This window comes from Moschus berezovskii, chromosome 9, assembly GCF_049115385.1.
Source record: "Moschus berezovskii isolate FMDL1 chromosome 9, NW_MosBer_1.0, whole genome shotgun sequence".
NCBI lineage: Eukaryota > Metazoa > Chordata > Mammalia > Artiodactyla > Moschidae > Moschus > Moschus berezovskii.
In genome coordinates, this window is record NC_142468.1 from 73371746 (window position 1) to 73443834 (window position 72089).

The window sequence follows — 72089 nt, forward strand, 5'->3', positions numbered from 1 at the left end:
TCTGCAGTGATTTTGGGGCCCAAAAAAATTAAGTCAGCCGCTGTTTCCACTGTTTCCCCATCTATATGCCATGAAGTGATGGGATCGGGTACCATGATCTTTGTTTCCTGAATGTTGAGTTTTAAGTCAACATTTTCACTCTCCCATTCCACTTTCATCAAGAGGCTCTTTAGTTCTTCTTCACTTTCTGCCATAAGGGTGGTGTCATCTGCATATCTGAGGTTATTGATATTTCTCCTGGTGATCTTGATTCCAGCTTCTGCTTCCTCTAGCCCAGTGTTTCTCATGATGTACTCTGCATATAAGTTAAATAAACAGGGTGATAATATACAGCCTTGATGTACTCCTTTTTGCATTTGGAACCAGTCTGTTGTTCCAAGTCCAGTTCTAACTATTGCTTCCTGACCTGAGTACAGATTTCTCAAGAGGCAGGACAGGTGGTCTGGTATTTCCATCTCTTTCAGAAGTTTCTTCAGTTTATTGTGATCTACACAGTTACAGACTTTGGCATAGTCAATAAAGCAGAAATAGATGTTTTTCTGAAACTCTCTTGCTTCTTTCATGATCCAGCGGATGTTGACAATTTGATCTCTGGCTCCTCTGCCTTTTCTAAATCCAGCTGGAACATCTGGAAGTTCACGGTTCACGTATTGTTGAAGCTTCACTTGGAGAATTTTGAGCATTACTTTACTAGCATATGAGATGAGTGCAATTGTGTGGTAGTTTGAGCATTTTTTGGCATTGTCTTTCTTAGGGATTGGAATGAAAATTGACCTTTTCCAGTCCTGTGGCCACTGCTGAGCTTTCCAAATTTGCTGGCATATTGAGTGTAACGCTTTCACAGCATCATCTTTTAGGATTTGAAATAGCTCAACTAGAATTCCATCACCTCCACTAGCTTTGTTTGTAGTGATGCTTTCTAAGGCCCACTTGATTTCACATTCCAGGATGTCTGGTTCCAGGTGAGTGAGCACACCATTGTGATTATCTGGGTCATGAAGATCTTTCCTGTACAGTTCTTCTGTGTAAATTTGCCACCTCTTCTTAATATCTTCTGCTTCTGTTAGGTCCATACCATTTCTGTCCTTTATTGAGTCCATCTTTGCATGAAATGTTCCCTTGGTATCTCTAATTTTCTTGAAGAGATCTCTAGTCTTTCCCATTCTGTTGTTTTCTTCTATTTCTTTGCATTGATCACTGAGGAAGGCTTTCTTTTCTCTCCTTGCTATTTTTTGGAACTCTGCATTCAAATGGGTATGTTTTCCCTTTTCTCCTTTGCTTTTTGCTTATGTTCTTTTCACAGCTATTTGAGAGGTTTCCTCAGACAGCCATTTTACCTTTTGCATTTCTTTTTCTTGGGGATGGTTTTGATCACTGCCTCCTGTACAATGTCACGAACCTCTTTCCATAGTTCATCAGGCACTCAGTCTATCATATCTAATCCCTTGAATCTATTTGTCACTCCCACTGTGTCATTGTAAGTGATTTGATTTAGGTCATACCTGAATAGTCTAGTGATTTCCCCTACTTTCTTCAATTTAAATCTGAATTTGGCAATAAGGAGTAGAAGTACATGATCTAAGCCACAGTCAGCTCCTGGTCTTTTTGCTGACTATATAGAGCATCTCCATCTTTGCTGCAAGGAATATAATCAATCTGGGTGGTCCTAAAGTGATGAAGGAATAAGACAGGGAGTCCACTTTCTCCCCCACAAATTCATCAAAAGGTCATTTGAACACTGAGCAAATTCCACAAAACAGCTTCTGAATGCTGGCAGACGACACCAGACACCCAGAAAGGCAGCCATTCTCTTCAAAAGGAGGTAGGACAAAATATAAAAGACAAAAAGAGAGACAAAAGAATCAGGGACAGAGACCCATCCCAGGGAGGGAGTCGTGAAGGAGAAGTTTCCAAACACCAGGAAACTCTCTCATCGGCGGGTCTGTGGGGAGTTTTGGAATCTCAGAGGACAACATAACTGGGAGGGAAAAAAACAACAACACAGAATACGCCCCTAACCACAACTCCCAGTGGAGAAATAGCCCAGACACTCTCGTCCACCACCAGCGAGCAGGGGCTGAACAGGGAGGCACAGGTTGTATGTTTAGGGTAAGGACTGGGCCTGAATGCCCTGAGGAGAATCTAAGGGAGCTAACATGAGATAGCAACTCAAACTGTAGGATAGCCAGAGAGAGAACAAAAGGGAAAAAAAAGAGAGAGAGAACTTTCCCGTGAAAAGCTCTAAGGCACTGCCTGGCCTGCTCACAGAACAAAGGTTGGAGCAATCACAAAAGGAGAGCTAGCGGGCTGTGGACTGGCCAGAGGCAGGCAGGCTACAGCCAGAGCTTGAAGGTGAGAGGCAATCTCGACCCCAGAGATGGCATCCTCCACCAAACTGTGAGCAGGCTCCCAGTTGCTAACCAAGTCTTCCTGAGATCCTGGACGGCTGGCAGGGAGACTGCAGAGCAACCTGGGTCCTGAGCAGTGTAGACCAGGGAAGCACAGATGCCATGAACTGAGGCAAACCCAGTGTGGCCCAGACACTGTGAACACTCCCCACACGTGCCAGTGATATTTGTTTGCAGTGTTCCTCCATTCCCACAACACAACTAAACAAGTAAGCCTAATTAAGTGACCACCTTCGCCCCCTTGTGTCAGGGCAGAAATTAGACACTGAAGAGACTTGCAAACAGAAGAAGCCAAAATAAACAAAGAGGAAGTTTCTTTGGAAGTGACAGGTGCAACAGATTAAAACCATATAGTTAGCATTGACTACATTGGAAGGGGCCTATAGACCTTGAGAAGAAGTATAAGCTGGAAGAAGGAACTGTCTGAAACTGAACTGACCCCACACTGCCTTCAACAGCTCCAGAGAAATTTCTAGATATATTTTACTATTATCATCTTTTAATTTGATTTTTTTAATTTTTAAGTTCTTCATTACTCCTTTAATTTTCGTTTTTATAACCTATTACCTTGCCAAAATAAAATCCTATTTTTAAAGCAAATTTCATATATATCATTTTTTATAATTTTTGTGATTTTGTTTTTTTAATACTGTACTTTTGAGAGTCTAACTTTTACTCTTGATGAAAGTGAAAGAGGAGAGTGACAAAAGTTAGCTTAAAACTCAACATTCAGAAAACTAAGATCATGGCATCCAGTCCCATCACTTCATGGCAAATAGATGGGTAAACAGTGGAAACAGTGGCTGACTTTATTTTTTTGGGCTTCAAAATCACTGCAGATGGTGATTGCAGCCATGAAATTAAATGACGCTTACTCCTTGGAAGGAAAGTTATGACCAACCTAGATAGCATATTGAAAAGCAGAGACATTACTTTGTCAACAAAGGCCATCTAGTCAAGGCTATGGTTTTCCAGTTGTCATGGATGGATGTGAGAGTTGGACTGTGAAAAAGCTGAGCGCTGAAGAATTGATGCTTTTGAACTGTGGTGTTGGAGAAGACCCTTGACAGTCCCTTGGACTGCGAGGAGATCCAACCAGTCCATCCTAAAGGACATCAGTCCTGGGTGTTCATTGGTAGGACTGATGTTGAAGCTGAAACTCCAATCCTTTGGCCACCTAATGCAAAGAGCTGACTCATTTGAAAAGACCCTGATGCTGGGAAAGATTGAGTGCAGAAGGAAAAGCGGACAACAGAGGATGAGATGTCTGGATGGCATCACCGACTCAATGCACATGGGTTTGGGTGAACTCCAGGAGTTGGTGATGGACAGGGAGGCCTGGTGTGCTGTGATTCATGGGGTCTCAAAGAGCTGGACACGACTGAGTGACTGAACTGAAATTTTACTCTAGATTTTTAATCTTTGCTTTTTGGTATTTGTTATCAGTTTTGCACCTTTAAGAATCCAATCTTCAGTACCCATTTTTACTTAGGAGAGTGATGACTGCTTGACTGTCCTCTCCCCCTTATGACTCTCCTTTTCTCCCCCAGGTCACCTCTGTCTCCTCCCTCCCCCTTCTCTCCTCTAACTAACTCGGTGAATCTCTCTGGGTGTTCCGGGCTGTGGAGAACACTTAGGGAACTGATCACAGGCTATATTGGTCTCTCTCCTCTTGACTCCCCCTCTTCTCCTGGTCACCTCTATCTCCTTCCTCCCTCTTTTCCAGGTAACTCTGTGAACCTCCCTGGGTATCCCAGGCTGTGGAAAGCACATTGGGATTTGATTACTGGCTAGCTTGCTCTCTCCCCTTTTGATCCCCCTCTTTTCCTCATGGTCACCTCGATCTCCTTCCTCCCTCTTCTCTTCTCCATGTAACTCAGCGAACCTTTCTGGGTGTCCCTCATTGTGGAGAATCTTTTCTCCATTAACCTAGATGTTTTATCATTGGTGCTGTATGGATGGAAAAGTCTAGAGACTACTGTAAGAATAAGACTGAAAACCAGAGGCAGGAGGCTTAAGTCCTAAACCTGAGAACACCAGAGAACTCCTTACTTCAGGGAATATTAATCGATAGGAGCTCATCAAATGCCTCCATACGTACACTGAAACCAAGCTCTGCCCAAGAGACAACAAGTTTCAGAGTAAGACATACCAAGCTAATTCTCCAACAACACAGAAACATAAACCTAAACATTAAAATACAGGCAGCCAAAAGTCACACCAAACCCATAGAAACCTCAAACCTCACTACTGAACACTTCATTGCACTCTAGAGAGAAGAGATCCAGTTCCACCCACCAGAACACTAACGCAAGCTTCCCTAACCAGGAAACCTTGACAAGCCACTCATCCAACCCCACCCACAGGGAGGAACCTCCACAACAAAGAGGAACTGCAAGCTTCCAGCATACAGAAAGACCACCCCAAACACAGCAATCTAAACAAGATGAAAAGGCAGAGAAATATTCAGCAAGTAAAGGAACATGATAAATGCCCACCTAACCAAACAAAAGAGGAGGAGATAGGGAGTCTACCTGAAAAAGAATTCAGAATAATGATAGTAAAAATGATCCAAAATCTTGAAAACAAATGGAGTTACAGATAAATAGTCTGGAGACAAGGATTGAGAAGATGCAAGAAAAGTTTAAGAAGGACCTAGAAGAAATAAAAGAGTTAATCAATAATGAATAATGCAATAGCTTAGATCAAAAGAACTCTGGAGGGAACCAACAGTAGAATAACTGAGGCAGAAGATAGGATAAGTGAGGTGGAAGATAGAATGGTGGGAATAAATGAAGCAGAGAGGAAAAAAGAAAAAAAGAATTAAAAGAAATGAGGACAACATCCCAGAGACCTCTGAGACAATGTTAAATGCCCCAACATTCGAATCATAGGAGTCCCAGAAGAAGAAGACAAAAAGAAAGGTTGTGAGAAAATACTTGAGGAGATCATAGTTGAAAACTTCCCTAAAATGGGGAAGGAAATAATCACCTAAGTCCAAAAAACCCAGAGAGTCCAAAACAGGGTAAACCCAAGGCAAAACACCCCAAGATGCATATCAATCAAATTAACAAAGATCAAACACAAAGAACAAATATTGAAAGCATCAAGGGAAAAATAACAGATAACACACAAAGGGATTCCCATAAGGTTAACAGCTGAACTTTCAATAGAAACTCTTCAGGCCAGAATGGAATGGCAGAACATAGTTAAAGTGAAGAAAGAGAAAAACCTACAACCCAGATTACCGTACCCAGCAAGGATCTCATTCAAATATGAAGGAGAAATCAAAAGCTTTACAGAGACAAGCAAAAGCTGAGAGAATTCAGCACCACCAAATCAGCTCTTCAACAAATGCTAAAGGATCTTTCTAGACAGGAAACACAGAAAAGGTTTATAAACTTGAACCCAAAACAACAAAGTAAATGGACACGGGATCATACTTATCAATAATTACTTTAAATGTAAATGCTTTGAACGCCCCAACCAAAAGTGAAAGACTGGCTGAATGGATAGAAAAACAAGACCCCTATATATGCTTTCTACAAGAGACCCATCCATTGTAGGTGGACACATACAGACTGAAAGTGAAGGGCTGGGAAAAGATATTTCACACAAATGGAGACCAAAAAAAAAAAAAAAAGCAGGAGTAGCAATACTCATATCAGATAAAAAAGACTTTGAAATAAAGGCCATAAACAGAGACAAAGAAGGACACTACATAATGATCAAAAGATCAATCCAAGAAGAAGATATAACAATTATAAATATATATACACCCAACATAGGAGCACTGCAATATGTAAGGCAAATGCTAACAAGTATGAAAGGGGAAATTAACAACAACGCAATAATAGTGGGAGACTTTAATACCCCCACTCACACCTATGGATAGATCTGCTAAACAGAAAATTAGCAAGGAAACACAAACCTTAAATGATACAATGAACCAGTTACAACTAATTGATATCTACAGGACAGTTCACCACAAAACAATGAATTTCACTTTTTTCTTAAGTGCACACAGAACCTTCTCCAGGATAGAGCACATCTTGGGCAATAAATCTAGCCTTGGTAAATTCAAAAAAACTGAAATCATTTCAAGCATCTTTTCTGATCACAATGCAGTAAGATTAGATGTCAACTACAGGGCAAAAACTATTAAAACTACAAATATATGGAGGCTAAACAGTACACATGTACCCCAATGTTCATTACAGCACTGTTTACAAAAGTCAGGACATAGAAGCAATCTAGATGTCCATTGGCAGACGAATGGATAAGAAAGCTGTGTACATATACACATGGAATATTACTCAACTATTAAAAAAATGCATTTGAATCAGTTCTAATGAGGTGGATGAAACTGGAGCCTATTATACAGAGTGAAATAAGTCAGAAAGAAAAACAGCAATACAGTATATTAATACATATATATGGAATTTAGAAAGATGGTAATGATGACCCTATATGTGAGACAGCAAAAGAGACACAGATGTAAAGAACAGACTTTTGGACTCTGCGAGAAGGTGAGGGTGGGATGATCTGAGAGAATAGCATTGAAACATGTATATTATCATACGTGAAACAGTCCAGGCTCAACGCATGAGACAGGGTGCTCAGGGCTGGTGCACTGGGATGATCCTGAGGGATGGGATGGGGAGGGAGGAGGGAGGAGGGTTCAGAATGGGGAACACATGTACACCCATGGCTGATTCATTTCAGTGTATGGCAAAAACCACTACAATACTATAAAGTATTAGCCTCCAATTAAAATAAATAAATTAATTTAAACACACAAACCCACAAAAAGAATATAATCTATCTGATTTCAGTATTGACCATCTGGTGATGTCCATGTGTAGATTCTTCTCTTGTGTTGTTGGAAGAGGGTGTTTACTATGACCTGTGTATTCTCTGGGCAACATTCTGTTAGCCTTTGCCTTGCTCCATTCTGTACTCCAAGACCAAATTTGCCCATTACTCCAGGTATTTCATGACTTCCTACTTTTGCATTCAAGTTCCCTATAATGAAAAGGACATCTTTTTGGGGTGTTAGTTCCAGGTCTTCTAGGTCTTCATAGAACCATTCAACTTCAGGTTCTTCAGCATTACCGGTTGGGGCACAGACTTGGATTACCATGATATTGAATGGTTTGCCTTGGAAATGAACAGAGAATATTGTGTCATTTTTGAGATGGCATCCAAGCCCTGCATTTTGGACTCTTTTGTTGACTATTAGGGCTACTCCATTTTTAAGGGATTCTTGCCCACAGTAGTAGATATAATGGCCATCTGAGTTAGATTCACCCATATCAGTCCATTTTAGTTCACCGATTCCTAAAATGTTGATGTTCGCTCTTGCCATCTCCTGTTTGACCACTTCCAATTTGCCTTGATTCATGGACCTAACATTCCAGGTTCCTATGCAATATTGCTCTTTATAGAATCAGACCTTGCTTCCATCACTAGTCACATCTACACCTTGGTGTTGTTTTTGCTTTGGCTTTTACTGATCATGGCCCTGCCCATCAGAACAAAACCCAGTTTCCCCCTCAGTCAGTCTCTCCCATCAGGAAGCTTCCATAAGCTTCTTATCCTTCTCCATCAGAGGGCAGACAGTCTGAAAACCACAATCACAGAAAACTAACCAATCTGATCACATGGACCACAGCCTTGTCTAACTCAATGAAACTATGAGCCATGCCATGTAGGGCCACCAAGACAGATGGGTCATGGTGGAGAGTTCTGACAAAATGTGGGCCACTGGAGAAGGAATTGCAAACCACTTCAGTATTCTTGCCTTGAGAACCCCATGAACAGCATGAAAAGGCAAAAAGATAGGACATGGAAAGATGAACTCCCCAGGTCAGTAGGTGCCCAATATGCTATTGGAGATCAGTGGAGAAACAACTCCAGAAAGAATGAAGCTGTACTTTGGGATCTGTTAATGTAAACAGGGTGTCATGGCCTTGTCATTAAACTGAAGACATACATCTCATGGTTTCTGAATTGGATAATAACATAGTTGCCTGTCAGCTCCTGTATGCAATCTCCAATGTTGTGCAATCATATCTTCTTGCACGAATACCAACTAGATGGCAGCTTAAGTTTAATCATGTAAACCTGAAAGTGAGATGTGCTTCTAGGTGTACCAGAGATTTCCCCTGGTGACAAATAATTTATACATTCTATTAAGTTTTTAAGTTTTACTCTTGTGGGCTAAATGCCAATTGTTCCAAGAAAGGCTGCCCAAGACCTGTGCTCACTATTGCTCTCTCTGTATGAATGTATTTATTCACACATATATACATAAATGCACACACACATATATACATATATAAAATGTGTGTATATGTATGTTTATGTATACTATAAGCACTTGTATCTATCTATATATACTAAAAATCTGTGTATAAACATATATATTTATACACAGACATATACACATACACTTCTCAGACTTGTCCAAATATAAGCAGAATTTGTGATCGCTAAGTCAAAGCCAAGTTAAGAAAATGATACCATCAAAGCAAATGTCAAAACTTTTCTTGCAATTAATAAAAAATTAATTTTAAAAAAGTAGAAAGGTGGCATATATGTTATTATGCTCAGTTCTCAATATCATATTCATTTTTATTTATCAGGATTGATCACAAGGTTTCAAACAGTATGACTAACCAAATGAAGGTATGCATTGCTTTTGAAACGTGTATAAATTATTTTGCTAAGTTTTACCTGCAGACAAAGCCATCTGCTCCCATATCCTGTAGCCTCATTTTTAAAGCAAACTTTACGACAGAGGATGAGATGGTTGGATGGCATCACCGACTCGATGGATATGAGTTTGAGCAAGCTCCAGGAGTTGGTGATGGACAGGGAAGCCTGGCGTGCTGCAGTCCATAGGGTTGCAAAGAGTCAGACCAAACTGAGTGACTGGACTGAACTGAACTTACACATCTTATAGATAATAACCTAAAAACAGAACAAGCAAATGACCCAACAGCATCAGAAATATGAAAAAAAAAATCATGAAAATTCTCACAGTTGCCAGGAAGAAACTGAGAAGCAAAACCCGTGAACTGTGTTGTGATATCAGAAAGTCCCTTGCATGTGGTTAGGCCTAAAAATACAGGTTTCTAAGAAATACAGATTTCTAATTCTCAGTTCAGAAGGTTTTTCACCCAGCCATTCTCCAACCAGGCACATGGAAAGTTTTCTGTGAAGTGAGCAGCAGATTTCAAGAGCAGCTTTCGGCTACAGAGTCCAGACTTTGCTATTCATCTTCATGGCAAGAAAGGAAAGACCATTCTCAATTACCTCTAGGGGCTTTATAGATGCTCTTACTTCAACTCAGTATTTCCAGTCTCCATAAAACAAGAACACTGAGGATGACATAGTAAAGTAGTGAGTTTATTCTAAATGCTGAAGTGCTTACTCTACCTTACATTTTACAAGTTTACAATTTTTGAGTCATTTGAACTCATCATTGGCTCAGTGGTGCAATATTTTTTTAAAGTTATTTCTGACCATAACAGACACTTCTAGGCTTGCAGTGATGAGCAAACCCCAGAGGCAAAATACAATAAAGATTTAAAGGGCTGTTCCGTGCAGCACTGTCGCTTCTTTGTGTAGGACAGAAACAGAAGTGGAAAGGCTGGCCTGGTGTGTGATTACTTCTGACAACTCTGTAGTTTGTTTAAATTTCAATTTATGCTAGCACTTTGGGGCATTGGAAAGTATGATCTAAAGAAAGATAAGTTTTCATCTAAGATGTGAAAGGGTTTTTGTTTTGTTTTTAATGGTATTATTTCTTTTAGATTTGGTAAACAAATTGTGTTTGAAAGAGGTAAAATATCCAGAAACCAAACTCAAAATACTTTCATTTTACTCACAACAACCCCTTATGATTGGCTTTCTTTGCATGTGGGAAAACATGAGATACACTGCACTCTGTATTTCAATTATTTTCACTAAATAAAGAAGGTCCAGCTTATGCTATTATTTATTTTATATGAAAAAGGAAATGTAATCTATTTTTGTCATAAAACTCTGAGTTTATAGTATTATCAGAGATATGTTTGCTATCTTTGAAGACATCTGTCTTGCAATTGTTTCTGTTATCCTTTGGGTATTTTACTTTACTATATATATATATATATATATTTAAATTGGATTATAACCAATTCAGTTTAGCTTTCATTTGAGAACCATAGAATTTTAGTGAGTCCCAGGTTCAGCCAAATATTCTTTTAAGGATATGTTCAGTGTATCCCTTTCCTAGTGAAAGTAATTAATATGAATTTTCTTATACTCTTTCTTCAGTATAGTACTGTTAAGAAAAAAAAGAATGAAGAAAGGAAGGAAATGAATGTGTTTTTATATTTTTTATATGAACATATGCTATTCATAATATATACAAATATAGTTATTTCTTGCCTGGAAAATTCCATGGACAGATGAGCCTGGTGGGCTACCATCCATGGGATCATAAAAAATTGGACACACCTGAGCACCAGTCACCACCAACTTATATAGTTTTATATTTATATACACATATACATACATACAAGTTGGCAAACTTATTTGCCCATATGTGTGTATACCTACTACATATATTCCTTTCTTCACATTTACTGGTGATCACATGGACTGTGGTACCCTGACAACTGGCTGCCTTCATCAGACTACTGAAATTTTGCTAGGGTGACAATTCACTGGCAAATATGAAAGTAGAGGCCAGGAGATGAAGGAGCTCTGAAATCACACAGGAACATTTGTGACATTCTTTCTCCTCTAAATCTTCAACCTTTCTTGTTCCCTAGTTCCTTCCACTTCTTAACCTAGAGGCATAAATTCTGGCCTTTCTGTCTTTACAAAAAAATGTATGTTTTCTCCTTGCCAAGTTGGTATCCTACTAATTGCAAGAACTGTCTATTTTTTCCTTATATTCAATCTTCTGGAAAGAATAGTCATCATTTGCTGTCTCTAATTTCTCACCTCATTTTCACCCTTGCCTCTGTAACCTAATTTCTGACCCCATCAATCTTTGAAACTAGTTAATTTTCAAATGGGCTTCTAGTGTCACCTATATTTAATGAGACCCAAATGATTTCAATGACTATTCCTCATCCTACGTGACATAGCAGTAGCATTTGATAAAGGCATCACTTCTTTCTTGGAATACTTCCTTCACTTTGCTTTTGGAATTCTATACTCACCTGGGTTTCTTCCTGCCCTTTTATGTTGCTTCTTCCCATTCTTCTTGCCAGGTCCCTTCTCACCTCCAAGATGTCTCAACTGTCAAGTGTCCTAAGGACCACTCTGGATTTTGTCTCTTTTACATCTGCACTAACGTTGGTGATCTCATCCTATAACAAGGCTTTAAATATCATCATAAATATCATGGGTGACTATCAATTTATATTTCTAGTTTGGATCTCTCATCCGAATGCCAGACTCAAATACTAACTATTAAACATCTCCATTTGGGTGTCTAACACTAATTTCAATTTAGCATTTGCAAACCAAGTTTTCTGTCTTCTTCACAGCTCACACCATCTCACTTGATGGCAACTCTATCTTTCCATTTGCTTGTGCTAAAAACTTGGAGTTACCGTTACCTCTTCTATTGCCCTCACACTCCACATCTAATCTATTAGCAAATACTGTTTGTTCTTTCTCAGAATACATCCAGACACTCACTACTTCTTTCAGGTTCCACCTCTACTACCTTGTCTAACCACCATCATCTCTCTCTAGGATTATCGCCATGGCTTCACAATGGATTTTTCTGCTTCCAGTCCTTCTCCCATTTAGCCTATTCTCAACACAGCAGCCAAAGTGATCCTGTTAAAATGTGAGTCAGATAACATCAAGTTGCTGCAGAAAGCTCTACAATGATTTCTCCGTTCCGTTCAGTCGCTCAGTCGTGTCCAACTCTTGCGACCCGTGGACTGTACAATGATTTTTCAGTCAGAGTAAAAGCCAAAGATTTTCCAGTGTCCTACAAGATCCTATATGATCAACTAGCTCTTCACTTCCTCTTCCTCATCTCTCCTTTACTGTGCTCTGGCCTCACTGTTCTTCCTTTCTCTCAAACTTGCCAGGCATATTCCAGGCTTGGGGTCTTTGTACTTGTTGTTCTTTCTTTCCTTGATAGGCACTGTTCCCTTGGTATCCACATGACTCACTCCCCTGTCTCCTTTACAAATATAATCTCATTGAGGTCTTTACTGGTCACCTATTCAAAACTGTAAGGCCATCATCCCTGTTACAGTCTTTATTTTCTCATTAACACTGAATATTATTTGTATCCTATATAGTTAATATTTTCATGGGTTATCTCTGCCCTACCTGACTTTATTCCCACTAGAATGTAAATTCCATGAGGGCAGGGATTTTGAGCTGTGTCCTGTCTACTGCCATAACCTCTGGAATAATTTATTTGTCCAACATATAAACAAATATAGGAATGAAATCTCTTGCTTCCCAGACACATACTGTCAACAAGACATTTGGTATGGCAATATATGAGTCACTGCTGCCTCAAACATAAATCTAAAGTCACCATTTCACCCATGGACTGAAAACTTAGTTCCACCCATTATCAGTTAAAAGATTTCATTGAATCTTCAATATCTTTTGAGTTCAAAGATTGAACTGTAGAGTTCAATAATTGTTCCTTCCTTTCCTTCAATCTCCACTATGCTTTCCATCCTGCCTCCTTAAATATCTGTTCATAGTCTCCTTCTGCTTGATGGTACTTATCTCCTGATGTTCATTAATTGATTTCATCTCCTGCTCATCCTTGAAAATTCTGTCCCAATTTCCCCTTGAGAAATTTTCCCCTGCTTATTCCTCTCACCCTACCACCCTACTCCCACATATCCAAACACACAATAACTGAGCACCCCAGGTAGGCATTAACATGACATTTATCACATTGTATTGAATATCTTTTCCGCTTCCCCATAGACTATAAACTGTGCAAAGGCAATAACCACATCTGAATCACCTTTGAAGTCTCACAACTTGGCAGAGAACAAGACTGTGTTCAGTTCAGTTCAGTCACTCAGTTGTGTCCAACTCTTTGCGACCCCATGAATCACAGCACGCCAGGCCTCCCTGTCCATCACCAACTCCCGGAGTTCACTCAAACTCATGTCCATCAAGTCGGTGATACCATCCAGCCATCTCATTCTCTGTCGTCCCCGTCTCCTCCTACCCCCAATCCCTCCCAGCATCAGAGTCTTTTCCAGTGAGTCAACTCCGCATGAGGTGGCCAAAGTATTGGAGTTTCAGCTTCAGCATCAGTCCTTCCAATGAACACTCAGGATTGATCTCCTTCAGAATGGACTGGTTGGACCTCCTTGCAGTACAAGGGACTCTCAAGAGTCTTCTCCAGCACCACAGTTCAAAAGCATCCATTCTTCGGCGATCAGCTTTTTTCACAGTCCAACTCTCACATCCATACATGACCACGGGAAAAACCATAGCCTTGCCTAGACGGACCTTGGTTAGCAAAGTAATGTCTCTGCTTTTTAATATACTATCAAGGTTGGTCATAACTTTCCTTCCAAGGAGTAAGCGTCTTTTAGTTTCATGGCTGCAATCAGCATCTGCAGTGATTTTGGAACACCAAAAAATAAAGTCTGACACTGTTTCCACTGTTTCCCCATCTATTTCCCATGAAGTGATGGGACCAGATGCCATGATCTTTGTTTTCTGAATGTTGAGTTTCAAGCCAACCTTTTCACTCTCCTCTTTCACTTTCATCAAGAGGCTTTTTAGTTCCTCTTCACTTCAATCAATTATGGTAGAATAACAAATAAGTGAACAAATGGACGGAAGAATAAATGAACACAATAAGATCACAAAGGATATTAGAAGTAATGGATTGATATTTTCTTGTATACCTTGAGAGCTTTGCATGTTTTGTCAGAACATTTAGCAATACAGCTTCCAGATGAAAGCCAAAGATTCATGGTAACATAAAACATGTCTTTACTTCTATCACTAGCTAGAAAGCAAATAGACTAACTTAGTTTGACCTGAAATTATCCAGTGAAAACCTCATGTCTATTTTCGTAATAGACATGTCTATTTTCTGGATAAGATGGCCTCATGGCTTTCACAACAAATGAATAGTGAATGTAGAAATGTAATGCAAGCCAACTTGGATTCTTCGTTCTTCACCTTTAAATGGAGTTTAAGATGGTCTTGAATTCTGGCCAGTGTCACAGAGTTATTTCCTTTCTTCCCCTTCATCATTTTTTTTTTTTAAATTTAGATGATTTCACATGAAAAAGTCCAGTATTTAATCAAATTACCATTATAAGCTGTATTTTCATTTAAATGACACTGAGATCAAAAGAGGTAACAGTTCTAGAAATATGCTGCTCTTCCATAATCCCTGTTGCCACCTGTGGAAATCCTACAGAAAACTATCAGTAACTAGGTCTGACACTGTGGCAGTAAAACTCACAGTATCCTCTAAGTAGGTTTGCTATTCATGTTGTTTCCACTCACTGTATTCCATTTTCTGTGAATATTAGTAACTTTCATAATGTGCAGCATTCATATATGTATGCTTTAAAGAATAATACAAAAATATAATGTTACAAATCAAGATCTAAACAGAAAGCTAATTAGAATTTCATTATTAAAAAAGAAGATAAAAAAGAGAAAAAAATTCCCATTATTTTACATAACCAGCATATCAGTATGATTTAGGGAATTGTTATATTTATTGACTATGCTTACCATTATATTAAGTGAAAATGTGATTATATTACATTTTTTCCTTCCATGATGTGAGATGCATAGTTTGTCCCTTGATGTTATTTAGGTTTGGGGCTTTGTTTCTACTGAGTTGGCTTTCAAAAATTATTTTGAGGAAAACAATTTTGACTAAAAAATTTTAATGTGATGTTATCTATGGTTCTCTGAAACATTAAGTTGTCTTAAGAATCTGAAAACATCCTAACTTCTGTCCGTATCATGTGAAAGATGTGTTGTGTGAAAAAGTAAACTACAATGTACCATTGATAGCATGGTAAGAATTTTTCCCAAAGATAATTTTTCTAATTTTTGAATGGCTTCAGCTCCTAAGCAAGGCCGAGGGCATTAATTATAGAGAAGATGCTAGGGAGGAATACTTATGTACCTTTATAGTTACAGAACCTCATTTGGAAGTTAATATCAGGGCTGTCTCCAGTACCATTCATCTGACACTTGGGAAATGAGTTGTCAGTAAAGGTGAAAATATATTAATACTGCAGATCACTTGAAATGGGTGCTCTTATGTGTTTTACCAGAAAATTCTCCCTTCAGTTAACTCAATATCTTTTCTGACACATTTTCGTTGCACTAAAGTGTCTTTTATAGTGTGTCAGAGTTATGAATACTGATAGACCTTCTCCTAAAGTGCCCCTCAAGTTCACTGCCATTTGCTCATTAGGTTTGCTTTTTATTGCATGTCAGAAAGTGCCTTCTTTTAAGCACCTACTAATAAATGGGAATTGATGAGAACCATATCTCCAGAGCAGGCGGTAAATTCAAAGGTCTTAAATGAGGACGTCTGTGAGGCATCTAAGACCAGGACATGTGCCCATGGATCTTGATCTGGCTCATAGGGGATAGTTGATTTGATTTTAAGATTGAAGAGACACACGTTTCTAAGCAGGACTCGAAGTCCTGAAATGGAAACAGTTCATTTTCCCATTGATGAAAGAATATAATAAAGTATCTCTTAAAATATGTCTCCAGAATCATTCCCAATGGCAATTTATTTATATGAGTCACATGTATTGTAACTTTACAGAAAGCATTAATACACTATTTCTGACTCTAACGTAAAACACTAAGGTGAAGGTGGTGGTGTGTAGATGAAGATGCAGAGACAAAGAAAGTGGTGGTGGTTAATAAATGTGGAGGTGGAGGCAGCAGACCACTGTATGTGCCTCTTAGTCATTTGAAGAATCTGAGGGTGAGGTTGTGGCAGAGGAGGCAAGGGGACAGGAGAGAGTGATGACCCTGTCTCAGGTATAGGGTTCTTTTGGGCCGAGCATGGTATGGAGAACCATCCCTTTGCTACCTGCTCTGGGAAACTCTGAAAAGCAAGAGCATCTCTAGAAATTAGGTCTTTAGTACATGGAGATGTTGCTGAGCTGGCTTGGTAAGCTCATATTGAATAGAAAAAAAATTGTGAATTAGGCTGGATGCTGAAATGAAATATAGGGGAAAGTTGGTTATGTGATATGCAGACATGCAGATGACACCACCCTTATGGCAGAAAGCTGAGAAGAACTAAAGAGCCTCTTGATGAAAGTGAAAGAGGAGAGTGAAAAAACTTGCTTAAAACTCAACATTCGGAAAACTAAGATCATGGCATCTGGTCCCATCACTTCATGGGAAATAGATGGGGAAACAGTGGAAACAGTGACAGTTTACTGTTTGGGCTCCAAAATCACTGCAGATGGTGACTGCAGCCATGAAATTAAAAGACACTTGTTCCTTAGAAGAAAACTTATGTCCAACCTAGACAGCATATTAAATGCAGAGACATTATTTTGCCAACAAAGGTCCGTCTAGTCAGGTCTATCATTTTTCCAGTAGTCATGTATGGATATGAGAGTTGGACTCTAAAAAAAGCTGAGCCCTGAAGAATTGATGTTTTTGAACTGTGGTGCTGGAAAAGACTCTTGAGAGTCCCTTGGACTGCAAGGAGATCCAACCAGTACATCCTAAAGGAAATCAGCCCTGAATATTCATTTGAAGGACTGATGTTTTGAAACTGAAACTCCAACACTTTGACCATCTGATGCAAAGAACTAACTCATTTGAAAAGACCCTGATGCTGGGCAAGATTGAAGGTGGGAAGAGAATGGGATGACAGAGGATGAGATGGTTGGATGGCATCACTGACTCAATGAACATGAGTTTGGGTAAACTCCGGGAGTTAGTGATGGACAGGGAGGCCTGGCATGCTGCAGTCTCTGGGGTCACAAACAGTAGAACATGACTGAGTGACTGAACTGAACTGAACTGAACTGGTTATGTGAGTTCCAACTATGGCATGTAATAGCTTGCTGACTCAAAAAAAAAAGGCAGGAAATCAATAAGCCAGAAAATTATTACTATCGAGCAACAACTCATTAGTTAGGAAGGGAAACCTAGAACCTGACAATTTTCCAGAAATTCTGAATCAGTGTTTCTCAATGATTAATATGCCTCTTTCATGATTTAGTTATATCCATAAGTATTTTTTAATGAATCAACTTCAGTTCACTTCAGTCTCTCAGACATGTCTGACTCTTTGTGACAACTGGGACTGTAGCATGCCAGGCTTCCCTGTCCATCACCAGCTCCTGTGGCCTTCTCAAACTCATATCCATTGTGTCGGTGATACCATCCAACCATCTCATCCTCTGCTGTCTCCTACTCCTCCAGTCTTCAATCTTGCCCAGCAGCAGGGTCTTTTCCAATGATTCGGTTCTTCGCATCAGGTGGCCAAAGTATTGGAGTTTCAGCTTTAGTATCATCCTTCCAATGAATATTCAGGACTGATTTCCTTTAGGATGGACTGCAGCCCATTCTAAAGTTCGATCTCTTTGCAGTCCAAGGAACTCTCAAGATTCTTCTCCAACACCACAGTTCAAAAGCATCAATTCTTCAGTGCTCAGCTTTCTTTATAGTCCAACTCTCACAAGACTACTGGAAAAACCATAACTTTGACTAGATGGAACTTTGATGGCGAAGTAATGTCTCTGCTTTTTAATATGCTACCTAGGTTGTCCATATCTTTTCTACCAAGGAGCAAGTGTCTTTTAATTTCATGGCTGCAATCACCATCTGCAGTGATTTTGGAGACCCCAAAAATAAAGTCTGTCACTGTTTCCATTTTTTCCCCATCTGTTTGTCATGAATTGAGGGGGCCAGATGCCACGATCTTAGTTTTCTGAATGTTGAGTGTTAAGTCAACTTTTTCACTCTCCCATTTCACTTTCATCAAGAGGCTTTTTAGTTCTCACTTTCGGCCATTAGAGTGGTGTCATCTGCATATCTGAGGTTACTGCCATTTCTCCTGGCAATCTTGATTCCAGTTTGTGCTTCCTCCCATCCAACATTTCTCATGATGTACTCTGCATATAAGTTAAATAAGCAGGGTGACAATATACATCCTTGATGTACTCCTTTTCCTATTTGGAACCAGTCTGTTGTTCCATGTCCAGTTCTAACTGTTGCTTTTTGACCTGCATACAGATTTCTCAGGAGGCAGTTCAGGTAGTCTGGTATTCCCATCTCTTTAAGAAATTTCCAGTTTGTTGTGATCCACACAGTGAAAGGCTTTGTAATAGTCAATAAAGCGAAAGTAGATGATTTCTGGAACTCTCTTGCTTTTTCAATGATCCAGCAGATGTTGGCAATATAATCGTTGACTCCTCTGCCTTTTCTAAATCCAGCTTGAACATCTGGAATTTCACAGTTCACATATGGTTGAAGCCTGGCTTGGAGAATTTTGAGCATTACTTTGCTAGCATGTGAGATGAGTGCAATTGTGCGGTAGTTTGAGCATTCTTTGGCATTGCCTTTATTTGGGATTGGAATGAAAACTGACCTTTTCCAGTCCTGTGGCCACTGCTGAGTTTTCCAAATTTGCTGGCATATTGAGTGTGGCACTTTCACAGCATCATCTTTTAGGATTTGAAATAGCTCAACTGGAATTCCATCACCTCCACTAGCTTTGTTCATAGTGATGCTTCTAAGGCCCACTTGACTTCCCATTCCAGGATGTCTGGCTCTCGGTGAGTGATCACACCATCATGATTATCTGGGTCATGAAGATCTTTTTTGTTCTGTGTGTTCTTGCCACCTCTTCTTGATATCTGCTTCTTTTAGGTCCACATCATTTCTGTCCTTTATTGAGCCCATCTTTGCATGAAATGTTCCCTTGGTATCTCTAATTTTCTTGAAGAGATCTCTAGTCTTTCCCATTGTATTGTTTTCCTCTATTTCTTGACACTAATCACTGAGGAAGGCTTTCTTCTCTCTTCTTGCTATGCTTTGGAACTCTGCATTCATTTCCTTTTCTCCTTTGCTTTTAGCTTCACTTCTTTTCTCAGCTAATTGTAAGGCCTAGTCAGACAACCATTTTGCCTTTTTGCATTTCTTCTTCTTAGGGATGGTCTTGATCACTGCCTCCTGTACAATGTCACAAACCTCTATCCATAGTTTTTCAGGTACTCTGTCAGATCTAATCCCTTGAATCTATTTGTCACTTCCACTGTATAATTGTAAGGGATTTGATTTAGGTCATACCTGAATGGTTTATTGGTTTCCCCTTCTTTCTTCAATTTAAGTCTGAATTTGGCAATAAGGAGTTCATGATCTGAGCCATAGCCTGCTCCATGTCTTGTTTTTGCTGACTGTATAGAGCATCTCCATCTTTGGCTGCAAAGAATATAATCAATCTGATTTCAGTATTGACCATCTGGTGATGTTCATGTGTAGAGTCTTCTCTTGTGTTGTTGGAAGAGGGTGTTTGCTGTGACCTGTGTGATCTCTGGGCAATACTGTTAGCCTTTGACGTGCATCGTTTTGTAAATCAACTTAGTTATTTTTAAAACTTTGTCTTGCTCTGTGTAATAATATGTGTGGCATATTAGCTTTGTCTTTTCTAATATGTATTAAATATAAAACATAGCTATTAGAATTAAACATTTAGAAATCTCTGGTCTACCTTAAAATTTCTCATGTTTTTCCTTTAGTACAAGTCCTGTGCTTTGGGAACTCTATTCTTTTTTTTTTTTTTAATTTTATTTTATTGGAGGCAAATTACTTTACATTAATATGTTGGTTGGTTTTGCCATACATTGACACGAATCTTCCCCGGGTGTACATGTGTTCCCCCTCTTGAACCCCTCTCCCACCTCCCTCCTCCCCATATCCTCCCTCCAGGTCATCCCTGTGCACCAGCCCCAAGCATCCTGTATCATGCGTCGAACCTGGACTGGTGATTCATTTCACATATGATAATATACATGCTACAATACCATTCTCCCAAATCATCCCACCTTCACCCTCTCCCACAGAGTCCCAAAGACTGTTCTATATGCCTATGTCTCTTTTGCTGTCTCGTATACAGGGTTAAGGTGACCATCTTTCTAAATTCCATATATATGTGTTAGTATACTGTATTGATGTTTTTCTTTCAGGCTGACTTCACTCTGTATAATAGGCTCCAATTTCATCCACCTCATTAGAACTGATTCAAATGCATTCTTTTTGATGGCTGAAAAATACTCCATTGTGTATATGTACCAAAGCTTTCTTATCCATTCATCTGCAGATGGACATCCAGGTTGCTTCCATGTCCTCACTATTATAAACAGTGCTGCAATGAACATTGGAGTACATGTGTTTGTTTCAATTCTGGTTTCCTCGGTGTGTACGCCCAGGAGTGTGATTGCTGTATCATATGGCAGTTCTATTTCCAGTTTTTTGAGGAATCTCCACACTGTTCTCCATAGTGGCTGTACTAGTTTGCATTCCCATCAACAGTGTAAGAGGTGGGAACTCTATTCTAAACAGGAAGAGAGAAATGTCTGTCACAGATTTTGAAGGATCCAATCAGCATGGACCAGGGAAAGAAATGTAATACTGTGTTTTTGCAATTTAAATCCTGCACGCTCTCAGAAGGATTTAAAGGTGACTTAAGACATATAAGCAAAAAGAATGTTAAGATAAAAAATATATAAATATCAGAAACTTGCTGAAAGAGAAAGCAAATATACTGTCCCTTCAGGTTAAAATAGCTACTATGTTGAGTATTAAATTTAGTTCTGTGCCTTCTGGGAAGGTCAGTGTTATATCCAACTTGCTCATGGCTCTGTGACCTCTGTTCACCCTTGTTACCTAAGGGAGAAATACCCATATGGTGAAGTAGAGTATTCTTTTTCTATGTTAAGAAATTTCGAAGTTTCCTAGAATTTCTATTGAAAATTCACATACCCGGCCATCAGTTTCAAACCTGACAGGTTTCACTAACAGATAGAGTGGGAGAGTTGGATCTGTCAAGGTGAGTGGTGTGCGCGGGAGTCAGTTGGTGAGGCTTAATGAGGGACTTGCCTGGAAGAGGTGAGTGTGAATCTGAGGTTTGATGTTATGAATCTGTGGGCAGCCAGCACTGTGATTTCTGTGCCAAATATTCCAGCTGCTTTTGCTATATAACAAACCACTTTTAAACTTAGTAGAATTAAAATAAAAATTATTGTATCTTAAAGTCTGTGAATGAACTGGGGGCACATCTGGGCTGTTTTCACTTGGGGTTTCTCATGCACTTAAGAGCAGCTGTCAGCTTGGTGCAGGGTCATTTGAAACTCAACTGGGCTGGATGTTCAAGATGGCACACTCATTGCTGCTGCTGCTAAGTTGCTTCAGTCGTGTCCGACTCTGTGTGACCCCATAGACGGCAGCCCACCAGGCTCCCCTGTCCCTGGGATTCTCCAGGCAAGAACACTGGAATGGGTTGCCAATTCCTTCCCAATACATGAAAGTGAAGTCACTCAGTCGTGTCCGACTCTTGGCGACCCCATGGACTGCAGCCTACCAGGCTCCTCCGTCCATGGGATTTTCCAGGCAAGAGTGCTAGAGTGGTGTGCCATTGGCACACTCATTGGCTAGCTATTAATATTGGCCATTGGCCTGAAGTTTTGGTGGGCTGGAGCATCTAGACATGCTTTTGTCATGTGGCTCCAGTTTCTCACAGTGTAGAGACTTAGTTCTGAGAGAAAATGTCTCAACAGCAAACTCTCCAAAAAGCAGGAAGCATAAGCTTCCAGGCTACTTAAGAGTTATGCTCAAAACTGGCATACTACCACTTCTTCTGTGCCCTATTGAAGAGAAAAATCACAGGGTTCATTCAGATTCAGAGAAGTTGGAGATACAAACTCTTAATGGGAAATTGGGAAGGTCACATGTCTGGATGTGAGAGCTGGACTGTGAAGAAAGGTGAGCGCCGAAGAATTGATGCTTTTGAACTGTGGTGTTGGAGAAGACTCTTGAGAGTCCCTTGTACTGCAAGGAGATCCAACCAGTCCATTCTAAAGGAGATCAATCCTGGGTGTTCATTGGAAGGACTGATGCTGAAGCTGAAACTCCAATACTTTGGCCACCTCATGCGAAGTGTTGACTCACTGGAAAAGAGTTCGATGCTAGGAAAGGTTGGGGGAGGGAGGAGAAGGGGACGACTGAGAATGAGATGGCTGGATAGCATCACCGACTCGATGGGGGTGAGTTTGAGTGAACTCTGGGAGTTGGTGATGGACAGGGAGGCCTGGCCTGCTGTGATTCATGGGGTCGCGGAGAGTCGGACACGACTGCGTGACTGAACTGACTGACTGACTGACTGACTGACAATATAGAAGAGTATATGAAATGGAGAATATTATGTGACTATCTTTGGAAAATATAATCTACCACATCCTCCAAAATGCTTCTGCAATCTGGAATCAAGGCAGATTAAAGAAAAACCACCAACACAGGAATAATCTGGGTTGGGGTATAGTATTTTAGGTGTTGTATAAAGTTGCACAGGCAATGAACAAAGTTGTGGTGACTTCAGGGTGATTTGATTATACAATGGGGTGACAAGAAAGTGTCCTAGATGGAATTTCTCCTGGCTACGCACTTTGTTAGTTCTGTAGCCCTGGCATAGTACCTAGGCCTTATATCTTTGTATTGGTAACAATAATTCAGAGTTGCATGATCTATGAGAGGCCTTCTCATTTTTAATAATTAGTGAATAAGTGAACTTAATGGTCACTTGCCTGCTGTGGGTCAGAGGGAATGATGTGATGAATGAACTGCTCATAAATTAAAAGAACACATTTGGAGCAGGGTTGGCTTTTCTCAGAATAAACTGGAGAAGGCAATGGCAAGCCACTCCAGTACTATTGCCTAGAAAATCCCATGGATGTAAGTTGACATTAAATACTGAAGAGAAAGTTATCGATAGTATTGATTGTTAGATTATTCCTTTGTCTCTATAGTCCTAAGAAGGCATTACCTAGTGATCTTCAATAACAGGCAAACATTTAAGTTGTTTTTTCTTTTTTATGTTTTTCACTCTAACCTAAACTCCAGGAAATAATTTCTGGTCTTCTAACCCTAACCTAGACAGCATATTAAAAAGCAGAGACATTACTTTGCCAACAAAGGTCCATCTAGTCAAGGCTATGGTTTTACCAGTGGTCATGTATGGATGTGAGAATTGGACTATAAAGAAAGCTGAGGGTTGAAGAATTAATGCTTTTGAACTGTGGTGTTGGAGAAGACTCTTGAGAGTCCCTTGGACTGCAAGGAGATCCAACCAGTCCATCCTAAAGGAGATCAGTCCTGGGTGTTCATTGGAAGGAGTGATGTTGAAGCTGAAACTCCAATACTTTGGCCACCTGATGCAAAGAGCTGGCTCATTTGAAAAGACCCTGATACTAGGAAAGATTGAAGGCAGGAGGAGAAGGGGACAACAGAGGATGAGATGGTTGGATGGCATCACCAACTCGATGGACATGGGTTTGGGTGGACTCCGGGAGTTGGTGATGGACACGGAGGCCTGGCGTGCTGCAGTTCATGGGGTTGCAAAGAGTCAGACACAACTGAGTGACTGAACTGAACTGATGATTAATTAGTTGGTTCATTTGACTTATGAATAAATATGACAAACCAATAATAGATGCTTTTGAAATGTGGTGCTGGAGAAGACTCTCAAGAGTCCCTTGGACAGTAAAGAGATCAAACCTGTCAATCTTAAAGGAAATCAACCCTGAATATTCAGTGGAAGGACTGATGCTGAAGCTGAAGCTCCAATAAATACTGCCACCACCGGATGCAAAGAGCTGACTCATTGGGAAAGACCCTGATCCTGGGAAAGACTGAAGGCAGGAGGAGAAGAGGGTGCAGAGGATGAGATGGTTGGATGGCATCACCGACTCAATGGACATGAATTTGAGCAGACTCTGGCAAATAGTGAAGGATGGGGAAACCTGGCGTGCTGCAGTCCATGGGGTTGCAAAGAGTAGACACAACTGCACAACCAAATAATACCTGAAATAGTGTAAAAATCGATCGTTAAAACATACTAGAACTGCTAGATTTCAGGCTCAGAAGTTCTTTTTTTCTCAGCAACAGAGACATCAGTGGTTTAAGGATGGGGGTTCTTACATGTCAGAAGCAAGGTCCTGGAGCAACACCCCACTGTGTGCAGCTGATGGCAGGGCAGGGCATGGCAGGAGACTTCCTTCCAGTGGCAGAAGGAAGTTACCAGTTAAAGAAGGAATTGATGGCAGGCTGTCTCATCAATTACCAGGGTAACCAGCAGAGGAGCGCGCCCCTCATGGACACTTTGATAAGTTATCAAGTGGCTAAAGTTAGAACAATCATTAGCTGGGGCCTGGGACAAGCATGTAAGGTCAGTCAGGTGAGTCGGATGTAGGCGAAGCAGGGACTGGTTGCATTTAGCAGATACAGAAGTTCTTATTTATTTACACAGACAAAATTGTAGGCATGTCTTTGTTACTTCTTAAAGCACATAAGGGCTTTCCTGGTGGCTCAGATGGTAAAGAATCTGCCTGCAATGCAGGAGACCTGGGTTTGATCGCTGGGTTGGGAAAATCCACCCGAGAAGAGAATGGCAACCTGCTCCAGTATTCTTAACTAGATAATTCCATGGACAGAGGAGCCTGGCAAGCTACAGTCCATGTGGTCACAAACAGTCAGACACAACTGAGTGACTAATACAAACAAAGAACATACGGAAATGAGAAGAAAGATGAGAAGGAAAGGACTTTTAGAATCTTTCTGTATTTTTCTGGGCTCTTTAATATAAGTCGCCTAACTCACTCATCCATAACTGAAGCATTCTCTGGCAGAATTTCCATTCATCCTGAGGTATGACTGAAAATTATGAGTTGACAATGCAAGTTTAAACTTTGACATATGCCCTTTGGTTTTGTTATTGATTTTGTCTTGTTATTACTCTTTTTGTCTTAAGTTTAAAAGATGAAATTGTAAGATACATCTCTAGACCTTTCAATCTTGGAATTCCAAGGAGACATTAGAAAATTGCTTTACCATTCTTGAGGAATAATAATTACGTTGATGGTGGCACAATGAATAGAATGATTTATTGATAAAATATTGTAGATGTGAGGAAATTTTATTTACTCTTCTAAGATATCTTACCTGAAGTGGTATCCATGATGATAATGCTATTAAAAGGTGAAATGTTTTGAAATTTCTTTTCCTGATATATGTATATATGTGTATGTGCAAGAGGGAGAAGGTAGGTGATATATGAGAAGAGGGCCCACTGATTAAGGATACATGCTGCTGCTGCTGCTAAGTTGCTTGAGTCGTGTCCAACTCAGCGACCCCAGAGACGGCAGCCCACCAGGCTCCCCTGTCCCTGGGATTCTCCAGGCAAGAACACTGGAGTGGGTTACCATTTCCTTCTCCAATTCATGAAAGTGAAGTTGCTCAGTTGTGTCTGACTCTTTGCGACCCCATGGCCTGCAGCCTACCAGGCTCCTCTGTCCATGGGATTTTCCAGGCAAGAGTACTGGAGTGGGGTGCCATTGCCTTCTCCTAAGGAAACATCAGTTCAGTTCAGTTCAGTTCAGTCACTTAGTCGTGTCTGACTCTTTGCGACCCCATGAACCACAGCACGCCAGGCCTCCCTGTCCATCACCAACTCCTGGAGTTCACTCAAACTCATGTCCATTGAGCCGGTGATGCCATCCAGCCATCTCATTCTCTGCCGTCCCCGTCTTCTCCTACCCCCAATCCCTCCCAGCATCAGAGTCTTTTCCAGTGAGTCAACTCGTCGCATGAGGTGGCCAAAGTATTGAAGTTTCAGCTTTAGCATCAGTCCTTCCAATGAACACCCAGGATTGATCTCCTTTAGAATGGACTGGTTGGATCTCCTTGCAGTCCAAGGGACTCTCAAGAGTCTTCTCCAGCACCACAGTTCAAAAGCATCAATTCTTCGGCGATCAGCCTTCTTCACAGTCCAACTCTCACATCCATACATGACCACTGGAAAAACCATAGCCTTGACTAGACGGACCTTGGTTGGCAAAGTAATGTCTCTGCTTTTTAATATGCTATCTAGGCTGGTCATAACTTTCCTTCCAAGGAGCAAGCATCTTTTAATTTCATGGCTGCAATCAGCATCCGAAGTGATCTTGGAGCCCAAAAAGATAAAGTCTGACACTGTTTCCACTGTTTCCCCATCTATTTCCCATGAAGGGATGGGACCAGATGCCATGATGTTGGTTTTCTGAATGTTGAGCTTCAAGCCAACCTTTCCACTCTCCTCTTTCACTTTCATCATAAGGCCTTTGAGTTCCTCTTCACTTTCTGCCATAAGGGTGGTGTCATCTGCATATCCAAAGTTATTGATATTTCTCCCGGCAATCTTGATTCCAGCTTGTGCTTCTTCCAGCCCAGCATGCCTCATGATGTACTCTGCATATAAGTTAAATAAGCAGGGTGACAATATACAACCTTGACGTACTCCTTTTCCTATCTGGAACCAGTCTGTTGTTCCATGTCCAGTTCTAACTGTTGCTTCCTGACCTGCATACAGGTTTCTCAAGAGGCAGGTCAGGTGGTCTGGGATTCCCATCTCTTTCAGAATTTTCCACAGTTTATTGTGATCCACGCAGTCAAAGGATTTGGCATAGTCAATGAAGCAGAAATAGATGTTTTTCTGGAACTCTCTTGCTTTCTCCATGATCCAGCGGATGTTGGCAATTTGATCTCCGGTGCCTCTGCCTTTTCTAAAACCAGCTTGAACATCTGGAAGCTCATGATTCACATATTGATGAAGCCTAGCTTGGAGAATTTTGAGCATGACTTTACTAGCGTGTGAGATGAGTGAAATTGTGCCGTAGTTTGAGCATTCTTTGGCATTGCCTTTCTTTGGGATTGGAATGAAGACTGACCTTTTCCAGTCCTGTGGCCACTGCTGAGTTTTCCAAATTTGCTGGCATATTGAGTGCAGCACTTTCACAGCATCATCTTTCAGGATTTGAAATAACTCAACTGGAATTCCATCACCTCCACTAGCTTTGTTTGTAGTGATGCTCTCTAAGGCTCACTTGACTTCACATTCCAAGATGTCTGGTTCCAGGTGAGTGATCACACCATCATGATTATCTTCATCATGAAGATCTTTTTTGTACAGTTCTTCTGTGTATTCTTGCCACCTCTTCTTAATATCTTCTGCTTCTGTTAGGTCCATACCATTTCTGTCCTTTATCGAGCCCATCTTTGCATGAAATGTTCCCTTGATATCTTTAATTTTCTTGAAAAGATTTCTTGTTTTTCCTATTCTGTTGTTTTCCTCTATTTCTTTGCATTGATCACTGGGGAAGGCTTTCTTATCTCTCCTTGCTATTCTTTGGAACTCTGCATTCAGATGCTTATATCTTTCCTTTCCTCCTTTGCTTTTCACTTCTCTTCTTTTCACAGCTATCTGTAAGGCCTCCTCAGACAGCCATTTTGCTTTTTTGCATTTCTTTTCCATGGGGATGGTCTTGGTCCCTGTCTCCTGTACAATGTCACGAACCTCCGTCCAGAGTTCATCAGGCACTCTATCTATCAGATCTAGTCCCTTAAATCTATTTCTCACTTCCACTGTATAATCATAAGGGATTTGATTTAGGTCATATGAATGGTCTAATGTTTTTCCCTACTTTCTTCAATTTAAGTCTGAATTTGAAAATAAGGAGTTCATGATCTGAGCCACAGTTAGCTCCTGGTCTTGTTTTTGCTAACTGTATACAGCTTCTCCATCTTTGGCTGCAAAAAATATAATCAATCTGATTTCGGTGTTGACCATCTGGTGATGTCCATGTGTAGAGTCTTCTCTTGTGTTGTTGGAAGAGGGTGTTTGCTATGACCAGTGTGTTCTCTTGACAAAACTCTATTAGCCTTTGCCCTGCTTCATTCCGTGCTCCAAGGCCAAATTTGCCTGTTACTCCAGGTGTTTCTTGACTTCCTACTTTTGCATTCCAGTCCCCTATGATGAAAAGGACATCTTTTTTGGGTATTAGTTCTAAAAGGTCTTGTAGTTCTTCATAGAACTGTTCAACTTCAGCTTCTTCAGCATTACTGGTTGGGACATAGACTTAGATTACTGTAATATTGAATGGTTTGCCTTGGAAACGAACAGAAATCATTCTGTCGTTTTTAAGATTGCATCCAAGTACTGCATTTCGGACTCTTTTGTTGACCATGATGGCTACTCCATTTCTTCTAAGGGATTCCTGCCCACAGTAGTAGATATAATGGTCATCTGAGTTAAATTCACCCATTCCAGTCCATTTTAGTTCACTGATTCCTAGAATGTCAACGTTCACTCTTGACCACTTCCAATTTGCCTTGATTCATGGACCTAACATTCCAGGTTCCTATGCAATATTGCTCTTTACAGCACCGGACCTTGCTTCTATCACCAGTCACATCCACAGCTGGGTATTTGTTTCACTTTGGCTCCATCCCTTCATACTGGGCAACTACCGACCTAGGGAATTCCTCATTCAGTATCCTATACCTGATACCAAATAGCCAGTATGCTTGTTCCTCCCTGTCCACTTCCCACAGCCCAACTTAACTAGTTGCCATTGTGTTTATAGACATAGCTCAAGATGATCAAAGATTTCTCCCATTGGTTTGCCACTGTTTGTTTAAAATTCAGTTATCTCTAGGTCACATTTAATAGCCTAAATAAAGACCAAAAAAAGGCGGGGGGGATAAAGTTCGACTGCTGTTTAAAATAAATTAAATTGTCAAATTGTCAAAATAACAATATTGCCCTAATATAAACTTACAGCACATGGGAATCTGAGTCAGGGCAGCTGCAATGATCTTAATAATGCAGTTCACAGCCCACCAATTATACACATACAACCAGTCAGCCTTCTTGCTTTTGCTGACCCTGTGGAGCCGACACATATGTGCCACAACTGGTAGGCAAATCAGAATTGAAGGCAGAGACCTGAAATTTAGATTTTGTTAGAGAGAGTGTTTCCTGAAACATATTACCTCTCAGGTTTACATCAGGGCTTCACATTTCATAAGGCAAATTTTGAAATCTTCTGGCACACCCAGACATGGAACCAGAAGATAATAAAGCTATTCATTACTTTTGGCATGAATCTGTCTATTCGTAGAAGAATCTAAAATTGTCATTGATTTTATAGTATTTTAAGCTGAAAACACATTAGGTATGCAAGTCAATGCTTTCTTTTTGTACCTCTGTATTCTTTTCCAAACTAACCACAAAAGTAAACTTTTGGCAAATATGGTTCAGGTTCAGCAAAATACTAAATAGGATTTTGCAAAAGTTATTTTCCCTTATGTTTTAAGCCCCTGTCCACTCTGGGGAAAACACAACCCACATATCTCTAATTCATTTATGTTTAATGAAGTGAAATATTTTGTCAGTGGTCTGCTGTGCAAAAGGATTTTGGAGGTTCTTCCCCAGTTTTCTCCTTGTTTTCATGTCTCCTCTGATCTAATTCCAATAGAAATTTTCTAACCAGTGATGCTTACTTAGTAAAATATTCCTTTAAGTTTGAAATCTTGTAAAAGGTGCACTTTTCTCTCACTTTTTATTGAAGTTCTTATGACCTTTAAATATAGTTTTCAAATATCTAACAAAACCTTACCGAATTATATGTTTTCTTTTCCCTTTTTTATGTTAAAACAAACAAAAATAAAGAATTCTGAATATGGTAAAGTACTTCTCAGCTTGCCAGTTTGTGTCAGAATAAAGATTAAATAAGCACCACTTTGTTCTTTTCACTATTTGATTCTAGATAATTTAATGTACATTAATACAGTCTTTTCCGTAAGCAGCATTCAAACCATGATGTTTCTTTTCCTATATTTCATATTAATAAATATTGTTTAATATGGAAAAATTGACTTTTTCTGACCACTCCTACCATCACAATCATATACCCCCCCAACCCCTCTTAATCATATTTGATTTTCATTTGAAAATAATGTAACACATCTGCTGGAATCATGGAAAAAAAGAAAAAGAAATGTAGATTCTGGGGAAACTCAGACATGTTGATGACAGTCTGTAGCCTGATACACTTGAAATAGGCAATGGAAATTTCATGAAATAATAAACCACAAAAGAGTACTATATGAAGAACAGCGATGGAACTAAAGAGGTGAAGTACTATAGCATGATGCTAGAGTCTAATTTCCAGAAAAGTAGATTCCCTAGCCTCAGTCTTTATGTCAAATGGATGGACAAAATATAGTCAAAATATTTTTTTTCTCTAAGCTGCATATCTCATATAGCTGTATTTTATTGCATCAAGCTATCTGTAAACATTCAATCAGCTGGACTCCAAGCTCTCCTATAGAAATGTGTTTCATTTTTGAAAATCATCAATAAACCATAGGACATTTGGAAGAGGGTATAGACATGAGATATTGAAGATCACTTCATAACAGAACTGACTAGAGAGAACAGTATGTGGGGAAAAAAGTGTTAGTCACTCAGTTGTGTCTGACTCTTTGCGACCCCTTGAACTGTGGCCCACCAGGCTCCTCTTCCATTCCTCTGTCCATGGAATTCTCCAGGCAAGAATACTGGAGTGGGTAGCCATTCGCTTCTCCAGGGGATCTTCCTGATCCCCTTCCCAGGTGTCCTGCAGGCAAAGATTCTTTACCATCTGAGTCACCAAGGAAGAGTAATTACAAAGGTGTTGCCACCAGGTGATGTGGGTTTAAAACCTTCCTCTACTGTTTATTATACATTGTCTTTGGATAAGTTACCTGACCTATCTGTGCCTCAGTTTACTCAAATAAAAGAGATTATAAGTAGTTCTTACTTGATATAGCTGTTGTAGAATTTAGTAAAGTACTTCCTGTAAAGCAAGTATATCTCTAGATAAATAGCTCATCCATGTCCCTCTTCTATATCTTTCCAGAGCCCATTGCTTGCTGTTTTGTCAATACTTGCTCAACTAAATCTTCAAAACCAGGCTACACATTCACTTCCTCCTTGAAGAGCTCTGCCATCAACCTATTTAACTCCAATCTCTGCTACTCAACCTTACCTCAGGACTCCAGTAGTGATTTTACTACTGGGGAATTTTGGGGAATTTATTATTTTGACATGATATCAGCACATTATCTGTCTGATTTCTATCTCTCCAATTAGAAAGCCAGCTCTTCTTATATATCTATGGGTTTTGCTCCATCTTATTTTCTTCTCTATACCACATAGACATATGGAAATATTAAAAATAATTTCTTTATTTCATTCATTTCTTTAATGAAGAAGGAATTATTACTTAAAATGATTTTTACTTAATTTTTAAAAACTGCAGTAAATACATGAAACAAAATTTAACCATTTTTAAGTGTACAGTTCAGAGTACTAAATACCTTCACCTTGTTGTACAACTAATATTCAGATCTTTTTTGCCTTATAAACTGAAATTCTATACCCATCCCATCACTTCATGGGAAATAGATGGAAAACAGTGGAAACAGTGTCAGACTTTATTCTGAGGGGCTCCAAAATCACTGCAGATTGCTGATTGCAGCCATGAAATTAAAAGACGCTTGCTCCTTGGAAGGAAAGTTATGACCAACCTTGATAGTATATTAAAAAGCAGAGACATTACTTTGCCAACCAAGGTCTGTCTAGTCAAGGCTATGGTTTTTCCCGTGGTCATGTATGGATGTGAGAGTTGGACTGTGAAGAAAGGTGAGCACCGAAGAATTGATGCTTTTGAACTGTGGTGTTGGAGAAGACTCTTGAGAGTCCTTTGTACTTCAAGGAGATCCAACCAGTCCATTCTAAAGGAGATCAATCCTGGGTGTTCATTGGAAGGACTGATGCTAAAGCTGAAACTGCAATACTTTGGCCACCTCATGCGACGAGCTGACTCACTGGAAAAGAGTCTGATGCTGGGAAAGGTTGGGGGCGGGAGGAGAAGGGGATGACAGAGAATGAGATGGCTGGATGGCATCACCGACTCTGTGGACATGAGTCTGAGTGAACTCTGGGAGTTGGTGATGGACAGGGAGGCCTGGCGTGCTGTGATTCATGGGGTCGCGGAGAGTCGGACATGACTGAGCGACTGAACTGAACTGAACAACTCATTTTTCTCGTCTCACAGTTCTTGGTATCACCATTCTACTTTCTGTTTCTATGGGTTGGACTACTCTAGGTACCTCATATAAGTGGGATTATACAGTATTTGCCTTTTTGTGACTGGGTTATTTCACTTAGTATAACATCCTCAAGTTTCATTCATGCTGCACTATATGTGGAAAGCTTCCATTTTTAAGGCTGAATCATGTTCCAATATGGATATATACCACATTTTATTTACCCACTTTATCTGTTGATATACTTTTGGCTACTTCCACGTTTTGTGAATAACACTACTAAGAACATAGATATGCACATATCTCTTTAAGACTCAGCTTTCTGTTCTTTTAGATATATACCTGGAAGAAATTAATTTCATAAATGGTTACTGAATACCAGATACTGTGCTAGGTCCTGGTTGGTGGGGAGGGCATACAAAGATCAACAGGACATGGTCAGTACCCTTCAGAAGCTCATTCACATGATATCAACTCCTGTTGTACTAACGGTAATAAAAGGTATGCTGCTGCTAAGTCACTTCAGTCGTGTCCGACTCTGTGTGACCTCATAGACAGAAGCCCACCAGGCTCCCCCATCCCTGGGATTCTCCAGGCAAGAACACTGGAGTGGGTTGCCATTTCCTTCTCCAATGTGTGAAAGTGAAAAGTGAAAGTGAAGTCGCTCAGTTGTATCTGACCCTTAGCGACCCCACGGACTGCAAGGTATATGAGCCCTAAAAAGGGAGGAAAGGCTTCATCTAAGAGGTAATCTTTGGGTTGATTCTTAGGTCAAAAGTGAAAATTTACTAGGCAGAGGATAAAGAAAAGGCATTCAAGGGAAAAGAAACAACAGGTACAAAAGTACAAGCTGTGGAACAGCACATTGTGTTAAGGAAATCTTCAAGTTGCTATGACTGGAACATAGGCCATGGGGTTGAAGAACTAAGTTGGGGAAAGGGACTGAAGAACTAAGTTGAGGCCAAATTTAAGTCTGATTGTGAAGGCCACTAGATGAGAAAGTAGGAGCTCAAAATTTATCTTCTAGGCAAAGGAGCTCCAGTCTGTTAGGAAAGAACACTGATTTAAATTGCTTCTGAGAAGATCAAGAATAGTATGAGGATGCTTCTAGGGACAGTGGATAAGAGGCCATTGAAATAGTGCAGGGAGGAGATAATAAGGTCCATCCTTCTGTTTGGTTATTTTTGGTAAAAGTGACTACTGAAAAGGGTTTGGAAGCAGAAAACCAGAGACTGAATCCTCGCTTTTCACTTATTAGTTGTCACTTAGACTTCCCTGAGTTTTCAGATCCTATCTATAAAATATGAACAATAATACCTGGGGATTTATGAGGATCAAGGAAAGGGATGCATATGAATGTACTTTGTAAACTGCCAACATTCTGTGCAAGTGTAAAGTAACATTAATATTATAATTCGATATTCATCAACTGATAATTTATTCAAAACAAGGCATTAAGTATATTTTCCAACTAACAAGGTATCCTATTTTCAGTTAATAACACAAGGCTGAATAAATAAAATCTCATTAACTAGAAGTCATTTTTTTCTAGTCTCTTGATTTAAAATAAGTGATATAAAATAGTGTGGAAGAAAATAAAATGGAGCTGATTAATCATTTCTGATTTAGTTGAATTCATTTTTGCCCATTTTTTGTCTAAGTTACCCGATCCTTTTACTCTCAGTGAAGATTGCGAATTTTAGACATATGTATAACCCCCAAAATTTCTTGTTTAACCTCGCAGTTTTCTTAGCCATACCCACACAAAGATAGAAATACAGAACATTTGTCAAGATGATTTGATATTGTACAGATGGGCATTATATAAATGCAGATACTGTTGGGATATTTAAAGTACCATCGATGCAAAGGAGGACATTTTAGATTCGAACTGACATAGACTCTAAACACAATGATGATAATAGGAATTAGCAAGACTGTCCATTTATTCCATACATTAACAGCTGAGTTGGACATTTCCTAGCTACACCATGAGAGGAAGGCACGGCAGCCCTTGAAGTCCCCCCCACCCCGTGAGAAGAGATATAAAGAAAATAGCAATTTTTAAAAAAAATCTAGCATAAATTTGCTAACAATTTGACTTGGAAAAGTAAAAATGGGATTTTGACTACCCTCCCTCTCATACATAAGGAGTCAGGAGAATAATCGGAATGATTTGGAGGGAAATTTTCAACTAAGCAAAAGAGTTACATGTCAATCAGAAAGTAACAGGTTGTTTACATTGATTGAGTCATGTGTCAATATTTTTGGCACCTATAGTTTCAGCAAGACAGTAGTCCTTGATATACAGGGTAAGTTGCTTAGCATTTCAAATATGCCTTCAATTTAGGAGAGTAAGAGGTAATGAAGTTCAAAACGTGGCCTGCTGTACCTCATATTCAATGATTTATGCAAATGTGCACTTAAGAGTCTACCATTAGAGTTCTGCATGGGTTTCTTTTACTGATGCTATCTCTGGTTTAGCAGAGCTGCTACCTACTATGCCATCAACTCCACATCAAAAATTTTTCTGCTGCCTTGGTTTCTTTTGCTGTAACAGTATCATTCTTTCCAAATACTTTAAGCTGATTATTGATTTTTACTCCAAAATATGCACATCCCTATTATTTCCAGAATGGATCCGAGTCAGAATTATGGGAATATTTTAATGTGTTATCTTCTTAAATATTTACATATTTCTGACTGTTTTCTCTCTTGATGTATTTACCTACATACAAGGACATATTTCCTTCCTGTCTGTCAACCAGCCCCACTGGCCACCTCAGGTTGATTCCTTCCATTAGAGGAAACTAACAACAGCAATGTAAATACTCTTCTCTACCAAAGGACACTATTCGGTTGAACGAATCCCAGTAGAATGATTAAGATTGTTTTTCCAAACTTACAAATGAATAATTGAGACTTCTACAAGCTGATAGAGGCAGGTCAAACTCAAGCAAAATCTTGAGCTCAGGAATAGCCTTCCAGGAGAAGAGTGATAAGTAGAAACTGCATATAGTAACTGCTGCTTCAAGTCTGCAGGACAATCTTCAACAACAACCTGCTCCTAAGATATACCAAGTAAATGAATGAATGATGTGACCCCAGGTGTCTAGAAGTCAGTTAGTAGAGAAAACAAACAAACAAATGTGCTTTCCTTACACCATTCCGTACTTCTGACAGTTTCAAATTCCTTAGTTTCTTTATTATTTCCCATAGCATATAAAAGCACCTGGCTACTATGCAGAAAAAGAGCGAGAACCTTGGTGGATATATTTTTCTTTGTATTAATAAGCCATATATTCATCATAACCATATTTCCTTATAGCCACCCATTTCTTAAACACAGAGGAAAAAGGTATAGATTGTGGTGCCAGAATCAGAATAAGATGTGTGGTCACCTTCAAGGAGGGGGCTTCCTTCCAGGTAGGCATGGGAAAATATTATTTTGTCATTTATTTCTGCCTCCGACCCTATTTGAGCCTCCCTTTGAGAGAGTAGCCCTTTTCTTGTGTGCAGTTGTGCTGGGAGTTAGTGTCCAATGCTTTCTAGAAGGGCCAAGGCATCCAGACCATCCCCTTCCTGCCTCAGCACAGTCAAGAAGACATACCTGATTCAGGCTCAGCAGATCTGACACCCTTTTCTGGGAGGTGAATTTAAAGAAATACATTGAGAAATGCCAGCCCTTTCCTGCTTCAGAATCTACCTCAGTTCTCAGTTCCCAGTCCTCCAGTACTCCCTCTATTCTTTTCTGCTTTTCCACCTGATCCTCCAGGTCCCTACTGATTTGGTATCCCCAAGAGCTTTCTAGATAATCAGAAAATTCCCTTTGGGCTCAATATAAACAGTCATTTCTGATGCTTACAGATATGAACCCTGACTAATACAGATATAAATAACAGACATGAATCTTGCTTGGAGTGATACTGGGGAACTCAAGTTCCTAGTTTTAAGTATAGCATGAACTCAACCTAGGGAAATTCTCTCTGGTACTAGAGCCATTAGATCTGACAATCAGGAAACAAGCATTAAGGGTCACAGACATAACACAGCAGGAACTACTAAAATGAAAGGCATATTCCACTGTTAATCCAGTGGATAGAATGACCTGCTGTGATCCTCTCACTGGGATCGGATATAATCATAGCTGATTTTCAAACTTTAGGCTGTGTAAGAGTCACTTTGGAAGCTTCTTAAAAAATTCAGTGCCCTAATTGTCCTTTCAGAAATACTAATCTACAATTTCTTTTGCGAAATTGGGAAAATTTGGAGGAAAGGAGAAATAAGTATTGCCTATGGATTCAACCCACTCCAGTACTCTTGCCTGGAGAATCCCATGGATGGAGGAGCCTGGTAGGCTGCAGTCCATGGGGTCTCAAAGAGTCGGACACGAATGAGCGACTTCACTTTCACTTTTCACTTGCATGCATTGGAGAAAGAAATGGCAACCCACTCCAGTGTTCTTGCCTGGAAAATCCCAGGGACAGGGGAGCCCGGTGGGCTGCCGTCTATGGGGTCACACAGAGTCGGACATGAATGAAGTGACTTAGCAGCAGCAGCAGCAGCATGAAAGGATTCAACTTCTTAGGAAACGTAGCAAATCAACACATGTCATATCCAAAGTGTACTGAGCCTGCTAGGATTCAATTTTGTACACTTAGGAAAAGTAACAAAATGGATAGATAGCAAAACTATAAACATTGTAAGCAATTCTGCCTTCCCTCTCTAGAAAAGTACATGTGTCATTGGCCAGGCTTGGTATCACTGTGCCTCTCAATGTGACCATTTCACCAACTGCAAATGATTTTAATGTCTATAGATGTGGACATTTTAAAAAATAAGGTCCCAAAACATGCATCAGTTATTTTATCAAGTACTCAACCAAACAAGCAACAATCTCTCCCAAGCTTTCAAAAAAGAATCCACATTGGATTTATCAAGAGACCTTCTTAAGAATTTTCAGGATTATTTTGCTAACAGTGTCCCCGAGTAAGATGAAAGTGTTAGTAGCTCAGTTATGTCTGACTTTGCGTTCCCATGGACTGTAACCTGTCAGGCTCCTTTGTCCATGGAATTCTCCAGGCAAGAATACTGGAGGAGGTTGCCATTCCCTGCCTTTATTAAGCCCAGTGTTGACAGAGGCAATACAGTGTAAAGCAGGGGTTAAATGCCTTTATTTTGAAGCCAGATTGAGTGAGTTCAAATTCCTGCTCCAGCATTTATTAACTGTGTGAGTTTGGGCAAGTTGCTTACCGCTCCATGCTCACCTTCCTCACCTGTAAAATAATAGTTTCTCTTTCACAAGGAGGGACTCTGGGTTACAGAGTACAAAACCAACCACACGTAAATCTTGGCACAGATAAAGGATAGAATCCCTTCCTCACTTTTCTCCACTTCCCAAGGCCTGCAATAGTGCACTGGACTAATATTTCACTGACATTCAGGCCAAGTGAAAGCACGGCAAATATTGTAAAAACAGCTGCCCTGGTTTCACTTGGCAACCACTGTGGCTATAAGCAAAGCCACAGTTGCAAGATTCCATGTATAGGCTGAAAAAAGTCAGTCAAGTCTTTCAGATACTGAATTATCACAGTAAGAATCATGAAGTTGGGTTAAAACTGGAAGCCTTCCCTGACCACCAGCCTAGGCTGGGTCCCCTAGTCATATACTCTCAAGGGATCCTCTAATTCTTCATTTTATTTAAATAGTATTTAGTGTCTATCACTTCTTTGTCTCTGATATCACTGAGGCCCAACGCCCCAGAATATAAACTCCATGGGGACCCTTCCACTCCTACTCACCAATATTGAACATAGTGCTTTGAGTAATTCAGGCATTCATTCAATAAATATTTACTGAATAAGTGAATGTGTGAATGACAATCACATGCATGTATTTTAGATATTCTCTATTTTTAAAGTGCAGGCTATGAGTAAGGAAGGGGACCAATATCCATTTTCATATTGTCAGTTTTAAAGTCAGCCATATGCTCCACCATACTAAGTGTTCACCCCTTCATCTGAACTCAACAACGCTTCTTGAGCACTACCATGTGCTGCATTGCTCAGGACACAGAGACGTTCTCGATGAGTTCATCCTCCTCTACATCTCCTTTTCCCACCAAACGCACAGGAAGGGGAACTGCATATTATCCTTTTATTAAACAAGCATTTTTTGAGTGATTGTTACACGCTGTGTTCTGTATCTCTAGTTCTGTATTTCATTTGGTGCCTTCTTTCTGGTGGTCAGGGAAGGTTTCCAGTTTTAACCCAAGTCATGATTCTTACTGTGATGATTTGGTCTAAAAGGTATAGACAAGAATCTGTACTCTCTTCATTATGCATTGTATGACTTTGCCAGTGAACAATTATTCATTTGCTCTATAAGAATAAATGAGTCTCCTGGGTGAGACACGTAAGTCTGAGGCAATGATATATTCTTGTTTACAGACCAGATAACACTGCTGTTAGAGACCTCAAAATCTCACTTACTCAAATGTATTTCTTACTGTCCCAAGTTCTTTGTAAGTTCAGTGTCTCTCCAAAGCAGCTCTCTTCCAAGTACCAGTGATCTGATCATTTCCATCTTGCTGCTATCTCAGCATTTAGCCTGCAAGGTTGCCATGTCAGGGGAGTAGAGACAATGAAGAACCCACATTGCTCCTCTATTCTTTAGTCTAGAGAGACAGTCTATCCAGAGTTCCTTGAGCAGAAAGAGTAACATGTCCCTACCTAACTGTAATGGATCCAGGAAGGAGAGGTGAAACGGATATGGTTATTTGCTAAAAATTTCTACCACGTTGTTGTATTATACTCTTATCAGAAGCAATCTCAATCTGTGGAGTAAACTCTGAGATAATAGAAGACCACTAAACTAGATGTTAGGGAGTATCTTCCATTCCACTAATTTTTAATAAAGGAGGCTGAGGCTTAAAGGTAATTCATGATTTCAGAACTATCTAGCAGAAATACCAGAACTGGCGATGAGGCGCCCAGAATCCCTATCCAGCATATTTTCCCCAGTACACAATGATCCTCTCACAACACAGCCCACATGGCATTCTATGTGGCCTCCCCATCAGTAGGAGGCTGCAGAATCAGATAAAAACGGAGCCTTCACAGTTCAACCAGAGCCAACTGTCTCATGTCAGCTGATTAAATGGATTACAGTCATCTATCTATTCAAAAGAAATTCCATTTCCTTAGACCTTCCATTTTCAATGCAGTATGTTATTTTCAATGAGAAATTCAGTAGGCAGGAACTAAATTTGTTGAGCCCTGAGGCCTGGATTTTAAATTTTTATTAAGTATGTATGTTGCCCTCACACATCAAGCACAGATAGTTAAATTCTGGTTTGGAAAATTTGCTGGAATTTACTGGGCATATATGAACTGGGTTGTATCTTGTATTAAATAGCACAGTGAGCTTGATTTTTAGGTTATTCTTCTTTACTTATAATTTTTACTGGCATTGAAAATAGATTTAAAAGTGGGCAGTTTACTTTCCATAATAGCAGAAAATGCATTTGGTAGAGGGGAAAGTTTTAAAGAGAATATATTCAAAGATAAGCTACCTGATCTAGGATTTAGTTCATAAGTGGCCAAACTGTACAGAATGTCTGTCTCTCTTCTTTCCCCACCATCTCTTGTTTTCACATATCTAAACCAAACATGCTTCTCTATTCAAAGGCCCTTTTCACCCTGACATCAGACGTGACAAAGAAAGTGATATTGGCAAACATCTTCTAGGCAGGAGATGGAAAGTCACGGTCCTTCAGACAGATGTCAACCAAACTCCAAAGTGCCCCTCCTGACACATGCATGTCCTCTGATGTGCTCACAAAGTCCTTTTAGGACCACAGTAGCCAGAAGCACATCTTCAGGCCATTTCAAGTTCCAGTCAACAGCCATTTCTGGACATTTCCTAAGAAATGTATTTCTGTCCTTGAGATCTCCTTCAGCACAGCGTCTCCCACTCTACCTAGCAGCCTGGACAGTTCTGACATCACTCCATTTTCTAAGTCACCGTCACATTAACACACACACAAACACACACATATGCACACATACACACAAAAGAGGAAAGAAAAAGAGAGAAAGGAAAAATAAAATTACATTTAAAATAGTATTAGGTCTCATTTTCTTCATCCCTTTCAAAAAGTCTGCTCCTTTAGCTTAGTGCCATCTAGTTGTGCATGGAGATCGGTGGCTTTTTCAGATTCATTGCCAATGATCAGTCTGCAAACTGACTGACAAGCAGGGCCAAGAGACCAGGCACATGCCCTCTTGATATGTGCATGCCCTCTGATGAATGTATATTCTCCCTTCCCTTCTCTGTAAGCCAGTTAGCTTCTTGAATTGACATGACTCTCCCAGTCCAAGTTGAGGCCCTAAGTGGGCATTCTATCATGCAATTCAACGTGGTCCTGCTTAGGGCAGGACATGATACAGTTTTATCACAGTGTTCTATGAATTCTCAGGAGTAGAACAGGTAAGGTTTGTCAAAGCCCCATGGGAGCACAGAATTTTTCTGTGAGACACCATATGTATCCTTGATACCTTACCTTTCACCAGATACTAAACTATGAGCCCTTGGTCAAGTCACTGAACTTCCTTGGGTTTCATCCTTGTGAACTATAGAGTGGAGACCTTAGTGTACTTGTTTCTCTTTCTTGCATGATATGAACAAATAAAAACAAGACATAGTCATAAAATACTTTGAACAAAACATGATAATTACAAGCTCATGCATTGCTCGTGGGAGTATTAAAAGGTGTGTGTGTGTGTGTGTGTGTGTGTGTGTGTTAGTTGCTCAGTTGTGTCTGACTCTTTGTGACCTCATGGAATATAGCCCATCAGGCTCCTCTGTCTGTGGTATTCCCCAGGCAAGAATACTAGAGTGGGTTGCCATGTCCTCCTCCAGGGGATCTTCCCCACCCAGGGGTTGAATCAATGTCTCTTATATTTCCTGCATTGGTAGGCACGTTCTTTACCACTGAGCCACCTGGTAAGCTCGTATTAAAAGGTATAACCACTGAAAAGTATTAATAACTTGGAGTATTACTGCACTCATTGGAATTATATCTGACTGACTGTGACAGAAAGTCTAAAACAACAGAGGCTTATACAAGAAATAAGTTCATATTTCTCCAATTAAGTCTCAAGGAATAAAGCCTCTTGCTGGGAAGGCAGCTCCAGGAAGTTATGCAGGTTCCTCCTGGTTCTAACTTCCCTACAGCAGGGCCCTTATGCTCTTAGTCCAAAATGACCCCGAGACCTTTTGACAACATATCTGTAATTCTGATGCCAGAAACAAGGAAGGGAACAGAACCAAGGAAATTCACTGGATATATAGCAGCAATCTCTTTAAGTAATATACTGAAAACTGCCATACATTTTTATTTACATATCATTGGCCAAAATTTAAATTGTCATACTTAGCAGCAAGGAAGGGTAGGAAATGTTTCCTCCAGACATCCATATGTCCAAATGAAAATTAAGGAGAATAAGTTTTAAAGTTGGAAACTAGTAGTTTTTGTTCCACCAAATGAAATTGAACCTGATCATAAGTAGCTTATGATCCAACAAGTCTGCATATGGGTGCATGCCCTAGAGAAGCTCTTTCATATGGCAAGACTGACAAATGGACAGAAATTTTCATTGTGGCACTGCTTGCTATCCTAAGAATGCTCTGTGCTTCACCTATTCATCCCCCACCATTTTCCTGAAGCCCTGGCAATGCAATCACTATACAATCTATTTCAGATGCGATGGGGCAGGGATTTGTACCTACAGTAAGGTACAATTAATCAATTTTTTCTCTTTTGTACTATATTAAAAACTTCTGTTTCCATTGCTAGAGATACTTCCCTTTGGCAATACAGTGCCACCCCTTCCCCTTTTAGAAACGGGGGAAATTCAGAGAGACAATGCCTTTACAGTTAATTTTTACTAGGAGAACATAAGTTCGTGGAGAAACTTCAATAGATATTAATAAAGAAAACTCTTTTGCTTATTTCAACTAAGGAATATTGAGATACATAATAATCATTTATTGACATAAAGGCCTATACCTAGAGAAATAAATTGCTTTCTTTTAAAGTCTTGACTGGAATGGGTGAATTTAACTCAGATGACCATTATATCTACTACTGTGGGCAGGAATCCCTTAGAAGAAATGGAGTAGCCATCATGGTCAACAAAAGAGTTCAAAATGCAGTACTTGGATGCAATCTCAAAAACAACGGAATCATCTTTGTTCGTTTCCAAGGAAAACCATTCAATATCACAGTAATTCAAGTCTATACCCCAACCAGAAATGTTGAGGAAGCTGAAGCTGACCAGTTCTATGAAGACCTACAAGACCTTCTAGAACTAACACCCCAAAAAGATGTCCTTGTCATTATAGGGACTGGAATGCAAAAGTAGGAAGTCAAGAAACACCTGGAGTAACAGGCAAATTTGGCCTTGGAGTACAGAGTGAAGTAGGGCAAAGGCTAATAGAGTTCTGCCAAGAGAATGCACTGGTCATAGCAAACACCCTCTTCCAACAACAAAAGAGAAGACTCTACACATGGATATCACCAGATGGTCGACACCAAAATCAGATTCATTATATTCCTTGCAGCCAAAGATTGAAAAGCTCTATACAGTCAGCAAAAACAAGACCAGGAGCTGATCATGTCTCCGATCATGAACTCCTTATTGCCAAATTCAGACTGAAATTGAAGAAAGTGGAGAAAACCACTAGATCATTCAGGTATGACCTAAATCAAATCCCTTATTACTATACAGTGGAAGTGAGGAATAGATTTTAAGGGACTAGATCTGATAGACAGAGTGCCTGATGAACTATGAATGGAGGTTTGTGACATTGTGCAGGAAACAGGGATCAAGACCATCCCCAAGGAAAAGAAATACAAAAAAGGAAAATGGCTGTCTGAGGAGGCCTTACAAATAGCTGTGAAAAGAAAAGAAGTGAAAAGCAAAGGAAAAAAGGAAACATATACCCATTTGAATGCAGAGTCCAAAGAATAGCAAGGAGAGGTAAGAAAGCCTTCCTCAGCGATCAGTGCAAAGAAATAGAGGAGAACAATACAATGGGAAAGACTAGAGATCTCTTCAAGAAAATTAGAGATACCAAGGGAACATTTCATGCAACGATGGGCTCAATAAAGGACAGAATGGTACAGACATAACAGAAGCAGAAGATATTAAGAGGTGGCAAGAATACACAGAAAAACTGTACAAAAAAGGTCTTCACGACCCAGATAATCATGATGGTGTGATTACTCACCTAGTAGAGCCAGACATCCTGGAATGTGAAGTCAAGTGGGGCTTAGGAAGCATCACTACAAACAAAGCTAGTGGAAGTGATGGAATTCCAATTGAGTTATTTCAAATCCTAAAAGATGATGCTCTGAAAGTGCTGCACTCAATATGCCAGCAAATTTGGAAAACTCAGCAGTGGCCATAGGACTGGAAAAGGTCACTTTTCATTCCAATAACAAAGAAAGGCAATACCAAAGAATGCTCAAACTACCGCACAATTGCACTCATCTCACACGCTAGTAAAGTCATGCTTAAAATTCTCCAAGCCAGGCTTCAGCAATATGTGAACCATGAACTTCCATATGTACAAGCTCATTTTCGAAAAGGCAGAGGAACCAGAGATCAAATTGCCAACATCTGCTGGATCATGAAAGAAGAGAATTCCAGAAAAACATCTCTTTCTGCTTTATTGACTATGCCACAGCCTTTCACTGTGTGGATCACAATAAACTGGAAAATTCTGAAAGAGATGGGAATACCAGACCTCCCGACCTGCCTCTTGAGAAACCTGTATTCAGGTCAGGAAGCAACAGTTAGAACTGGACATGAAACAACAGACTGGTTCCATATAGGAAAAGGAGTATGTCAAGTCTGTATATTGTCACCCTGCTTATTTAACTTATATGCAGAGTACATCATGAGGAACACTGGGCTGGAGGAAGCACAAGCTGGAATCAAGATTGCTGGGAGAAATATCAATAACCTAAGATATGCAAATGATACCACCCTTATGGCAGAAAGTGAAGAGGAACTAAAGAGCCTCTTGATGAAAGTGAAAAAAGAGTGTGAAAATGTTGGCTTAAAGTTCAACATTCAGAAAACTAACATCATAGCATCTGGTCCCATCACTTCATGGGAAATAGATGGGGAAACAGTGGCTGACTTTATTTTTTGGGGCTCCAAAATCACTGCAGATGGTGATTGCAGCCATGAAATTAAAAGATGCTTACTCCTTGGAAGGAAAGTTACAACCAACCTAGACAGCACATTAAAAAGCAGAGACATTACTTTGCCAACAAATGGCCATCTAGTCAAGGCTATGGTTTTTCCAGTGGTCATGTATGGATGTGAGAGTTGGACTACAAAGAAAGCTGATCACCAAAGAATTGATGCTTTTGAACTGTGGTGTTGGAGAAGACTCTTGAGAGTCCCTTGGACAGTAAGGAGATCCAACCAGTCCATCCTAAAGGAGACCAGTCCTGGGTGTTCATTGGAAGGACTGATGCTGAAGCTGAAGCTCCAATACTTTAGCCACCTGATGTGAAGAGCTGACTCATTTGAAAAGACCCTGATGCTGGGAAAGATTAGGGGCAGGAGGAGAAGGGGACAACAGAGGATGAGATGGTTGGGTGGCATCATCGACCCAAGGGACATGGGTTTGGGTGAACTTGGGTGACAGGGAGGCCTGCCATGCAGCAGTTCATGGGGTCGCAAAGAGTTGGACACGAATGAGCGACTGAACTGAACTGAAAGTCTTGACATTCAACCATTCTCTGATTAAATTCTAAATTAAAAACCTTTCCACTGATTACTACCTTGCTTATGAATATCAGTTTCCAAATGCCATGGTGTTATGTTCTTGGTACTGGGTACAGTATTTCTTTCAATAGACTCCTATATGTACAAAAAGTGTTCATGCAAGTTTGAAGATTCCATTACAGATTCCCAGAGAGAATTTATTTTCCTTCTATTTTGTCCTGACTTCAGACACAGTAACTAGAGTAAAAGGAATTTCTATTGCTGTGCTAAAATTTGAAATGGCAAAATTTTAATTTTTTTTATTGCTCAATGACTTAGCATTATGGCTTTCTAGGTGGTGCAGTGGTATAAGAATCCTCCTGCCAACACAGGAGATGCAAGAAACATGGGTTCAAACCCTAGGTTTAGAAGATCCCCTGGAGAAGTAAATGGCAACCCACTCCAGTATTCTTGCCCGGGAAATCCCATGGACAAAGGAGCCTGATGAGCTACAGTCCATGGGGTCACAAAGAGTTGGAAACAACTTATCGACTGAGCACATACAACTTAGTGTAAGATATTTTCAAAGGAGAAATAAACTAGGTGTTACTTTTTATATGGAAAGAAAACAGCGAAAAGATAAATATTGCTTAGTTCCAATTCTTGAGGGCATAGTTTCCAGTGGCTTTCAAAATGCCTCAATGTATGTTATTTGAATGTCCAAATTTGATACCCCTTGTAACTCAGTTGGTAAAGAATCTGCCTGCAATGCAGGAGACCTGGGTTCGATTCCTGGGTCGGGAAGATCCCCTGGAGAAGGAAATGGCAACCCACTCCAGTATTCTTGCCTGGAAAATCCCATGGACACAGGAGCTTGGAAGGTTACAGTCTATGGGGTCTCAAGAGTTGGACACAACTGAGCGACTAAGCACGTAGGTGGATTCAACACCATCTGTGACTTGCTTAGAGACTCTTCAGAGTAGCCTACAAACTAAAACTATTTTCTTCACTGATGTCTCTGTACACATAACATCTACCAGTTATTTTCTTCCTCTGTGCCTTACAAGAATTCTCCTACTCCCTGATACCTACAAAGCAACAAAGTTAATAATGTAGTAGCCATGTACGGATGTAAGAGTTGGACCATAAAGTACAGTGAATGCCAAATAATTGATTTCTTCGAATTGTAGTGCTGGAGAAAACTCTTGAGAGTCCCTTGGACAGCAAGAAGATCAAACCAGTCAATCCTAAAGGAAATCAACCCTGAATATTCATTGGAAGGACTGATGCTAAAGCTAAGCTTTAATACTTTGGCCACATGATGCTCAGAGCCAACTCATTAGAAAAGACCCTGATGCTAGGAAGGACTGAAAGCAAGAGGAGAAGGGGATGAGACAGGATGGTTGGATGGCATCAACGACTCAATGGACATGAATTTGAGCAAACTCTAGGAGATCGGGAAGGACAGGAAAGCCTAGTGTGCTGTATTCCCTGGGGTCACAAAGAATCAGACAGGACTGAGCAACTGAACAACAAAATACATTATACTGGGGCAAATAATATTAGATTATCAATAGTTTATTATTTTTGTCCCTGAGTAGTATTCCATTGTATGTATGGTCCACAATTTGTTCATTCATTTTACCAGTTGATGAGTATCTGAATTTTTTCCACTTGAGGCTATTATGAATAAAACTGCTCTGAACAATCCATATACAAGTCTTCGTATGAAAGTATACTTTCATTCCTCTTGGATAAGTATCCAGAAGTGAGATTGGTGGATCATGTGGTAAATACATCTTTAACCTTATAGGAAATGGCCAAACTGTTTTTCAAGTGTTTTTTTTTTTTACCATTGTACATTACTCCCAGCAATGTATGAGAGTTCTAGTTGCTCCACAGCCTCAAGGCCAGTGACTTTTAGAGGAGGATAAAGAGAATAACAGAAGGAGATAGAGGGATTGGTACAACACAAAACCCTTGTCAGGAGCTCTCTGTGTTGGAAGTTGCCTCCAAATGACTGTCCCTCTCTCTTGCCTACCTCAGTCACTTCTTCCTGCAGAGGCTCAGAAAAAGGTATTGTTCTAGGAGGAGCTATATCCATCTCTCTGGATAAGACAAAGGTCTGCCCTCAATTATGAAAGTTGTTTTGTAGCCTATTTACCTGCTGCCTTTCTCCTGCCTTTTCAGATTCCTTAGTCCACCTAACCTTTGTGCCTTCACTTGAGGCCTTTTACCTCCTTTGCTCTTAGTTAGTTGTGCCCTCCTGGTTGTCACCTGCCCAGTGGGCCTGCTTTACCTTCCCTTTTCGTTGATGCTGGGACTTGGGCTCCTTATGCATTAATCTACTTTGCTCAGCCTGGTGGCTTTACTCTTCAATTCTTTTTGCATGCTAGCCTAAGTTAATTTGGTCACATCTCTTTTGACATTTTTGGAACATAATTATAGCCACTATATTTAATTATAGCCATAGCCTCTTCATTAACAGCATGTTTCTGACCCAAGTCTCCCAAAGTGTTGACATTTGTTAAACAGTTACTAGCAAGCAGGTACAGAAAGTTTGAATAGTCTATTCCATAAATTCAATGAAACCCTAATTCTCCATGTTTTAAGTGTGTTTGCCACATCTTGTGTGAGAGATTTGCTGGAGGTAAATGGGTCAGTATTCTAAGAGCAGGATTTCATGGCCCTAATAACATACATTAGTACCAATAGCTAGATAAAGGATAAAGCTGCAGTATCTATAAAATATTCCACACTTTCCACATACCAAGATGCTACCAATTTCACCAATGAAACCTACTTCTGTAGTCTATTATACTAATTAATGAACCACAAATTTAACCAATGAACAGTCATCTCTATGTTTCATTCTAGCATCTATAATCAAATATAAATAAAACCAAAGAAACTTATAAACATTCAAGAGTGTGGACCTTATGATATCATCTGATCACCCCTGAAAATTGAATTTCTGATTAGGACAGTGCATAGCATATGACTGAAACTAAATGGTACTGATATACATCACACATGTTGCTTGTTTTTCGTTTTTTTTTTTTCAGAAGCATTTTATAGTAAATTATAGACATCTTAACAACTCTTGAATCCTGCATTTGACATAACTTCTGTTGAGTACTCACTACATGCCAGGCAGTCTGCTAGGTGCTTTAAAATTGCATTTATACTTCTCATCTAGAAAATTACAATATCTCAATGAGGTAAGTATCATTGTATGCCCGTTTTACAAATAAGAACTCTAATTTATCCAAAGTCATTTGAAATGATAGAGCTCTAGCTCAAATCTGCTGCTGCTGCTGCTGCTAAGTCACTTCAGTCGTATCCGACTCTGTGTGACCCCATAGACAGAAGCCCACCAGGCTCCCCCATCCCTGGGATTCTCTAGGCAAGAACACTGGAGTGGGTTGCCATTTCCTTCTCCAATGTGTGAAAGTGAAAAGTGAAAGTGAAGTCGCTCAGTCGTGTCCGACCCTTAGCGACCCCACGGACTGCAGCCCACCAGGCTCCTCCATCCATGGGATTTTCTAGGCAAGAGTACTGGAGTGGCTTGCCATTGCCTTCTCCGAGCTCAAATCTACTACATACCCCTAAAGTGATATTTCAGCTATCTTTCAGTTTAAACAATATAAACACATTTGTTAGTATCTACTCAAAGATGTAACTAATTCACTACTTATTAAAATTTCTTATACTTTTGGTTAATGAATACCTACCTTGGAGAATGTGATGAAAGCACTTGCCTCTCTCCCCATCGAATGGATGTCATGGCTAATTTTGTCAATAACTTCAAGAAATTTGTGAAAACTTCCCCTTTCCTGCCTATGACCACACGAATCTCAGATTAAGGATCCCTGCAATAAAACATATTGTTTCTTTACTTTAGGATTATAATATATACTATTGGCTCTGGTCCCTCTGTCTGCACTTCTGAATGTGTTACTAATCTATACTATTCGCTCTGGTCCCTCTGTCTGCACTTCTGAATGGGTTACTTGTTTCTAAGACACAGAACCTACATACCCTTTCTGTAATTGCGCTTACTATTTCTTTGGATTAAAATGCTTCGAGAGAGAGGCAGATATTAGCAGCAGAGAACCCTTCCTGGTGACTACATTTGGTATCTATATTCACAAGGTATAGTTTTCCCTGAATTCATATCTCAGAAACTACTTAATGAGTACAAGGTCACTGTGGAAATAGGCTCTTTAATCCAAAGGCCATATGCCTGCCCATTCAGAGATCAACTGTCTGCTGCCTGACAGGTTACTTGAGAGAATGGTCCATGAAACAGCAACACTTTCATCACCCGAGCACAACAGCACATCTGTATCTTTCTGTTGCCTTCCATGTTCTTCATTGCTTATGACATTATATGAATTTTCCCAGGCTTGGCCTGCTGCCAGGGTCTCATGTGACCGAGGGCCCTTCTTTAAAAAGAATGCACAAACTACTTATTAGCATAATTTAAACATTAATTATGAAAACAGTCCCCCAAATGCCATGAAAACAAACCACTGAACAACTACTGAGCAAACTGTCTTACTGCTGAGGTTCAGACAAACAACAGAATGATTAGCAAAAATGCATTACTAGTCTCAGTTATATTTCACACAATATTTGACAATCCATAGGGCCCTCTCCTTTTGCTCATAAATAAGATACACAATTTAATGGCTCTCTTTTATCTTGCACATCATAGTGAATCTCAGAGAACATCACTTAACCTCTTCAATCCATCTTTCAACCACTATACATACAGATAAGAATGAGAAGAAATGTAAAATTCTTAACTTTATTCTACATATATGTACTTTTGTGTTTCCTCTAACAGTGAAAATACATATTCAAATATAGAAAAATTGTTATTGTCATACTTTAAGAAAGACTCTGAAGTTTACTAAAATGCAATAAGATACAGAATATGGCATTTTGCTACTTGCTGAATCCATTCCAAAGTATTTCATTATTTGGAATTATTAGAAGAACCTCATCACAATATAGTCTTTCCAATAACTCAATCTTGAGGCATGAGTAGAAATTATAGCATGAAAATGAAGCTATAATGAGTTTTAATTCATATCCCAAACTCAAAATATATGAGTTTTATCCCAGGCAGAAAATAACCTAGTGTTATAATAAACCTCTGCTTAAAAAATAAACAAACAGGGCTTCCCAGTTGGCTCAGTGGTAAAGAATCCATCTGCCAATGCAGGAAAAATGGGTTTGATCCCTGGTTCGGGAAAATCCCACATGCCCCAGAGCAACTATGCCCATGCGCCACAACTACTGAGCTTGTACATTCTACAATCTATATTTGACCATACTCCTTAAACTGTCAAGGTTATTAAAAACTAGGAATCCAAGAAACTGTCAGAACAAGAGAAACCTAAGGAGACATGGTAACTAAAAATAATGTGTTATTTGGGATAGGATTCTGGAATAGAAAAAGGATATTAGATAAAACATAAGGAAATATGAATATATAATGAAATTTGGTTAATAATGTATCAATATTGGCTCATTAAATGTGATAAATGTACCATATTAATGTACATGTATGAAATGTACCATTACAATGTATCCATAATTAATTATTAATAGATGGAATTGGGTATAGGGTATATGGGAACTCTCCATACTATCTTCTTAATCTTATTGTAAACCTAAAGTTATTCTAAAACCAGAAATTTATTTTTTTAAAAAAGGATGTGGCATGGGTCCTTCTTCATAAGAAGTGCTTTATAAAGGTCAACCATTATCATCCACTTGATAAATACTAACTTTTCAGGAATGTCTGTGGTCAAAGAGAAGTCAGATAATTACTATATATTGAGTAGAATATTGACTGTAATTAACCTGAATAATTCAGAAAATAAAAGGAATTGCTGACCCATGGATTAACCAGATTACCAGTCTTCCATTTTGCTTGTGAGTCAATCATAAAGAGTCAAAATCTGAGGTGGAAAAAGCAAACCGTACATGGTTTTCCTTTTACCACACAAAGGAAAAGTGAACAATATTGCCTCCTATATTAAAAACCCTGCATTGCCTTTCAGGATGATGTCATCCAAACCATTTTTGAAGCTTTGTGCAAAATGCTCTATGCCATTTATATTACAATAGCAAACTCCTGAAGCTCTAAAGACCCTTAACATATAGTAAGCATTCAATACTACTGAGGTTCAGAGAGGCTCTAGAAAAATATGAGAAGGGGTGAGTAACGTGAATAAAAATGATAGGATATTTCATTGCAAGAGTAATTGAATCATCTGCTCAGAGAAATTTTATTCATATGCTATGACATTCATCTCTTTTCTCATCTTTAAAGATAGTTTAGAGAAATTCTTGGTTGTTGAAGAAACTTTCAGTTGACTATTCATTTATAACAGGGCCAAACAACAGGAAGGAAAAGTGCCAAAGTTTTATTTCCAGTTCACTTTACAAATGATAAGAGAATCATTCAAACTCCCATAACTCTGAGTGAACCACACAGACATAAACTCATATCTGAATTCACTAAACTTCACCGTACCTTCAAGTATGTTCTCTTATAGACGTGCTACAGTTGCTGACATGTGAATCCATTAACCCTGTTATCTGTTTGGATAAACAAGAAGCTAACAAAATCACAAGGACCTTTGGATTTAATGGTTTCATTGCCTAACACAGTCCATCTTGTTTTAAAATTTTGTGTACTAACCAAAACAACTGTCTAATTTTTTAAAGTAATTACTAAATTCACATATCAAAGATGAAGTTTACAGTATACAAGGATTTGATTTTAATATTCCAGAAAGGAATCTGTCAACAAATAAGTCCCTCTGAATATCCCTTTCATCAAGATGTACACACACAGTATGTGTATATACAATGGCTACACTGGCCAATAAAATGCCCAAATCAGCCTGAATTATGAAGCTGGGCAAGTTGGTCATGGGATGGCTATATTTGTCAGCACACAGGTCCCATTCTTAAAAGCATTTTTTTTAAACATGATGTCGACAAATGGTCTCCAAAGTGTAAATTTATAGTAGATTAAAGCTTATTACCACTCCTTTCAGGAAGATTTGCATTTTGATAGCACTGTAAAGATTAAGAAAATAATTCATAAAATTGAAAGGCACACAGCTCTAATCACTCTAATAGTAGAATTTTAGACTATGTCAAGTGATGGAGATAGTTCAGTTCAGTTCAGTTGCTCATTCATGTCCAACTCTTTGCAACCCCAGAGACTGCAGCACGCCAGGCCTCCCTGTCCATCACCAACTCCTGGAGCCTACTGAAACTCATATGCATTGAGTCGGTGATGCCATCCAACCATCACATCCTCCTCTGTCATCCCCTTCTCCCGCCTTCAGTCTTTCCCAGGATCAGGGTCTTATCACATGCGTCAGTTCTTTGCATCAGGTGGCCAAAGTATTGGGGTTTCAACTTAAGCATCAGTCCTTCCAATAAATATTGAGGACTGATTTCCTTTAGGATGGACTGGTTGGATCTCCTTGCTGTCCAAGGGACTCTCAAGAGTCTTCTTCAACACCACAGTTCAAAAGCATCAATTCTTTGGCGATCAGCTTTCTTCATAGTCCAACTCTCACATCCATACATGACTATTGGAAAAATGATAGCTGTGACTAGATGGACCTTTGTTGGCAAAGTAATGTCTCTGCTTTTTAATAAGCTGTCTAGGTTGGTCATAGACAATCAAGCAGCAAGCATTTTTTAATTTCATGACTGCAGTCACCATGTGCGTGATTTTGAAGCCCCCCAAAATAAAGTCGGTTACTGTTTCTACTGTTTCCCCATCTATCTGCCATGAAGTAATGGCACCAGATGTCATGATCTTAGTTTTCTGAATGTTGAGTTTTAAGCCAACTTTTTCACTCTCTTTTTTCACTTCATTAAGAGGCTCTTTAGGTTTTTCCTCACTTTCTGCCAAAGGGTGGTGTCATATGCATATCTGAGGTTATTGAGATTTCTCCCAGCAATTTTGATTCCAGCTTGTGTTTCCTCCAGCCCAGCATTTCTCATGATGTACTCTGCACATAAGCTAAATAAGCAGGGTGACAATATACAGCCTTTATGTACTCCTTTCCCAATTTGGAAAAAGTCTGTTGTTCCATGTGCAGTTCTAACTGTTGCTTCCTGACCTGCATACAGGTTTCTCAAGAGGCAGGTCAGGTGGTCTGGTATTCCCATCTTTTGAAGAATTTTCCACAGTTTGTTGTGATCCACACAGTCAAAGGCTTTGGCATAATCAATAAAGCAGAAAGAGATGTTTTTCTGGAACTCTCTTGCTTTTTTGATGATCCAGCAGATGTTGATAATTTTATCTCTGGTTCCTCTACCTTTTCTAAAACCTGCTTGAACATCTGGAAGTTCATGGTTCACGTATTGCTGAAGCCTGGCTTGGAGAATTTTGAGTATGACTTTACTAGCGTGTGAGATGAGTGCAATTGTGCAGTGGTTTAAGCATTCTTTGGCATTGCCTTTATTTGCGATTGGAATGAAAACTGACCTTTTCCAGTTCTGTGACCACTGCTGAGTTTTCCAAATTTGTTGGCATAATGAGTGCAGCACTTTCACAGCATCATCTTTTAGGATCTGAAATAGCTCAAATAGGTGGAATTCTATCACCTCCACTAGCTTTGTTCATAGTGATGCTTCCTAAGGCCCACTTGACTTCACATTCCAGAATGTCTGGCTCTAGGTGAGTGATCACACAGTCGTGACTATCTGGGTCATGAAGATCTTTTTTGTATAGCTTTTCTGTGTATTCTTGCCACCTCATCTTAATATCTTCTACTTCTGTTAGGTCCATAAAATTTCTGTCCTTTATTGTGCCCATCTCTGCATGAAAAGTTCCCTTGGTATCTCTAATTTTCTTGAAGAGATCGCTATCTTTCCCATTCTATTGTTCCCCTCTATTTTTTTTCACTGATCACTGAGGAAGGCTTTCTTCTCTCACCTTGCTATTCTTTGGAACTCTGCATTCAAATGGGTATATCTTTCCTTTTCTCCTTTGCCTTTCACTTCTCTTCTTTTCATAGCTTTTTCATAGCTGTAAGGCCTCCTCATCAACCATTTTGCATTTTTTGCATTTCTTTTTCTTTGGGATGATCTTGATCACTGCCTCCTGTACAATATCATGAACCTCCGTTCATAGTTCTTCAGGCACACTGTCTATCAGACTAATCCCTTGAGTCTACTTGTCACTTCCACTGCATACTAGTAAGGGAATTGATTTAGGTCATATCTGAATGGACTAGTGGTTTTCCCTACTTTCTTCAATTTAAGTCTGAATTTGGCAATAAAGAGTTCATGATTCAAGCTACAGTCAGCTCCTGGGCTTATTTTTGCTGACTGTATAGAGCTATCCATCTTTGGCTGCAAAGAATATAAGCAATCTGATTTCAGTATTGAGCATCTGGTGATGTCCATGTGTAGAGTCTTGTGTTGTTGGAAGAGGGTGTTTGCTATGGCAAGTGCATTTTCTTGGCAAAACTCCACTAGCCTTTGCCCTGCCTCTTTCTGTACTCCAAGGCCAAATTTGCCCATTACTCCAGGTATTTCTTGACTGCCTACTTTTGCATTCAAGTCCCCTATAATGAAAAGGACATCTTTTTTGGGTGATGGTTCTAGAAGGTCTTGTAGGTCTTCATAGAACTGTTCAGCTTCTTCAGCATTATTGGTTGGGGCATAGACTTGGATTACCGTGATATTGAATGGTTTGCCTTGGAAATGAACAGAGATCATGCTGTCGTTTTTGAGATGGCATCCAAGTACTGCATTTTGGACTCTTTTGTTGACTATTAGGGCTACTCCATTTCTTCTAAGGGATTCTTGCCCACAGTAGTAGATATAATGGTCATCTAAGTTAAATTCGCCCATTCCAGTCCATTTTAGTTCGCTGATTCCTAAAATGTCGATGTTCACTCTTGCCATCTCCTGTTTGACCACTTCCAATTTGCCTTGATTCATGAACCTAACATTCCTGGTTCCTATGCAATATTGCTCTTTACAGCATTGGACTTTACTTCCATCACCAGTCACATCCATGGCTGGGTGTTGTTTTTGCTTTGGTCCTGTCTCTTCATTCTTTCCGGAGTTATTTTTCCACTGATCTCCAGTAGCACACTGGGCATCTACCGACCTGGGGAGTTCATCCTCAGTGTTGTATCTTTTTGCCTTTTGATACTGTTCATGGGGTTCTCAAGGCAAGAATACTGAAGTGGTTTGCCATTCCCTTCTCCAGTGGACCACGTTTTGTCAGAACCCTCCAGGATGACCTGTCTGTCTTGGGTGGCCCTACGTGGCATAACTCATAGTTTCACTGAGTTAGACAAGGCCTTGGTCCATGTGATCAGGTTGTGTAGTTTTCTGTGATTGTGGTTTTCCGTCTGTCTACCCTCTGATGGAGAAGGATAAGAGGCTTATGGAAGCTTCCTGATGGGAGAGACTGACTGAGGGGGAAACTGGGTCTTGTTCTGATGGCTGGGGCCATGATCAGTAAATCTTTAATCCAATTTTATGTTGAGAAAAGGAAAAATACTTAGAAAGGGTTTTTGTTTAAAACCCTTTGAATCACAGCAGACAGGCAGTTTTCTATTCTACTTCTCCCAATTATTTCTCTCTTTACATGTCCTTCTGCTACATGAAACATGAAATACTTGACTTTATCTACACTATATTTATTTTTCAGAGTTTTAACAATATTGAATGACAATTTCAGAATAAAGTTCCTATATAATCCCATGTTAGGCATAGTTTGTGAAAGTGTTTTTACATGGCAATCAGTAAATTTACTTCTGTGTTTTACTCTTTCCAATGTATTCACTCATTCAATAAATATTATTGAATGTCTACTGTTGGTCAGGCATTATTCTAGATATTAGAATACATCACTGAATAAAACAAACAAAATTCCTAAGTGCATGAAGCTTGCATTCTATTGGGGGAGAGAAAAATAAAAGCAATAAACTTAATACCTAAGAAATTGTATATATATATTTAAAAATAATAAAACCTGGTAAGAAGGGTTTCCAGTGACAACTGAGATGGTGTTGGTTTTGTTGCTAAGTCGTGTCCGACTCTTGAGACCCCATGGACTGTAGCCCACCAGGCTCCTCTCTTCATGGGATTTTCCAGGCAAGAATACTGGAGTGGATTGCCATTTCCTTCTCCAGGGGGTCTTCCCGACCCAGGAATCAAACCCAGATCTCCTGCATTGCAGGCAGATTCTTTGACTGAGCTATGAGGAAACCCTGTTGACAATTGAGGAGGAGGATAAAATTTAAATTAATATATCTAGGGAGTTATCCTTTAAAAGTTACATTAAAGAAGACCTGCGGGAGGTGAGTTAGACATGTGGGTACTTAGCGAAGGCAACTTCCAGACGGAGTAAATAGTTGGTGCCAAGGACTCCTTAGTTAGGGCCAATGGCCCCCATGTGGTGCCAGTGACCCCTCAGTCAGGGCCATGTCTGAAGAAGAGGCCAGTGTGACTGAGTGACAGAGAGGGAACAAAATGATGATGTGCAAGAAATACCGAAGGTGAAAAAATGTAAGGCCTTGCAAGTTACCATAAGGGCTTTGGCTTAACTACTACATGATGCTGGACAAGTGTTTAATCGTTATACGGCTCAATTTAATCTGTGAAAGGAGGAACTACCAACCCAAAAGAGAAATATATCTAAGAAACCAATAATGGAAAAGAAATGAAAACATAAAAGGAATATTAAATAAAGCCAAATAAAAGGTAAATGGAACAAAAAAGATGGAACAAAGAGAAAACAAATAGTAAGATAGTACATTTAAACTCAACCACAGAGTGGAGGTATGTATATGTAGAGCCGATTCACTTAGATGTACATCTGAAACTAACAACATTGCAAATCAACTATACTCCAAAAAATTTTTAAAACTCAAACAATATGGAAAGATAATTACATTAATTATAGATAATCTAAATGCTTCAGTTAAAGAGCAGATTGTCAGATGAATAAAATACCAAGACACAACTGTGTATAAGAATCACACTTTGAATATAAACTACAGAGAAGTTAAAAGTAAAAAAGTGGAAAAGTTTTATCATGCTAAATTCAATTTTAAAAAGTTGGAGTGTTATATCAATAGCAGAAAAGTAGATTTCAGAGTAGTAATTAGGGCAAATACAGTTAGGATTACAATGTTTTATTGATGTATTGAATCCTTTTGTCAAACAACCACACTCATTCTCTTTTTAAAAAAAAAAAAAAAATTATTTATTTGGCTGCGCCAGATCTTAGTTGGGGCATGTGGGATCTAGTTCCCTAACAGGGATTGAACACGGGTCCCCTGTATTGGGAGCAGAAAGTCTTAGTCACTGGACCACCAGGGAAGTCCCACATGCCCATTCTTGATAAACAAAAAATGCTCAGTAAATTAAAAATAGAAAAGAACTTCTTCAATTTGTTAAAAGACAGGCTTGAAAAAACTCACAACTATCATCATACCTGTTGGTGAAAAATCTTGTAAAATCAAAAACAAAGAAAAGATTTCTCCCCTCACTGATTCTATTCATACTATACTAAAGTCCTTACTGATAAGAAAAGAAGAAAAAAAGAAAAGGTAGTTTAGAAATAAAACTTTCTTTGCAGAAAATATAGACATCTATATAAAATATTTTAGTCAATATAAATTTTACTTATGTATACTAGAAATAAAACAATTGGAAATTTCAATTTAAAATATTTACAATATTAGAAACAATATTAGAAAAATGTAAAATACTTAGTGATAAATTTTATAGAACTGTATGGTGAAGACTACAAAATACTGCTGAAAAAAGTCGACAATTAGTAAGTGCGAAGATAACTCATTCTTAAGATTATAAGACTCAAATGCATAACATGTTAGTATGTTAATTCTCCCCAAACTGAGGTATATATTCAGTGTAGTTCAATTCAAATTCCAGTAAGAACTCTCATAAATTACTAGTAGAAATGCAAAATGGTACAGCCACATTGAAAGACAATTTGGCAGTTTCTTATAAAGTTAAATGTAGACTTACTATATGACCCAGAAATTACTCTCCTAGGTATTTACACATGAATTGAAAATTATATTCACACAGAAATGTGTAGCAGCTTTGCTTATAATTGCCAAATGCTGAAAGTAACCAACTCAGTAATAAACAATTCAATTTCAAAATATTAATAGTAAAAGAAAGAACAAAATTTACCCAAATATATGTATAGATGCCAAATAAACACATGAAAACATACTCAGTATCATTAGTCATTAGGGAAATGCAAACTAAAGCCATAATTCGATACCAATACACACCTAGTAGAGAAGCTAGAATTTCAGATACTAACACTCACTGTTAAATTTGGCAACAAAGTCACATACGTGGCTGGTAGAAAAGGAAAATGATTACTTCGGAATACAGCAGTTTCTTAATCTTGTCATGAACTTCTGCTACAAAGATTTGTATAGATATATGTTTTCATTTCTCTTGGGTAAATTCATAGGAATGGAATAATTCAGAGGACTTTCTTTTTTTTAATAATATATATTTATATATTATTTAAAATTATATATTATATAAACAATAATTTTATTACACAAAATTAATATATTATTTTATTTTATTATTATATAAATAAATATTTTTATTCATTATTTTTGGCTGTCCTAGGTTCTGGCCAACCAAGGTCCGTCTAGTCAAGGCAATGGTTTTTCCCGTGGTCATGTATGGATGTGAGAGTTGGACTGTGAAGAAAGCTGATCACCGAAGAATTGATGCTTTTGAACTGTGGTGCTGGAGAAGACTCTTGAGAGTCCCTTATACTGCAAGGAGATCCAACCAGTCCATTCTAAAGGAGATCAATCCTGGATGTTCATTGGAAGGACTGATGCTGAAGCTGAAACTGCAATACTTTGGCCACCTCATGTGACGAGTTGACTCACTGGAAAAGACTCTGATGCTGGGAAAGGTTGGGGGCGGGAGGAGAAGGGGACGACAGAGAATGAGATGGCTGGATGGCATCACTGACTCGATGGACATGAGTTTGAGTGAACTCTGGGAGTTGGTGATGGACAGGGAGGGCTGGCGTGCTGTGATTCATGGGGTCGCGGAGAGTCGGACACGACTGAGCGACTGAACTGAACTGAACTGAGGTTCTGGACTGGAGAATCCCAGAGACGGGAGCCTGGTGGACTGCGGTCTATGGGGTCGCACAGAGTCGGACGTGATTGACGTGACTTAGCAGCAGCAGTAGCAGCAGCAGGCCTTTGTTGCTGCACAGGCATTTCTCTAGCGTGGCACACACAGGCTACTCTCTAGTTCTGGCTCTTGGGCTCAGTAGTTACAGTTCCTGGACTCTAGAGCACAGGCTCAACAGTGGTGGCACAGGGGCTTAGTTGCTCTGCGGCATGTGGGATCTTCCCAGACCAGGGAGGGACTAAACCCTTGTTTCCTGCATTGGCAGGAGGATTATTTACCACTGAGCCACCAGGGAAACCCAGAGGACTTTCTCAGTACTGGGCAATGAACTACATCGGGCTTCCCAGGTGGCTCAATGGTAAAGAATCCACCAGCCAAACAGGAGATGCAGGTTCAAACTCTGGGTTGGGAAGTCCCCCTAGAGAAGGAAATGGCAACTCACTCCAGTATTCTTGCCTGGGAAATCCCATGGATAGAGGAGCCTGGCAGGCTACAGTCTACAGGATCACAAAGAATCAGAGTCGAGTTAACAACTAAACAGCAGCAGCAATGAACCACGTGGTAGTGCTAAGAAATTCCCCAGAATTTTCAAGTGTTAGAAAAGAGGAGAGCTAAACAATGGAAGCAGGAAAGTGAACGGTGTTACCTGCAGCAACAGGAATGGTCAAAGAATTGATGAGGAATGCTTATAAGGGAACATTCCAGTTCCCTGGCAGCTCAGCTGGTAAAGAACCCGCCTGCAATGCGGGAGACCCCAGTTTGATTCCTGGGTCAGGAAAATTCCCTGGAGAAGGGATAGGCTACCACCTCCAGTATTCTTGCCTGGAGAATCCCCATGGACAGAGGAGCCTGGTGGGCAGCAGTCCATGGGGTCACAAAGAGTCAGACACAACTGAGTGACTAACCACAGCACATAGAAAGGGAACAACTCTGAAAGTAGGTAAAATAAAAGGTTCTGTTCTCTCATACTACAGGGAGAGAATAGAAAGGGACTGGGAGGAAGAGCTGACTTAGATAACCTGTAGGTCCACAATCTTTCCAAATCTGAGAAAATAAGCAATCTCATAAATATAGAAGAAATATAAGCACTCACAAAAGACCTGAGAATTTATCCTCCAGATCAGGATGTATAGCATTCAACACTCTCTGAATCTAATGTGGTTCCAAGAGCTCTAGTTGCTACAGAGAAGCCTTTCTGGGTCGAGCTAGTCCTAGATGCCCAAGGACACACAAAAGCAGTGAGTTGTGTGATAGGACTAGGCACGTGTGGGAAATAGTAACTTAACAGACTAGAGTATAAGGTGTGTGAAGAGGAAAATAAGATTGAAGAAGTAAAATAAGTTCAGGCTCAGAAGGGTCCTAAATGTCCTCCTTATGATTCTAATTCTATTGTATATTTGTTGCTTAATTCTAGAATTTCACAGTTGGAAGAATAGAAGACATTTGGTTAATAAAATATACCACTGCATGGTCAAAACATTATATAGTGAAGATAGCTGTGTCTAATTATTTTGGGGGCTCATATTGCTGCTGGCATTCATTACAGGCTGAAAGTGCACTAACTGGTGTTTACTGGAGGGAACAGAAAACTGTGGCTCCATCTTCTATATACACCAGGACCTAGGTTACTAGCTACGAATGATTCAAAAGAGAGAACTCTGTCCCCTTCATGCCTTTGCTCATACTGCTTCCTTTGTTAAGAATATGTGTCTCTCCATACCCACATCCTATGATTTAATGGTTAAGGGAAAGGACTTTAAAGTCAAAGGGTATCTGGTGACATAAGAATCCAGTAAATGTTAGCTGTTTCTATTAATACCCACCCTTTAAGCTCAAATATCAATCTCTTGATAGTTTTCCTTTCATGCCCTGCATCTCTCTTTCTCCCAAGCCATAAGGATTCTTTCCTTCTCCCCAAAATCCATATCACTCTGCCAATGTCTACTTTTTAGTTGGCATTCTAACAATCCACGTACTTTCATTACTCCCCGAGCTAGATGGTGGGTTCCTTGAAAGCAGGTCCTTATCTGTCTTGCCTTCATGTCCCTCACCGTGTTTGAGAGGACAACTCACAGTAGGTGTTATAGTAAGGATGTATTGATGGTAAAGTCATAAAAAGGTATCACTTAACTTTTAAAGATATTTCCTACTCTTTGTATAAAAATTGAAATTTGGTAACATATGAAAGCTAACATATGATCATTATAAAAGTGTTTTTGAAAATATCAAGGTACTAATATTTGAAGCTAATCTGCCTTCTTCATACTGAGATAATCAAAAGAAATAATATATAAAGAAATCTGCACATTCATGCAGTGTATGACAGTTATACTGATCCAGAGGAAATGACAAGGAGAAGCCGTTTTGCTTTTGTTTTTACTTTTGTTTTTGCTGAAGAAACATGACATTCACCAGCATAATTTTATGTGAGATAATTTTAAGAATCTCATATTCTTAAAGAAAGACTTAGTTATTGCTTTTTCTTTATTTAAATTACAAGAGGAAAAATTTATTACTAATTTCTCAATTATTTCATTATGCCACACTAATAAAAAAAAGTCTTGACATCTCCATTGTGTTTAGAAAATATCATGTAACTTAATAAATAATTTTCACTGAAGTGATTATTTAGTTAAAAAATAGAAAATGCAGAAAGAACTTCAGTCGTATTTTCCTGGAGCCATATAATAAAATAATTATGCAATTAGTAATAAACAGGGTGCAAGAATGACAAATGTTTTATTTACAACTTGGCAAATAAAAGCACATCACTTGTGCTTTTTCCAAGCGAACACAATCCTATGGTATATTAATCAAAGGGGCTTTTTTATGCCTCTGGCGGCAGTGTTTTAAAGTAAACCCTTAATATCAGATCCCAATCCCCAGTTTCAATTTGCTTTCAATGGAAAGGACATTAGAGTTTATAAAATACTCCTTGATTACTTTTTTGAAGGCCTGAAATCTTGACATGTCCATGACTTGCTCGCACTGCATCAATATACAGTGGTTGAAAGAGCAATACCCATCGTGAACATTGCCACATTGACTTATAGAATCATGCCCTTGAGAAAAAGCCAGAGAAAAAAGGAGCACCAGGCAGTGACAAAAATGAAATAGAACTGTCATCTGGCAGTTCTTCATAGTCCGTCAAGGAAACTATTAAAGATGTACAAAGAGCCAGAGAGTGCTTGGGCAAAGGTTGTTAAATCTGCTCTTCAAGGGCAGGTCACTGCAGGCTGCTCAAGACTTAGGGAAAAGACTAGCTAGCACTAACTGAGGGGGCTCTGGGGCAAAGAAAATGAAGCTTTCTGTCTCAAGGCAGCTGGAGATGGGGAATTTAAAATAAATTGAAAATTAACTCCTAAGTGTATAATTTTTCTAGTAGCAGATATTATAATGGAGATTATTTTTGGTCTGGCTAGGAATATTATTATTAAATGCTATACTGGTGTCACTTAACCCAGGTTCAGATTATCAGTCTGCCCAGTTTGCAGCACCTTTGCCAAATTCTTTAGCCCAGTTTCCCCCTTTTCACACATTGGAAGTATGAGACTAGAACTTGTCCTTTACCTCCTTCATCATTTGCACCTGCTTTATTTTTCTTATCCAGTGTTCTGCTACTCATTCTGTGCTTCCCTCATTTTACAGTTTCCTAAGTCCTAAATCCATTAGATCAGATTTGCTTCACTGGTCAACTATTAGTTGGTCCAAAGAGAAGTCATTAGGGGGATCAAGGGGGATTTTCAGGAAACTTCTCCAATCTCCAACTGCCTCCCTGCCCCCCGCCACACACACACACTGCCCAAATGTCATGCATATCAGCTTTCTGGAGGGAATGGAATTGGAGCTGAAGACTTTGTTTATCCCTCCAATTATTCAAATGTCAGAATTTCACCTAGGAAAGGAAGTGAAAATAATGCCACATCCTAAATGAGAACTAGCTGGAGAAGGTTAGGCCTTTCCCCTCTCTTCACATCATTCAACATTCATCCTTATCACTCAAAAATAGAATTGGGGAAGTTATCTAAAAATGGAATAGGCTCAAACATCACATTGTATAAAACATTGCTGACAAAATTACCTTGTCCCTAAAGGAAATGGCAACCCACTCCAGTGTTCTTGCCTGGAGAATCCCAGGGACAGGGGAGCCTGGTGGGCTGCCGTCTATGGGGTCACACAGAGTCGGACACGACTGAAGTGACTTAGCAGCAGCAGCAGCAAATTTCATTATGATTTGGGTTTAAAATTAGTAATAAGGCATCTTGAATATGAAAGGCAATAGGAAAGTTAATTCAGTTTATAAAAATGAAAATTTAGCTTCAATGACATGTAGAAATTAAATCTCTGAAGTGATTATGGGAATAAGGTAATTTAAGTTTTATTCTATTTTTGTTGTTAAAAAATCAAACTTTTATGATCATTTATCCATTCATTCTAATGGAGTTTTCATCTTCAGCTACACTGCAGTTTAGGGGTCTATTTTGGAGGTATTTCTTTTATAATTCTCATATTTTAAAAGTGTATTATAGACTTTTAATAGTGTAAGTATACTGTAGACTTATAGTAATAATGATATTTTCAGCCCCACTAATCTCTCATGCAGATGGGACATATTTTATTCTAGGCTTCCCTCATATTTCTTTGGCTAGACCAAATAGACACTATTTCAACCCAAAAGATTTTATTTCTCATAACATTCGAAGGTATGCTATAGAATTCAATTTATAAACTTGGCTACAGCCATAACTACAACAAATAATTCCAAAAACATCAGTTACAAAAGCATAATATAAAATGAGTAATTTCCTGCTGAATGGCAGATATAGAAATTTGCTGTAGAAGCCAATATTTTTGGACAGATCATCAGGGGGCTGTCACCACAATTGTCATTAAATACTTTCAGTAGTGACCCAAAGCTTCTGCATTTAAGAAAATGGCTTCTTACAAAAGAAATTGATTCTGCACTCTGGAAATTTACTTTTCAAAGGAGATGAGAGACAATAGGCATGGACAGCATTTAATTCACATATTACAGTTTCAGGGTTTTTTGGGATGGTAGTGCTTTTAAATATGTTCCCTTTTCTTCATTCTCCAGTTAAAGCACTCTATAAATTATTTTTCTGCTAAAACAATACAAAGCAGATTATTCCTGACTTGCATTGTAACCAGAAAAGAGGGCCAAGTACATATAACAAATTGGCAAAACTATAGAGGCATTGTTAATTTAAATGATCACTTACTATTGAAGCTCTGTATTGGTTAACAATCTTACCCAAATCTGTACTATGCTAGAAATTGTATGTATGTGGTAATAATCATAACAAGGAGGATGAGGAAGAGGAGGAAATCTAATATGTACGGGACAGGTATTCAACATACATCAGTCAGATCAATCGCTCAGTCATGTCCAACTCTTTGAGACCCCATGAACTGAAGCACTCCAGGCTTCCCTGTCCATCACCAACTCCCAGAGCTTACACAAACTCAAGTCCATGGAGTCGGTGATGCCATCCAGCCATCTCATCCTCTGTCGTCCCCTTCTCCTCCCACCTTCAATCTTTCCCAGAATCAGGGTCTTTTCAAATGAGTCAGTTCTTCACATCAGGTGACCAAAGTGCTGGAGTTTCAGCTTCAGTATCAGTCCTTCTAATCAATATTCAGGACTGATTTCCTTTGGGATGGACTGGTTGGGAGCAACAGTAGCACCATACATAGCTATATTTAATATTTATAAGAACTCTATGAGAGAGAGAGACTATTATATTCCCCTTTTCACAGATGAAGAAACTGAGACAGAGCCAATAACCTGTGTGAGGTTCTGATAAGTAGCAGAACCAGGATTTGAACCCTGAGTTATTTGACTCCAGAATCTTTTCTCTCAATTCTTACAACTTGGACATACAAGAAATACACATACAGGAGAGTTCATGAATATGGTAGCAGCGCAGATGGAGTCGAAGATACAAACATTTGACTAGAACCATCTATTTCCATGTTAATAATATAATAAGGATAGTAACTGTAAAAGTGATTTATAAAAGAAGAGAGTGATCAGAGTTGGCAGCATTGGAAGAAAATGTTGCAAAATCTAGATCTGCTGAATTTGGAGTGCAAGAGTGAGAGATTGTACACAAGAGAATGATATGAATATGGGCACATGGGTGAAAATCGTACATGTATGTCACTGGGAAAAGGACAGGTGCAAAATTGTCTCAGTCAATCTCTATTACATTTTAATTTTATCTCAATATTCTATAAGACATACTTATGTTAAAAATTGTTATTTTGTCTGATATTCAAATTTATCTCAACAGCTGGTATTTTTATTTGTTAAATCTGACAACCCTATATAACACTGAAATTTACCTGATTTTTCAAATTGTCTTTCCTCCCCACCCCCTATGCAAGAATATATGCTCCATTCAACATGAAACCTCATCAGTCTTATTTCCCCACTCTATCCTCAATATGTAGAATATCACCTTGCATTTATAGGTGCTCAGTAGATGCTTGTGAATAAAAGAGGAAAAGGCTATTTACTATTTATTTAATTCCAAAGTTACCAAGTTTGAAAGTGGAGGAACAAAAAGTAGGAAATTTAAGATTGGGTTGGGGCATGGCGGGTATGCTTCCCAGGTGGCGCTAGAGGTAAAGAATCTGCCTGCCAATGTAGGAGACTCAAGAGATAAGGGTTCAATCCCTGGGTCAGGAAGATTCTCTGGAGAAGGGAATGGCAACCCACTCCAGTATTCTTACCTGGAGAATCCCATGGACAGAGAAGCCTGGTGGGCTACAATCCATGGGATAGCAAAGAGTCGGACACAACTGAAGCGACTTAGCATGCATGAAGGATAGGATCCAGAGAGGTGTTAAGGACTAAAAAGAGAGGGAGAGAGGCTCTCTTGAACTACTATGGAAACTGATGTAGATGAAAAATGACATGAATAGCAACAGATGTTCTCCTTATAACGTTTTTTTCTTCTTCAAAATACCAAGATGGATTAGAAATGTGCAAAACGAAAGAGTTAAACTAACCCAAATTCTTCTAATTCTCTAACTGCAGAAACAGGGCTGTAACCAATTTAGCTTTTTTCTTTTCTTGGTTTAAAAATGAGGAATAATTTTATCCAGACTAGTACTCCCATTTTTAAGTCTATGTAATATAATATTGTAGAGTTGCTCTTAACTAAATAGTCACATTTCTGTTGGGTACACATTTAGACTATTTAAACAATGGTTCTGGTATCTGTATTTGGAGGTTTCATAACCTAAATTGAACAATGCAGACTTTTTCCCAATTCATTAATTTGAAAAATCAAATTTCTTAAAGTATTTCCCTCATAGTTTTTTTTTTTATATATATATATATATTTGGCACCTGTCACTCTTCATCTATAGGAGAAGCTAGCATAAGATGGCATGTGATTTAGCACAAAATGGTACATTACACAATTTTAGCTTTATATGTCAACATTTTATGATGTTCAGTAATTGCCATCATGATTTCCAGATGTTTCGCCACCTGAATCAGATTTAAATCATGGTAAAATCTTTGATACAAATGCTTGAGAAATAGAGAGGAGCATATATGTTCGAATATATTATCTCAGCCTAAGCTCAAAAAATGTCTTCTCTCCAGCCAGGTCACCAATTTCAAAATTTATTTAAAATATTCTCCCATAATGAGAACTGTATCCCACCCTCTCCTGTTAGTGTTAATATAGCAACATTTACCTCCCTTTTCCCTGAGGGTGCTGAAGGAATTAGTAATACTCGATGTCATGAGCACTGCTGGTATACAGAAATTAAATCATTACCAAATAATTGTTGGACAACTATTAAATAGTTTGTGCAAGATAAAGTGCTCTGAAGTTTGCAATCCCCAACTTCAATGAACTCAGAGCTGAGTTGACAAAATGCCACATAAATATGATCAGTTGTCAGCACAATATTTAAGAAAATACTGATTTAAGAGATACTAAAAGGTGTGCTGTGATTCATGGGGTTGCAAAGAGTCAGACATGACTGAGCGACTGAACTGAACTGAACTGAAAGACATACGTGTATGCATTTTGACAATAAATTAAGGCAGAAAAAGAGTCAGAAATAAAGGGGGAAAGTAATGGTAGAAGGAGAAACACATGGAAAAAAGAAATGGAGGAACACAGGCAACCCCTGCCTTCAGTGTGTTACAGTGTTCATAACCAAATCACAAGTTTTGTTGACTTTACTATTAGGTTTATAAACAGAAATGTGCATCTTTATTATTCTTTCTGGTTAGTACTACCAAGAACTAGTCTATATACTACAAAGATATAACAAAATAAATTATCAGTTCAGTTCAGTCGCTCAGTCGTGTCCGACTCTTGCGACCCCATGAATTACAGCACGCCAGGCCTCCCTGTCCACCACCAACTCCCGGAGTACACTCAAACTCATGTCCACAGAGTCGGTGATGCCATCCAGCCATCTCATTCTCCATCGTCCCCTTCTCCTCCCGCCCCCAACCTTTCCCAGCATCAGAGTCTTTTCCAGTGAGTCAACTAAACAATATCAAAATCATCTTTGTATTTCCCTCCTAAATCCAGAAGACTTAGGAATACAGTAGGTGCTTTATATATGTTGAATTTGTTAATTAGTTAACTAAATTGTGAAATATTATTATTGCTCAGGTATAAAGCTATGATTCAAATATGTATACACTACATAAAATATCCCAAAGCATATTCTGTAAAATAGTAATTCAGTTAGGTGTACCACTAGGGGTGGGGAGACAGATTTTGAATTGAAACATATTGTGGAAACATACATATTCATACTTTCTTCATTCAGGATATCCACCATGCATGTTAACATTGTTAAGAGTTTAAATTGTGATTTTTCTAGTTCAAAAGTGGAAAAAGTTGTGATGCAGCTAAAACACCTTAAATTTAAAATATACATACTACCTTGTTAGAAATAAAATAGAGAAGTACAAAGTTTCATAAAGCATCAATCTGGTTTACATAGAATTATTTGATTGGTGCATATTTTATGGGTAATTTGGTCACTCTATAATATTCAAGGAACACATAAATCTTGGAGCTCCAGAGTCTAGATCAGTTATTTTTTGGCTTCAAAACATTTTACCTGACACTTAAAATAAATTTATGAATTAATTTTAAAAATTGATATAGTAAAGAATATATCATAGGAAAGCTCTCATATACTAGACATATGTATATATGTTCACTACATATATATTTGGGAGAGACCAAGTATGCAACAGACATCTAACAGGCATCTTTATTTTCTTGGGCTCCAAAATCACTGCAGATGGTGACTGCACCCATGAAATTAAAAGACGCTTGCTCCTTGGAAGAAAAATGATGACAAACCTAGATAGCATATTAAAAAGCAGAGACATCACCTTGCTGTCAAAGGTCCATATAATCAAAGCTATGGTTTTTTTCAGTAGTCACGTATGGATGTGAGAGTTGGACTATAAAGAAAGCTGAGAGCTGAAGAATTGATGCTTTTGAACTGTGGTCTTGGAGAAGACTCTTGAGAGTCCCTTGGACTACAAGGAGATCCAACCAGTCAATCCTAAAGGAGATCAGTCCTGAATATTCATTGGAAGGACTGATGCTGAAGCTGAAACTCCAATACTTTGGCCACCTGATGCGAAGAACTGATTCAATGGAAAAGACCCTGATGCTGGGCTAGATTGAAGGCAGGGGGAGAAAGGGATGACAGAGGATGAGATGGTTGGATGGCATCACTGACCTGATGGACATGAATTTGAGCAAGTTCCAGGAGTTGTTGATGGACAGGAAAGTCTGGCATCCTGCAGCCCATGGGGTCACAAAGAGTCACACATGACTGAGTGACTGAACTGAAGTATGCAATAGTCAATCAATCCTGGCACACTAGCTAATCTGAACAATGACAGAAATGGCAACCCACTCCAATATTCTTGCCTGGAGAATCCCATGGCCAGAGGAGCCTGGCGGATTATAGCCCATGGGATCGCAAAAAGTTGGACACAACTGAGTGACTAAGCATGCATGCAACAAAAATATCAAATTCACCAGGTAGCACAAGTGTTTGAGGCCATACTCAAAATCATATCAGCTTAAATAATGATTTTCTGCAAAACAGGTACAAAATAGTTCTGATCACAGTAATAAAACATCAAAAAAGTCATTTCTCCTGCTTTATAAATTACACAAGGCAAGTCTTGCATTTAAACTCTGCTGTTGTAACTGAGTTTGCTACTTAGATACTTTCAATTATCTTTTTTATTATGGAAACTGGATGCATGGTGGTTGAAAACTATGGTTAAACATTTAAGCAAACTACAAATAATTACTTAAGTGTCAGTGGGAAAGGATTGTGGGTCATGGGGCTTGATATGTCAATGATGAGACAGAAAGAGACTCAGCTTTAGGCTATACGAAGTGACTATTGTTCAGTCGCTAAGTTGTATCGGGCTCTTTGCAACCACATGGACTGAAGCACGCAGGCTTCCCTGTCCTTCACTATCTCCTGGAGTTTGCTCAAATTTTATTCATTGAGTCAAAGATGCCATCCAACCATCTTATTCTCTCTCGTTCCCTTCCCCTCCTGCCCTATATCTTTCCTAGCATCAGGATCTTTTCTAGTGAGTTGGCTCTTTGCATCAGGTAGGCCAAAGTTCTGGAGCTTCAGCTTCAGCATCAGTCCTTCCAGTGGATATTCAGGGCTGATTTCCTTCAGGATTGACTGGTTTTATCTCCTTACTGTCCAAGGGACTCTCAAGAGTTTTCTCCAGGACCACAGTTTGAAACCGTCAATTCTTTGGCACTCAGCGTTGGTGTAATTCTCACATCCATACATGACTACTGGAAAAACCAAAGCTTTGACTAGATAGACCTTTGTCAGCAAGGTGATGTCTCTGCTTTTTAATATGCTGTCTAGGTTTGTCATAACTTTTCTTTCAAGGAGTAAGTGTCTTTTAATTTCATGGTTGCAATCACCATTCATTTTCTTTGGAGCCCAAGAAAATAAAATCTGCCATTGTGTCCATTTGTCTCCCATCTATTTGCACCTGACTAGAGAGATATATGGGAGAAGGCAATGGCAACCCACTCCAGTACTCTCGCCTGGGAAATCCCATGGACGGAGGAGCCTGGTAGGCTATAGTCCATGGGATCGGAAAGAATCTGACATGACTTCACTTTCACTTTTCACTTTCATGCACTGGAGAAGGAACTGGCAACCCACTCCAGTATTCTTGCCTGGAGAATCCCAGGGACGGGATCCTGGTGGGCTGCTGTCTATGGGGTGGCACAGAGTTGGACACGACTGACGTGACTTAGCAGCAGAGAGATGTATATATTTCTATTCTTGTAGCTTTCATTACCAACACTACTACATGTCCTTAGTTATTTTGAGCAATTTTTTAAATAGTCTGATTCTTTTGATGTGTTAATATAACAAACTATGTCTTTTGATTTTGTATCCCCAGTGTACAGATCAAGGTTATGTGTATACTAGGTGTTTGATAAATTGTTGTATTTAACAATGAACATTAATAAACCAAAGAGCTACCTCAGAATACCCATCTCTTAATATTAGCAAGGGTAGGAGTTCTTGATGATTGTACATTTCTGCAAATATCATCATAGCATCTTTCCGGACTAATTAGGCTCCTAATGTCCTAGTTGCTAATCTGATATATTTTTGGATTAGAACAAATTGTCTATGGAGTTTCCACAGAAATCCTTACCTCTGCTTGACTATTTAGAAAGACTTAAAACATGGTCTTATAATATCCCAGTACCATGAGATGGTATTTACCAAACTTTAATCATAAGTGGACCAACATCATAACTGCTCAATCCCGATTCCAGAGTATTTTATAATTTCAATTCAAATGGGCTAGGTGGATTGTCATGGCACTGCCTGCCTTAACTTAACCTAAGCACAATTATCCATAAAATGTATTGAGTTCAACAAACTTTTATTAAATATATATTTTATTTAAGCCAAACATCTACTGAAAGTAACTATAACTAACATAACATTTATTCTTACGAATTTATATTCTGGAGTAGATACATTTTTAAAATGTAATATGTCATTAGGATTATATATTAGTTATATTTTGCCATAATAGTGTGGCATAACAAAGCATCCCAATACTAAGTGGCTTAAAAATAATAAGCATTTATTTCTTCCATGAGTTTGTGGACCATTTATTTAGGGCTTGGCTGTTCAGCTCTCCTAGTCTCCAAAGAATCTGCTCACAAAGCCAAAAGTCAGCCAGATGTGAGCTGATCTAGACTGCTATGGCTGGGATGAGTAGGGTTATTCAGTCTTAACCCAGTAACTTTATCTTCCCAAAGGTTTTCATAGAACGTGCATGAGAGTAACAGTCAAACAGAAACAAGCACACACTTTCAAGCTTCAACCTACATCATATTTGCTAACA